Source organism: Papaver somniferum, chromosome 6, assembly GCF_003573695.1.
Source record: "Papaver somniferum cultivar HN1 chromosome 6, ASM357369v1, whole genome shotgun sequence".
NCBI classification, from domain to species: Eukaryota; Viridiplantae; Streptophyta; class Magnoliopsida; order Ranunculales; family Papaveraceae; genus Papaver; species Papaver somniferum.
In genome coordinates, this window is record NC_039363.1 from 157,133,929 (window position 1) to 157,206,017 (window position 72,089).

A 72,089-nucleotide genomic window follows, 5' to 3' on the forward strand; every position below is an offset into this window, starting at 1 on the left:
AAACTTAAAAACAGACTGAAACAAGAAAAATTCACAATTCAATTTTATTCCACAGTGTAGAAGCTGAATTGAAACTATTACTAGTATTTATTAGTAGATTATAGGAAGCACCGGCGAATCACTACCTACGGTAGCAATTTGATTTCACTGATCATACTTTCAACATAATCCAGTTCTCCGTGCGCCCCAGACAGCAGCAATTCAACGTGTATAGTCACCCATTTGGATTTTAGACCTAGGCTTTTTATTCAGACTTCTAGCTTCTATTTCCCTAATGTTTGCATTGGGGAGAATTGAGATCTTTTGCTTTTATACCTAGTAAAGAGATCTTGCTATGTTTAAGCCTTGTTCATTACGAGATAGAGGGACAACTTAATGTCTATACAGGGCAGCTGATTACTACTAAAACTTCTTAAGTACACAACTAGACCTTAAACCAGACCTCAATCATGGTTGTTACCAACCCAGCTTAACTTCTTAAGCTAAGTGAATCCTGATTTGCTGAAAACCATAAGTAAACAACAATTTTTAAACCCTTCTAACGAATTATCATTTTCACATAAGAACCAAGCAGAAGTTAGAACTACAGATCACTATCATTATTGCGCACGGGGTAAAAGTTTAATGTTGTTACCGTTATGCGTTGAAGCGCCAGAATTGAGCTAAATGGGAAAGTTAGAGGCAGCTCTTTAAAATATCATTTCTATACAAGGGGTGAATGGCAATTCTCAGCTGTAGGATTAATGACCCAGCTACTTGGGAAAGTTGAAGCGCCAGAATTGAGCTAAATGGGAAAGTTGGAGGTCCTTTACAAATTGGATTGGATAATTTGGATCTTTCACTTGTGCGCTACTTGGCTCCTCTTGATCACCTGTTATATATCCTAGAACATATGAGAACAGTAATGATGTTAGAACACAAAAGATATCAAATCCTAAATGTACAACCAGAAAACTGATTACCAACAGATGGAAGCAGCACCAACTCACCAAACCATGTTTTTTCATTGAGTGCTTCCAAAATTCGTTCTAGGAAAAATGAAAACATTTTTATCTGATTCAATCATATGGATATGACCTTTTACCAACATGTATAATGAAGGCAAACATATATCATCGCATCACATATTGCATAGTCCACCCAATTTATCTTTTAGTTGTTAATTGAGTGCTAAGAAAATTCATTCTAACAAAAATTAAGACATTTTTATCAATCACCCTGCAATTGGTGCCTTGGAAACTTACAATTTGGAGATCCTTCTATTCTCCACTTCATTTTCACATTTTTCTTTGAAATTTGTAGAAAGCTGCTGCTTCACTGCAACTTGGAAAAATCCTACAAAAATTTAGAGGTAGAAAAATCTCAGTATCACAAAAAATAAATAAGCTACTAACTATTGTTAATAAACCTGAACCAAAGATGATATGCTTACCTAGCAGCTAGTTTGTTTGCCATGCACAACACCATCTTAGATCTGAGAGTAGCATGCAATTTCATTTAGAAGATTTGAAATCATTTATCTAAATATCTATCTAACCAAAACTGGTTGCGGAATAATCATATTACCAAGGCTTTTCTGTTATTCTCGCCGGATAAAGCTGAAATTTCATAGAAAGCTTCTGGTATAACGAAGCTCTTCTCTTAAAAAACTGAAACCAAACCTATAGATGCATAGTAAACACAGTTTAACAGTACGTCATATACGTACTGATGGTTAATACATAAAACCAAACTGAAACCAAACCAAAAGCCACCAAAATGAAACTAAAATACCAGATCTACAAACGAAACGAACGTAAAACATGATTTTATAACTAGATCTGGACTATTTTCATCAAAAACCACCAGTACATCATATACGTATTGATGATTAATACACAAAAGCAAACTAAAAACAAACCAAAGACCAACAAAATGGAATTAAAACATCAGATCTACTAATGAAATGAACATAAAACATGACTTTCTATCTAGATCTGAAGGATTTTTATCAAAATCGAAGTAAAAAAATTAAAAAATCAAGCACGAATATCGTAAGAACAAAAAATCCACCTACCGATTACACTTGCAGAGCTCGAACTCACGAATCGAACAAAGACCTCAAATAATCTTCACTTGCAGACGTCTTCTCTGAAAACATAAATTGAGAGAATGAAAAAGAAACGAACGTCTCTATCCGTTTTTATATAGTGCGGGGTGTTTTGGGAATTATGATAATACGTCACATGTGTCCCGCACGTGTACAGGAGGACCTAGGCTTAAAAAATTAGATCCAGTTTCATGTTTTCTTTTAATTATGGACCTATGCTTACTGGGTTTTAATGGGTGGACCTGCCACTAATTAGTATCACTAAACTAGTACTTATAGGTAATTCCTACATTACTGAATGATCCATTTAATGGGGCTTCTATATATTATTTTTCACTTTTTTAATTCGATCGCGAGTTTTAATTTATCCGTTTCATAAAGAATTTTCAGGGTTTTTTTGTAAGGTTCTGAGAAACCTAAAAACTTTTGATTTCACTTTGAATTTCTTATCTGATCATTCACAATCATAATCGATTTGTAACCTTGTTACGATTCTCATCATTTTGAACTAATACCTACGAATCATTTCGAAAACATTTCATCACCAAGTTTTAGGGTTTATCGTTATGATTCAACTGATCTATTAATCGTTTGATCCGATTTTAAAATTGATTTCAGATTCGTAATTAGTGAATCTAAATCTACATCACCCATCTGATGTTTTTGAACGGGAACTACTTTCGGATTTGGACCTATTTAGAATTTATCTGTTATTAATTTATTTTCATAGCTTTCCTGCTATTGCAACAAGATAATATGGTTTTCAACCTCTGATTATTGATAACTAACGCAGAGAACTTTCCTTGGCTGTTCCCGGAAATGTTCTTAAGTTACATCTTTTTAGAAACCTCAGTCAAAGTTTTAAATGCAACCAACTCAATTAAAGGTAAGTCTTTACTTTATTTTCAATTATTTACATGATACTTGTATTACAGTCTATGTTCTTGGATGTGCATCTGGTCTTGGCATGTAATTAGATGTGTATCTTTGATGCCTGCGCATTTTATACATCCTGATAGACCAGATGTATATATGCAGGGGAAATACAAGTAGACTATGAGATAGATTGATCTGATGGAGAAGAGGGTGGTTATGGCAGAGTCGATGCTGGAGGGTACATTACAGTACCAATCTGGTCAAGCTAAGTGTTCAAATCCATCAAGGTATCATATCCGCATCCATCTCAAATCCAATAATTATTCTGCCGCTCCTCCGTTCATGTTGATTTCATATCAGTCTGTTTAGATAAATGCTTAGTAAATTTGCTAGGTACGAATTAAAACGTTCTCTCTTAAGATTCTGATGGTCCAATTGGGCTCTATCTAATAGTTTCTCCCACTAGATTCACCAACCTCATTGATTTCGATCAAATTCAGTTGAAATTGTCATTGGGGATTTTATCAATGCTGAATCTGGTGGTAATTACATTGCAGAATGCTATTGAATCCATTGAAAGGGCTGTAGAGCATGGAATAATGAATTTTCTTATTTCGTCAGATTCTACAATGCCATGGTTTGTGCTGGCTGATTGCCTAGCCAAGAAAGGTGTTCGATTAAATAAAGGTCAGGTGCTTACTTTCTCTTCCAGGCCTGCATTTTTTTGTCGAGGATGGAGTGGCCATCTGAATCACAAATTGTATTCTGTTAATACTTGCAAAGTTTAGCCTTTGTGAGCTATTTTTTTGGTCACAATTTGTTCTTAAAATTGGTTATTTGGTAGTGAAATTTCATTGATTTGGCAAAACCCATAAATATCAGTATTATTTATCACTTATCAGGTAATCTCTGTTTTGAGGTACAACAGAAAACTACTTGACGAAAAGGAATTTGGAGAAGCTCTATATGGGAGTATTCATTATGAGCTTTTTTTTCTCTTCAGCCTCAAGAGTCATAATATACTTGTAAGTCCATCATGCCTTCCTTCGTTTTATTTGGTTGTTAATCATAATAAATTGAATGGCTTCTAATTGAATGCATTAATCTAATCTACTTCATTCATACAATGATAGTCAAAAAATTGTTTTTAAATCAACAAATATGTCTAGACTTCCTTTGCTAGAGGAAAATAGATAGTCTTGCTTTAGTTACAGAAAAAAAGGGATCAGCAAAAACTGTTCTCCATTAGTTTCACAAACTCATTGAAATCTATCCTCCCATCACTGTTGTCATCAAATCTTCTGATCATTATATTGCAATTCTCCAATGTTAGTCCTTCTCTGATTCCCAAAGCAGACAGAACCTTCTGCAACTCATTTGCGTCTATGAACCCATCCCTGTTGTCATCAAACACATCAAAAGCAGCTCGTGCAGACATAGTATTCTTCTTTAAATTGTTTCTCCCACTATGTTTGGTTGTTTTTTCCCTAGGTCTTTTTAAATTTCTTGTCGGTTTGATTCTGTTTTTATAAGTCTCAACTGGATATAATGTGGATTTTTACTTCCATTACGTTGCAGATGTCGGTAACATATTGAATGACCTTACTTTTGGGGAGGGAGGCTGAGTTATAGGTGAGTTCTTTAACGGGGCACAATGCTTTCTTGCTTTTCGCCATCGAGCATTGATGTCTGTCCTGCGAAGCATCTTAACTTACAAAGCTTAACTGTCTGAATGATTCAAACCTTCAACTATAGCTAATGAATAAAGTTCTTTTTCCAGTGTAGGTTCTAAAGGTTTTCTTCAACTGAACTACCATTTGATGTGGCTGAGTTATAGGTGAGTTCTTTAACGCGACACAATGCTTTCTTGCTTTTCGCCATCAAACATTGACGTCTGTCTTGCGAAGCATCTTAACTTGCAAACCTTAACTGTCTGAATGATTCAAACCTTCAACTATAGCTAATGAATAAAGCTTTTTTTTCCAGTGTAGGTTCTAAAGTTTTTCTTCAACTGAACTACCATTTGATAGGGTTGATTTCTTATTTTGTTTCCTCCTCCATCAGAAGTCAGAACTAAGGTTTGATTAGCTGTTTTCTTTCGTTTTGATTGTAACTTCCGTTTTGCGACTATGTCTGCACAAGCTGCTTTGAAACCAACTCAGGCACCTGGGTGTCATGAAGCGGGAGCAACCTGTTCGACTGGAACATCTCCTAATTCCTGATCTGGAAGGGTGTTACCCAAGGTATGATGCTGTATATTTAATGAGATTGGGAATCTAGAAAGATTAATAATGTTGGGGACTGCTAATAGGGCTTTATTTAAAAGACAGGAATTGAAGGAAAGCCGTTTTGGTACGTGGATGATCCTGATCTTGTCGTGCTAAGGCAATCAAATATGTAGGAATTGAAGTTTGGCAAGCTGGGCTAATGATTATGGGTTCTAATACTCTTTTAGCCTTTGCTTTTTTCTTTTTGATGTGGTCTTCTTCGATGTTGTTTGGACTAAGAATTTGTATGACAGAACTTTTACAATATATACCAAATTTGTTTTGAAGTTAAAATGCTCTTAGTTTTCGATATTACTTTTATTTGCAATTTAAGGATTAAAAAAATAATTTTATATAATTTAAAAATAATATATTGGCTGGTAATTCAATTTTGGAATTAATGACAAGTAATGTCCGTCAAAAATTTAAAATTATTGACAGAGTTTAATATTGATAAGTATTGACAGTAGGTTACTATCAATTACTGTTTTACATCTCAAATAACGACAGGCCTATGGACAGGCGAGGTCTGTCAATAATATCTATTAACGACAGACCTAGTCTGTCGAAAAAGTTGGTTTCTGGCTTAGTGGTGCACACCAAAGTTATCGAAACCAAATAAGAAATCTTCCTCGTCTTCAAATCTTCTTTAATCTTCAATAAACACCTGCACAACACCACTTGAATCTCTTGTAATCAATCACACATAGAACGGAGTCTGTTAACAATGGATTTTCACAAGACGTTTTTAGATCTACAAACTAAAGATACCGTCGATACTTCGATCTAGTTTGACTGAATTTTATATCAGAAGAGAAGATTCTCAAGAATAAACAAACTAGGTGCAATCAAAGTTCAACAACCGTTAGTCAATCAAACCAATCGAAAATTAAAATAAACTGCAATTATCCAGTTTCCCACCAATGGTACTCGTAGACGCTTCTTGATCCCACAGAAGTCTTTAAACGAGCGGTCTAAGAGATTTCGCCTAATTAGGGTACTTTCCTCTCCGATTAGACGGCTCCACCAAAAACAACAAAAAGATGAAGTTTGCATGGCTCTTAGGATAGTTTGCTCGAAATGCAAACTTAGGTATTTATAGACCAAGGATGTTTGGACACCAAGGAATTTCCAAAACCGAATATTCTCAAGATATGCAATAAATGCCTTAATCAGTTTTCATAATTTCTGGAAATGATTTGTCCAATATTTCCGAAATCTCACTAGAAAATCTCCAATTAGTAAATGCAGATTACCAATTTTTATTCTCTAAACATGCATCTAATTGCTGGTATTAAAAGCATATAAAACTAATAACCTTAATTAAAAGATTCTTAATTTATTTCGGTCCGGGAGCTCCTTGAGTTATTAAGGAATATCTTTGAACAATAAAAGATAACAATTACTGAACATGTTCAAAGTATGTCGACATCTTTTCTTTGTAAATCCTCTTTCATATTTACAATCTTGGAACCGATTATACCACACTTCCAAACAAGTTAGAATTGGTTCATATGTATTATAAGAACTATGTGATTGATCAAATATCAAATCACTAATCATGGGCTTACGATTTTACCAAACACAAGGATTGGTTCTACCTTAATATGGTTACTGGGACCGGTTATATCAGTTACCAGGATCGGTTATATCAGTTACCAGGACCGGATACCATATTCTCATGGTATTACTTGTGATCGGTTACACAAGTCACCAGGATCGGTTACACCAATTACTAGGACCGGTTACGCCAATTACAAGGATCGATTACACAACTCTTTTGTGATCGGTCACACCAATTACTAGGATCGGTCACACCAATTACAAATATCGATCATACCATCTTAGGTGATTACTTAGGATCGGTTACACTAATAAAAGTCATACCAATACATAAGTCAGGCACTGTGATTAGTTTTACCAAGATACATAACAAATTATGATCGGTTCTACTAACTCACACATATTGGTAATCCAAATATATGTAATGAATAACAATACCAATAAGCCTAGCGATTTCCTTTCGATTCATAAAACAAGTTCATGAATGTACTTCCTTTAAACAAATGCAAACATTGTTTCCTAGGATGAAAACTTCACCTTTACCCATACACACAATCACAATAGCATTCATACGATTATGTCAATGTCTTATTGTTTGACAGTTTATGTTGATTTTGGTAATTTCGAGTGTGTGGGTGAGAAACGAGTCTAAACCCTAAACAATGTACTGCAAGGGAGTACTTTGATTCGAGAGATCAATCTGTACAAATCCGGCCTAAACCAAGAAATGGCCGTTCCAGACTTGCTTCAGTCACAAAGTGAAGGAGAAGGGTTGGTCTAGGGAGGGAAGCGAAGAGAGTGCTGAGACCAGAATGGTTGATTCGGGAAGAGTAGTTTTTTGACGACTTGTATCAGAAAGTGAAAAGCTAACAGATGGGAAAGCTAACAAGTGATTTCTGAGTGTTGTATTCTCCTGACCAAAACTTGTCCTTTAGTGGAAATAGGTGAGACCTATTTATACAAGTCGCAACAAAAACATACCACAGTCTCGTAAGAAGTGGAAACAGTTGAGTAAATGGAAGAAAGTGGTAACGGGTAACGCCTGGAATTGATGTTTCCATAATGAAGGAAACGTTTCACCATTACTTCCTGTATTTACTAACCGCCTCACTCTTATGACACCTTCTTGTAACAGGTGTACTGTACGCCACACGTTGTAAACCGCCAGACCAATACCCTGATGAGCATCCCCCAGTTTGTTACATGTTTTGATGTCTCGATTGTTTTCGTGGAAAACGTGTAGCATGTTGCTATTGTTTGGGAAGTTAAGATCGAGAGGCTTACCGGTTCGGTGGTGACTTTTGACGGTTGAGACTTCGCATCTTGAAAGGAAGGTTAGTCGTTGATCGTGGTTACCTTCCGTTGGTAGCCAGTGGCGTGGCCACGGTGCTGGCATGGCTTGCGTGGCGTGGCTAATTAGGGTTTGGTGCCGTGACCAAAGAATTGGCACAGCTAAATATGTGTCGTGGCCAAAGAGTTGGCAGCGTATCCAAAGGTTTCCACAATTCGTTTGATGGCAAGTTTGTACGGCTAAGATCTGCATCTCAGGAGGAAGGATAGTCGTTGATTGTTACAACCTTCCGTTTGGCAGCCAGTGGCATGGCCGGCATGGCTTTGGCGTGGCCAAATTAAGGCTTTGGCACCGTGGCTAAGAGTTGGCATCGTAGCCAAGAGATTGCCACAAGTCGTTTGGTGGCAAGTTTGTACGACTGAGATCTGCATCTCAGAAGGCAGGACAGCCGTTGATTGTTGCCACCCCGTTTGGCAGTCAGCGGCATGGAGGCATGGCCGGCAACGGATAAATATCCGGCAGATATTGGCAGTTCCGATAAGGTTAAGAATTATCGGATATCCGATAATATCCGACGGATATCAAAAAATCCAATTCGATAAGGTTAAGGTTAAGCTATCGGATATCAGATTTTTATCCGTTAATATCCGATAACTAGGAAAAAACTAAAATCTTGAAAAAAACAGTCTTTGGCTTTTTAAGTTCAAAATGTTCAGTGAAAAGTACAAACCCACACAAACACAGTCTAGCGAATGCAAAAGAAAGTACACTACAGGCTACAACAAAGCCAAAAAAGAAAAAAGCAATGTTTAACAGAGTAACAGTCACAGAGGCTAACAATGTCAACACGCTGGTGAGTAGTGTAACTTAGTGTGATCTTGCTTGGCTGCCTGGCATGTTATATCATTGCATCAACTTCACTTCAGTCCACGATTTCCGTATCTGCATTCACAAATCACAAATAATCACTTGATAAGAACCACTATAAGCAACAGTGCAACACACATACCTTCATGCTAACCAAGCAAAAGATAATGGGATCTCAACATTAGAAAATTTGAGCTGAATAGCTTTTTCGCAGTCATTCACATTACAAGATTCAAGATCACTTCCACTACAGCTTTTTCGCAGTAACTACAAAATACTGTACAAATTTTCATGATAACTTGGACTTGACATAAGCCATTGTCCTTACTCAATCTAAATCATCTCAATGAAGTATAAAACAAAACACATCTAATGGAACACTACTAGCAGTACGAAAGCAGGGTAGGTTTCTTAATACTTTGGTGCTGGTTTCTTAATAGCAGGGAAAATGATGCGACATATCTATGCAGGCAGCAAATATAAAGAGACACCTTATCAAAAAAAAAAAAAAAGAATATGTGCTGGAAAGTCTAGCAGAGAATAAGTGTTCGAATTTGAGAAAATAATAGATGCAGGGAAATGACAAAGTCACAAATTGGCATAAACTCAGCTGGATACCAAACAAAATATCTGAAGACGAATAAAAGGTGAACAAGCAATTCTACATATGCTTGATAAAGATCCTGTTTCTTTGTTGATTAGTGAGACGACATGGAGAATCAGCTACAGGCTGCACACAGCTCTACTCTCTAACAAAAAGGATATCATAAAGCCTGAATTTTCGTTAGTCAGATAGCACTACATATGGTCAGTTGGTACAAGCATACTAATTACATGGAACAAATCTTGGATAGATACTGCAAACTATGGACATTAGATAACTAACCATCCAACGCAACCATATGCTTAAGTGAAGAATGCACAACTGTTCTGTTAAGCACGGTATGTGAGTCTATGATCTGTCTACTTTAATCATGCAATATCAGAATTAATGGTTAATTAATACCATACGAAATGGTTGATTAATCGAGCTATTAACACAGTTGGTGTCTCACTGATATCTCTCAAAGTCAAATAACCTAATCTGAGGCGCATCACTCACTCTGTGGGAAAATTTAAGATGAATGGGTCCCAACATTTTCACAACCAAATGGTCTGCGAGTCTATGATCTGTCTACTTCAATCATGCGTCATTTAATTACAAGTGCAATCTAAAGTCTAAAGTCTGAAAGTTCAGAGTCTGAAAGTTCAGAATAAATGTACATTCACAGCTCTACTAAAAATTTATAAACAGATCAACTATTGGGACACTAACAGTTAGTGAAGAATTAACCCAAAATCACCAGTGTCACAGCAAATATAATGCTCATAGAATTCTTACAGCTCACGACAAAAACAACAAATCAAAGAACATTACCTGGATGAGCAGATTCTGTTGCTTTCCCTAGTGGTGATTCTTTCTGTTAAGGGGACAAACATCACTACATAAGTGAGTATACAATCTTGCAAAACATATTGTCTAGTAGAAAGAATACTATCGAAAATCCAAATAATCCACAAGGAGATGCAGGACGACTAAAGTCAACAATGCACTGATTGTTAATTGGCTGGCTAATATTTCACATATACTCAACCAAAATCAAATTGAAGAAAACCATTACTATTTAACTCAAAAGAATAGAAAGGTCCCAAAAATCGAAACCCTAATTTTCTCAGGAAAAAAATTGATTCTCAAAATTAAACATAGAATTATAGAAACATTCATGACTTACTTAGTCTTTCGATTAGATTAGAATCATTAGAAGAACATCAAAATCATACATCAAAATATGCAATCGATTTTGGGAAGAAAAAAAAACCTAACTTTGAAACATTAGAATCATTAGATTCATGACTTACTTAGTTACTTCTCTGAGAGTCTCTGATAATCACTCAGTCCGTCTCTCCCAATCTTCTCAAACTTCTCGATCTGATTCTCTTCTGTGTTAGATGTAGAATGAAAAAAAAGGAAGATAATACAGTAGTCAGTAGATATTAGAGAATAGAGAGTATAGGTTCTCACTTCTCCGAGTCTATCGATAATACATAGGGGTAGTAAATTACAAGTACACCCCTAGGCTATCGGATGTCGAATATTAACCTAACGGAAAGATCTTAATCCGATTCCGATTTCGATAAGAGGTATTATCCGATTGTTTATCGGATTCCAATATCCAATATGTTGGATTAAATTCTTTAGGATGTCGGATTTTCGGAAATGGATCTCGGATTTCGGCTATCCATTGCCAGTCCTACCGGCATGGTTTTGGCATGGCCAACTTAGGGCTTTGGCGTCGTGGCCAAATTAGGGTTTTGGAACCGTGGCCAAGAGTTGGCACCGTAGTCAAGAGATTGCCACAAGTCGTTTGGTGGCAAGTTTGTACGGCTGAGATCTACATCTCGGGAGGAAGGACAGCCGTTGATTGTTGCAACCTTCCATTTGGCAACCAGCGGCATGGAGGCATGGCTTTGGCATGGTTTAGGCGCGGCCAAGCTAGCATGTTTGGTCATAATGGTTGAATAATTTGTTATGCAGCTATGACAATGGTTGCATAACCTGTTATGCATCTACAAAAGTTGTTGCATAACTTGTTATGCAGTCCAGAAAACGGTTGCATAACACGTTATGCAGCTACTTTTTTCTTAGTATTGAAATCAACAAAAAATAAGGTTGCATAACTTGTCATGCACCTACAATAATATCTACATAACATGTTATGCAGTCGTGAAAATAGATGCATAACTTGTTATGCATCCGAAAATATGACTGCATAATGCATTATGCATCGATAAAATTGTTGCACAATCTTTTATGCATCGAGAAAATAAACGCATAATCTTATATGCATCCGTAAATATGGATGCATACTGCATTATGCATCAATTTTTTATGTACGCACTAAAATCAACCAAAACAATGCATAACTTTGTTATCCAAATGCATAATTTGTTATGCAGTGGAGAAAATGGTTGCATAATTCGTTATGTATCTGCAGAATGTGTTATGCATATTTTTTGGTGGCTGTGTAATGTATTGTGAATACATGAAAGAAGATGATGGTGTAAATACATGATTTTGACCAAGAGCCTCCGAATAACTGAAAGATAATGGTTTGCTTGGGAGTTAATGAAACATGAAAGAAGATGATGATGTGGTTATGACTGCATAACATGTCATTCAGTCGAGAAACTGTCTGCATAACATGTTATGCATTCGTGAAAATGGATGCATAACCTGTTATGCATCTACAAAATTTGTTGCATAACTTGTTATGCAGTCCAGAAAACCTGCATAACCTGTTATGCGTCCGAAAATATGGCTACATAATGCATTATGCATCGAGAAAATAGATGCATAACCTGATATGCATCCGTAAATATGGATGCATACTGCATTATGCATCAATTTTTTATATGTACGGCTAAAATCAACCAAAAAATGGTAATATAACTTGTTATAGATGCATAATTTTGTTATCCAAATCCATAATTTGTTATGCAGTGGAGAAAATGGTTGCATAATTCGTTATGCGTCTGAAGAATGTATTATGCATCGTTTTTGGTGACTGCATAATGGTTAAGTATCAAGTTTTCAAAAAAATTCCCTAAAATGAGGATCACCTCCGATTTTTTCGTTAAAAACAAAAATTTGATATTCTTGTTTGTACTCGTTGCGTAGCTCTTTTAAAAAGATTTCCAACGATATAAAGTTTGTAAAATTCTAAGACGCGGATTTTTAGATATGTCATGTCCAAGTTGCGCTGCCAATTATACCGCTGAAAAATTAGGCTGCGTAACGAGTTATGCCTGAAAATATAGTATGCATAACCAGTTATGTATTGATTTATATAATAATTTCATATAATTATGTGTGTCACGGTATACAAAATTAATTGTGGACCTGAGAATATGAGAATATTATTTTTTTTTGATCTCCCCCTAATTTCCCCTATTTACTAAGATGTTCTCATGTCCAACCTTGTATAATAAACAAAGGCCCACACAATAATAATTCCCTTTTTCTTCCTCCTCTCTATTTTCCATCGCTTTCTTATTTATAACACAAACATCTCATCATTCAAGGAATGCTCAAGTACAAGTGGGTTCGTAGTTATATTCAATCCACCAATCGCACCATTCGTCAACCCTCCACGCGCACCACACATCACTATTTGGTATCAGTTGGACAGGCACCAATATCACGCCAAACCATCAACTTGAACTGTGGTGGGACGTCAAGATGCAACCGCGGCTATGCGTGAACAATGAAGCGTGATGTGTGCAATTGCTGAGCCTTTTGGGGTTATACAACATTAATGGCAGAAGCAAATCGTACTCTTTGAACTGGTGCTTATCCACACGCCAATGCTACATCCAACTTCAGCAAAGCAACTTCTCAAAAGGACACACCACTGCATCATACATCATTTCTAGAGGAAGCCAAACCAAGATGCTTCGGCCATCGGCAGAGCAAACCTACCTCAGACACAAGGCTGCACAGCATCAAAACTTATATGGCAAGACTTGCACCCTCAGTTGTAAATGCTATTGTAATATCCGACCAGGTTATGTTGTACCCAACTTGCTCCACAATCTTCTGAGTTAGGGTGTAAATAGTTACGAGGTGAGACACAGAAAAAATAGTGTAGCGTGCGACTTGTTACAGAGAAACATTGGCCAGTAAAATGACAACATTAAGGTTAGGCTAGAGGTATTCAACTTAGAGAAGGAAAAGCAGTCGAATATACTCTTTTGTGCAACCAATAAAAAAAAAACATAAGTTTCTGAGATTCAAACTGCAGGCGTTCGTGAAAAGCAAACAAAAAAAGGAACACGGTTACAACAAACTTGAGCCCAAAATAAGTTTTACAACTGTCACTGAATCTGAAATATACAACAGTGAAAAACAAAAACAGACTCCATAGTCCATACTCTACTCAAAACAGAGAAAATACAACCGGCAGACTACATATCTGCTATACTAAGACAGCAGGAATTTTTTTTTCAAATAATAACAAATACAATGAATAGAAATTTACAGACACAACATGGTATAATTTGATCGAAGAGCACTCTAAAAGGAATAAACGCCAATCATAGTAATACTGATCTACTAATGATATCTGTCATGGGAAGAAGGCGACATGCATTGAAATTCTGAATTTAAAAGAATTAACTCCCCACCCAATCTTCCCAGCTAACTAGCTGTTTATAACTCACTATTCAAGAAAGAGGAGGTTCATGAGATCCTGGCGATGGTGTAGTAGGATGAACAACCCACATAAAGTCGTCCTCTACCATATATTGGGAAGCGGTAGCAGCAGTGGCCGTCATAGGTTGCTCCACATCTGTATTTGTGCTAATCGCTTCGGGTGGTGGTGGTGCAGTACTAGGACTACCAGTATTAGTAATTTCTGGAACGGGAACAGGATCGGGATTCTGATCACTCTCTCCAGAAGAAACTACTCCTGGAGCCACGGCAGAACCTGCAGGTGCTGAGGCAACTGAAGAATCACTTACAGGAAGCTCGGCTGATGGCTGAACTGGTGAAGGATAACCCTCTTGTGGAACGGCAGCATCTGGAGCACCACCTTCTAATAACAGTGGCTTGCTTGGCTGCTGTAAGGAAGCTGCCTGAGAGGCAGCCGCAGCAGTGGCAGCAAGAGCGGCAGCAGTGGGTTTCTTCTGAATAGTAATTGGTGCAGCAGATAGAGATGCCATTCCCGGAGGAAGAATTTCAATTGGTGCTTTCTTCCCTGCTTCAGCCAAGCTTGTAAGCTTGGGTTCCTCGAGAGAAGCCAGAAACGCAGCTGCAGCATCCGTTTTTGTGGTTGGGATATGTTCGAGTTCTTTCTGCAGCATCTTGTTCCATTCCTGAGCTAAGTTCCTTAATGATGGTCTTCCATGTGCCTACGGAGGAGACAACACATATATGGGGGTGGGAATTGTTAGGTATCAGCTGAAATTAAAAACGGAATACAGAAGTTCGGGGTTTCATCAGTATTTGAAAGGAAAGAAATGGGTTTAACTTGAAACTCCTCTATTGTTACATACATGGGCATGGAGAACAGCCTCTGCCAACATTCCTGTGTCCTGCCATGCCTTTTCCATGAGTGCATTGTCACCCAAGACTGCAGCTGAAAATGCCGCCTCACGGCCTTGACCTGATGTGATCAGATTATTCACCAAACCCTGCGTAACAGAAAACAACATTATGATTTTAAATACACCTAAAAAAGATAGAACAGTTTGCAGTGGAAATGCAAATACCACCAAGAAAATCAGCACAGAATTCTTAAAAGGATCACTTTCATGACAACTGTTGATGCATTTTACGGACATCGTACTACTATGTAAGATGAACATATTGTAACATATTCCTGTGTATTTCATATCACAAATAAATAAATAAAACGAATTATGGCAGGTAGAACTTGAGAAATAGATTTTAGATTCAGAAGCAATAGAAGTAAGAAATAAATTTTAAAAATTTCGTTAATCCACAATATATAAGGGAACGTACACTTAGCCTGGTCAACTCTCCATGATTTGCAAGACGCAGGGCTAGGCCTCTCACTTCAGGACCATGTACAGCACCTTTCACAGAACATGCAGCAGCTAACCTCTTCAGAGCCTCACGAGCAATATCAGATTGTGCAGTAGCATCTGCTGCATCAATCAAATCCAAGAACTCCTTCGCGAATTTCACTATTCCTTGCACTGCTTCCACAAGATTTTCATTTTTAACTGTTAGACTAAGAATTTCAGTTACATTCAGGCCAATATTTTCTTGTCCGATTTCTCGGCTGTTGCTCATTGTTATAAGACATTGAAGAGCTCTTCTCAAATCATTGCTCTGCATTGCGAGATGAAACTCCAATCTGAGAGAAATTTATAAAACCAAAAAGGTCATGTTGGGTAAACATTAAACAACTATAAAAAATTAGATGGTAGAATGTTGATACCATTTATAATGAACTAATGAGGAACCATCCACATAAATTACTACTTATGGGGTACGTAGGGATCAGCCGGAGATGACTCAAAGGCATATTTCTGGTGATTTCTCACCTAGATCATCCCCAAAAGAAATTCCAGCTATTCTAAAGCTTGTAACATCATCATCCACATACTGCGGCAAACTGTAAATTATTAAATTAATCAAAGTTGATTTCTAATTACTCAATGATGTGGTTACAAGTTCTAGAAATGGGACGACTTTTGCGGGAATTATCTGCACGGTGGGAAGAAAACCTTCACCAAATACCATCCCATGGTTCAGCTCCAGCCTACACGACATTGCGCACAATCATTGTGCGAAGCAATGTAAGCAGATCCAGACTAAGTAGCTCTATAATCTAAACATAGTAGCAACGCTATCTAACACAATTTGCACCACTGAAGTGTGAGCAGCTTGCGTTCACAACACAAAAAACTCCGATGAGTCCAAACCTACTTTGGTTGCTCAAAAATCGAGATTCATTCCTACCTTTTAGAAATTCCAGGCAAGTGAAGTGCTTCAGTGGCATAACCCATGCCGAGCATGAATTGTGCCAGATCATCATGGTGCTCCCTACCAAGCCTACTTGCCCTGCATAACAAATAGAGTGTTTAGTTTACAACATATAATCTGAAGAAATTAATGTTATTAACGTCGTGGAATCACATTAGGTGGTATACCATTTCACAGCACTAACAGCGTCTCCGTAGGCAGCAAGACATCGGCAGCGAATACCGGGATGGCTTAGGGCCAAGGCATGGGCACGCATGTACCTGTGGCAGCAAAGTCGAGCATCATATACTTGTTCAAATGGGTGAAAGCAGCAACATGAAACTCCTTTTCATAATATATATAAGTGGTCAAGCCGCATGAGCATCTATAGAAGATAACTGCAATGATGTAAATCTGGTGGTCTCTTTGGTTACACGTTAAAAATTGAAATATACTTCATAATAAAGAATAAAGACATGTTTCATTTGCCGTCATCACACCTAAGATAGTCTCACCTTTTACAACTTAAGACCTTCCTAAACTAAATCATTAAGTATGCTGGGGAGGCTAGAAGTGTCCATTTACTCGAAAAGTAATATGCTGTCTTAGTCCATCTTATCCTAGTACATTTGCCGCTTCACATGGCCGCTTTTTGGAGTTTATAAATTTGAGATGAGCAAATTTTCATGCTTGAGATATTATTCTCTGTTACCACATGATCCAATCTGTATCATGTTTCGTAAGTTGCTTGATGCAGCACAAGTTAAAAGGGCTCCATAAATGAAGGAACCTGGGAAGATTATATTACTTATAACGTAAGAGGTAATTAAATGCGACTAACTATTTACCTGTCAATGAGCCAAAGCACTCCATCCCTGACACCTACAACAACAAGTGGTCCTACTGGGCGTTTCTGTTCTGCAGGAAAACGAGTCACAGCCACAGAGACCCCTCCACCACCGACTGCAATCTCATTGACCTTTCTGTCTTCCATATCTTTGGGGACACCTGAATCCTCTCCATCTACTTTAGATTGCTTTGGCAAAGATAAAAACGGTGGCACAGAAGGCGCATGCTGAAACGACGCTAACCTCACTACCTAAAAATTGAAGTGTTTCATCAATATATTTATCGGTGTAGACAATGGTGTTTTTTTTTTTGTTTTGTTTTTTTTGTTTCATTTTAAAATATTTTGGTAATCAGATTTAAGGCAAAACTCCAAGCATGGAGTTAAACAAAATAAAATGTTAGTAATACAGTCAATACTATTCATGAGGGCTTTGAACTCGGTGACACACAATGCTGCAGGTTCCAAAATGCAATGACAAATGGACCCAAAGTACTGCAGGAACACGTATAAGTGTAACCTACACATCTACGATTGTAAAGAATAAGCTTTCTACCTTGAAGTATAATTCTAAATGATACTTCATTAGCTAATAAAGAAAACCAGGCATGTTAAGTCATATGTGGCTGTATCTAAATAACAGTCATTTCCCTTACTTTATTCTTGTGTTCCCTTGATTTATCCTAGACATATTTAAATAAGTCATTTAATTTAATAGTTGACACCTAGTAAATGCCCTATAGGCTGATTGAATTATATGCATCTGTATCATACAGCAGTCTTGTATCCTCTGCTCCCTTCTTGTGTGTAAACGAATTTTCCTTACATGACATATGCCATACGTCCTAAATTTAAGTTTTGACATCTAATATGCATGCATCGGTATCCATACAGCAGTTTTTGTATCCACTCTTTTCTTGTGTTCATTATTTCTCCAAGACATTCAGATAAGTCTTTAACTTAATCCTTATACCTTTCCTGCATCATAGTATTACCCCCTCCAAAACAATACATGCTCCAAGTTCAACTTTTTAAAACATGTTCACACGATTTTTAAGAACTTTGAAAACATCTCTTTTACTGATGTTAGGGCCAATATGTCTGCTGCATATTTGAATCCTCATGAGACATTGTGAAGGTCTGTCATCATATGTCTCCGGTTTCTACTTTTCTTTCGTAAGGGTGGTGGTGTAAGTCTTCCGTAATCTCTCGTTTTTTATCAATATATTCTTTTTTTTTGCCGGTCAAAAAAAAAATGTTCAAGTGATAAGAACAACAGTCCTCTTTTCTCTACTTCTTTTCTTCCCAAAATGCAAATTTTAAATACATCATTACCTGCAGCATTGGGGGCCTCAATGAGATTCTTTCATTTGTAGCAGCTTGTGGGCCATCAACAGTGATTAGTGCCAACTCTCCATGCTCAGAAACAGCTCTGGCCTGTGCTTCTTTCATTCTCATCTCTTCTTTTCTCCTTTTTGTTTCTATATCAATAGGTGCAACTCCAGCATCCACAAAAACGCACCTGAAGACAATGGCCCCATTTAGAGTTAGAATCATGAAATAAAACGTAAATATCAAAGCACAAGGTATATATTCTTAAAAACTATTTTGTCCGAGGTTCTAAAAGCCTGCTACGTAGGACTAGTAAAAGCCTTCAGTATATGAGACAAGCAAAACAGTCCGTACGAGAATTACGCTACCATCAAAATAGAAGATGACAACCCAGTAAGAGATCCAGGGTTCGGCTAAAATAGGTTTCACTGCTTATTCTGAACTTTCCTTTTCACTTAAGTGACATGTGTTGAGTTGCATCATTCCAGGAAAAGCATCAATACAGTTCCATGTAAAGAGAAGTTTAAAGAAAGAGCTTTTTTGTGTACACTTCAAGTAAATAAGTAGAAGGTGGTAAGGTACAGAACTTTACATTTATATTCAAAATGTGTAGGGCTTATATCACTTTAAGGTCAGTTACAAATAAATTTGTTTTCCAAATACAACTATGAAAATGTTGACATTTTTCAATAGCACAGAAGTCGCGAAGTATTCCTAGTAATAAAAAAAGGATTCACTTAATAAACACAAATTCAAACGGAATTTCGGTGAAAAGAAGAGGTCACAATATCTTACTCAATGGTAGTTGGTGTAGCCACAAACAGCTGTCTCCGATGCCAAACAGCACCAGTAGCACCGGGGATTGCCACGTCCCCTAGATATCTATATTGAGGGCGCAGAGAAGATATCACAATATACTGCTGGTAAGCAAAAGCACAATATTCGACAGTTTGGTCCCATGCAGTCCATTCTGGCTGGGAAAGAAGGCCACTGACTGGCTGAAAAGTTTCCCAACTGCAAGGGGATATATATAACTTTTAAAATAAACAGAAGATATATATCTTCTTAACTATAATTTACCACCCAAGGGGATCGTAATGCAACCAACATATAAATTTACCACCCAAGGGGATCGTAATGCAACCAACATATAAATTTTGTATATATAAAACAACATCCAGTCCACCGGACACAGCATGCAATGTTAGAACTACAAGCGAGCAGTAACATTTATGTATACAATGTTCGGCATGCTTTTCATCCTTTAAAGTAAAGTCTTTATTTACAATTTGCAGTCCCGGATCTAGAACGAGCATCAACCTAGAACAGCATATACTATTTAAACATAATTATGTGCAAGTAGAGAAAAGAAAATTCTGTATAGATATTCAACTACACTCAATATTATTATAACCGAGCAACGCAGAAGTTGTGGCAAGTGTTAAGACATAAGCATCCATGTGTAGGTTTGTAAGCAGCAAACGACCAGAAAGAGGAGCATATTAAAATGGCATTGATGTAAAGAAATCCTCGAATACAAATCCATTAGTACCTGTAAAGCTGGAAATTCTGTGGGGCAGCTTCAGCAACACTTGATTTGTTTGAAGAAAATGGATCATCAGATGTAGTGAAGGACGAAATTCCACTATTACCAAAGCCCGACAATGGCATAGACTGTGTTGAAATTGCTGTGGCAGCAACAGCACTAATCCGCCGTGATGTTCGATAAGCAACACCAAGCAATGCACCTCCATGAAGACCAATAACCTGGAATAAATAAATCATAAAACATACAAATAAGAAATTGGTTAAGTCAAAGACCATGACATACAGTCGTAACACTTAAGTTCAGTTAAGTTGAAAGTTTAATGCTGGTAACCATTACTTGATTAAAGTTATAGTAGCTAGAAGGTTCGGCCGTCCACTAACATTGTCGTGCTTAAAACCTCAAGGCACAATTCCCTCCCTTCAGTACAAGGCTCAAGGGGTTTATCCCCAAGACAGGATTACTTGAACTATACTTGAAGACAAGCAGATGCTGGACTAGTACATAACATTAGGTTAACACCCTACATCGATTTCAAGCATGGGCTCTAATCCTACAGATACAGAGCAGTCGTGCAGACTCTTTGGACATCAGGATGCTTGACTAAACTAATAAGATTAATAATGTAGGACATGACTCTTCATACTGGTTGCAACCATCAATAGCCATTGTTACAGATAAACTTGATGACAAGCAAATGTGAACTAGTACTTAAGTTAACGCCATGGCCTCTCACTTTTTCAAAAACAGAGCGGTCATTCTAGAATATCCAACCACCCAAACACCTTGGAGCAACAGTATATGTGAAGGAAATAATAGCAAACATAAAGTAGGATGTAACTCTTCATACCGGTTCACTGCGACCATCAATAGACCTTGTTAAGATATTTGATGTTCCATCATCAAGTATGATACGCACTTGGACAGTAGCAGAAGAAGCTGCAGAAGCAGCAGCTGCTGCTGCTTGCGCTGCAGCGGCAGCAGCTTCTTTCGCTTTTCTTGAGGAACCTGGTTTGGGAATTACTGGTAGTCTTGAAGGCAACGCTGACTCCAGCAAAGCAAACCTGTCACTACAAGTATCCCATGCAAAAAGCCTTCCCGTTCCGGAATCAACAATCGACCAATCATTAACCTTGTAAACCGAAAAATAAGGGATATCAGGCCACACAATCGCAAGATACCTGCAACAAAACCAGAACATGGATACAAAAAAAAATTAGAAATCGCTAACATAGATAGACAACTGTGCAAAGAGACCATCCAGTGAATGATTTTACATGGTCAGCTGCAGCCAAGCACAAATAGATACTAGAAGGTCTCCACTCGGCATAGAAAAGAGGCTACATGGGGAACATTTTTTAAAACTATAGAGCAGTTGACGATGTTCAAACATCATAACAAATATCTACTAAGGAAAGTAAATGTACAACATATTGCTATTTCATATGTGATATCCCTAGCACCACTTCCCTAGGCATATTGAACTACAAGCACTCTTTGTGCTTGCGCACTGAGAAATGGCCTAAACATCTACATGCATCACATACACACAGAAAGTTTTTCCCCATGGCGGTGAAAATGTCAGATAATGCAACGGATACCAAAATTAGACAGCTATATCAAATCATTACCAACAGATGTAGAAAAAAACTGAATTATCAACTTACTTCCCTGAACTGCTAACAGAAAGAACCGAATAAGAATCATGAGGAACAGGTGTACTAATGTGCTTCTTCAACTGCTTGACATGTAATTGCTCTAATGACTCAGTTCTGGATCTTCCTGTTTCAGATAAGGAACCAGGAGATGGATTTGCTGTGTTTGATAACTGGAAGTTCAATAACTTAAGTTCCCTTCCAACTACGTACACAGCAGAGTGCTCTCTGCTTCCCGATGGTGTTGGTAAAGAAGCCACAGCTGGAAGAGATCTTGCATCGAACTCACTAAGAATAACACCAATGTTGGTGCCAGTTGCAACAAGATGGGGCTGCAAAGGATGTGCAACCATGCAGTAAACCTACAAAGGGAGTGCAGAAAATTGATCACAAACAAAACAAAAACAGCAGTCATCTTCAAAAACAAATAATTTTGGCAAGACAATTTATTATTGGATTGAACTTCCATTTTTCTCGTATATCTTTTCCAAGTGGCATGCTAGGGAAAAGGTAAAACCGTCAAAACCTCTGCATTATATGGATCATCAAATGAAAGGGACTGTCTAGAAAATTTGTTTACCAAATATAACAAATTTAATATGCGAATAGAAACGAAATAGAATCAGCTACACACCCTAAGCTTCTTGGTGGATGCGAGCAATTGAGGAGGAACGAGAGAAGAAAGCTCACACAACGGCCTCGTCAAAGCAGAATATGTAGGGTGCTCAATAGCCCTACATAAGGTACATAAGGAACAAGTTGGAACTTATAATTTAGGAAAGGATTTAGCACACTTTCTAAACAATCAAAATTTTTAAAATCAATTAAGTCATCATTGAAAAGATGTGCTTACCAAATATGAGAATCCTTGACACAAGTCAATATATCAAGGTTAGGAGCTCGGGGATGGCACCAAGATGCCACACTATGGCAAGCAAGTTTCGGGACAGGTTTAATACGCCTGAGCTCCTAAATAAAATAATTAGAGCACATACACCCAACACCATATATGAGTATGCATTTGTTTATTAATAAAAGATAATTCTAGAGTTAGTACCACACCTTAAAAGAGATGGTATCCCAGATTGCTAATGTCTTATCTGCACCAATAGTGATCAGCTGTGGCGAACCCCCCATCACCCTAGAAAGCTCAACAGACACAACGCCACCATCATGTGCCTTAAAGAGTGTCAAACAGAAAAGGTGTATGAGATTTCCAACATTTCGCTGAAACTTCAGGAAAAATATTTAAACTGAAACTTCCAGCAGATATATATGCCAAGATATAGCCATTCCAGAATAAAAAGGCACTTGCCAGAAGTCTAATATCTTTAACACGTAAACCTCAAAATAGAAGCATATATCACCAAATTTGGAGATATTTAGATGAGAAATCAAATTCATTGCACTCAGAAAAGAAAAAAGTGAAATACAAAAATTTGACTTCTATATCTCAGAAGCTTTTTTCGCAAATTATGTAATTAACTTCTAAACACAACTGAGGCTGGGTAAATAAAGCTGAAATGTTCCGGGGAAAAATTTCTGAAACTTGTACATGCATAATAAAAACACAATCAAGATTGTTATACTCCAGTAAAAATTTGTAGTGAGAAACATTCAAACAACTCAGAACCGTTCAGTCATGATCAAATATATAATCAACTATGCATGAAAAGAGGTAAGTATGAGAGATGGCTACCTTCAAACTCAGCTTGGGCACAAGTTCGCGTGAGTCTTGACCATGGTCAGCACTCCATAGCACAAGTAAACCATCACTAGCACCAGAAACCAAAAGCGCCTGAAAACACCGCAATGTAATAGCAGAAATATTGGTTATGAGAAGACCATGAACATTTCTACTATGAAATACAGTCAACCCATTTTATTTATGCTTTTTGCATCCAAAACTGACACAAATGAATTCAGCCAGAGAAATCCATAGATTTGTCATCTCTACTGCTTATACCAGTTAAAATTCCCAGTGAAGCTCTCAAGCTCAAATTTTATTCCAACATATGTACGGAGATACTTCTTTCCGCCACACTATCCTCCTTTTTTGGACTCTTGCTAGGAACTTAGGATAAGGAAGGAGGGTCAGAGTGAACAATGTGGGATCTTTGGAAGTAAGGAGGTTTAAGGGAATATGATTCTCTAGGGGTTGAGATGCCCTGAATCTCTGTCAGTTGACTAAATATGGGATGACACATCATTACTTCAACACTAATATAGTTAGATAGTAGCAGTTGAAACAGCAAGTATCGAACTTTGGTCCTAGTAATACATCTTATTAGGTGTAACTGAAACAGAGATAATTTGACAAAAACACTTTTACTATTTAATCATACATGTAGGTGGAAATTTAGCAATTCACGTATAACTTTGAATCGTTTATTGGTTTCGATTATATCAACCTAAAATATAGGAAACTTTTGCTCATTACCGTCAATAATAGAGACAAAACAACAAGATTCAGCATGTTACATGCTCCAAACATTTAGTCACAGCAATTTGATTCAAGACTACCACAATTTCGAACTTCGTTCTAACTTTTACAATAATTTGGTGTAGAATATTTACAAGTCTTCGACAAATGTCTTAGCAACTGCCAGTCCCAGACAAGTTATTGAACTAAAATTAACTATTAGAGATCACAACACAATTTATACACAACAACTCAATAAACTAAAACTGAGAATGATGATATTTGAAGGTTCTGATTTCTAAATCAACACATAATGATGCAGGGAAAGTTGAAAGTTCATCACATAAGCTGACTGGAAAAGTTTTATCACTTACTTTCCAAACCATATAAAAAAGTTTGACGACTTACCTCACCAGAAGGAGTCATGAATGTCATCAAGCAAGATATGGAACCTTTATGACCACCAGTGTACCTTCGGACTAGCTGTGACAAAGCAAATTTTGTCATGAAGCGCCTTTACAAGAACAGCAATAGTAGAATAGCAGTTAAGATTTCCACATGAACTCTCATGTACCTTCCATGTTATCATTGAAAGAACTCGAATAACACCGTCGGATCCACCAAAAGCAACAAGAGGTCCATCACCAGCACCAGATCTTGACAGAAACTCCATACTGTGGAAACAGCATCATGGTAATGAAATATGTAGAAAAGTTTTTAAATCAAGAATAGTAATAATCACTTCTGTTTCAAGTGAGGCTAGAACAGCAAATGACCAAGATAATCAATTTCTTTATTCTCTCTGTTCGTTTTACAAAATTGTACGCTAAGCACTAAAAGTGACCTACTGTGCAATATAATACACCGTAGTCGACAATATATTTCCAACAAATCGGACCCTGTATTTGATGCGTTATTAATTTTACTATTGGTAGATAAGAACGAGATATTGGACCTATATTTTAAAAGCTTATTTAGGGCAGGAATAGAGCACCCGTGAAGGAACATAAGAAGTAAGTTTCTCAGTTTCCGACTCCAATACATAGGCGCGGTTTAATTTAAAACACTGAAAGAAAAAAACCTTCACCTGCGGCGAGTATTTTGGACTTTGTTTGCATAACTCCGACAATTTAGAATGAGTATTTCGAACACAGGACTGCTTAGACTTACCACAGAAGAGACTTGTTATCAAGATCCTGCTTTGGCACATCACGGCCGCGCATGGTCACCAAATCCAAAAATATTGCTTTATTCTCACAGCAAATGACAAGAAAATGCCTTCCTCTGGTGGACGATGCAGGAGAACTAAAAGACGAGGAGTGTTGGTTAACAGAAGATGGAGCCTCAGCAGCTGCAGAGCGATTCCGCCAAAGTTGCCAAAATCGGACATCGTCATCATAAAAGGTTACCTGCTTTACACTTGAAGGGGGAAATTGTAGGTTTGGGCGTTAGAATGAGATGTCATTGATGGTACTTAAATTGCCAAAAGAAACAAGACAGTGGCAATGATCTTATTAGACGAATTACCTTCCTCCACGAATGGCCTCAGTGGGTTTTCCTTTGGACTCTATCAACCATCCAAATACAAAGAAGGAAGACAAAAATTAGCAAATTGAGACATCAAACTCTTCTAGTATTACACAAACATTATAACACACAGCCATATAATGTAAGTATGACCGGCTTCAAGTGTTTAAAATCAGGGTGCATATTAACTCTACTGATTTCTGTTAGAAGTTGTCGATGTTTCCAGAATTTTCTAGAACCATCTAGGTGTTTCCTTATTTTGGTATAGCTAGAGGTTTCCTGTTTTAGTTAAACTCAAGGATTCCTTTCTTAGCTATGTTTAGGTTTCCTAGTAACTCATATACTTGGAAGACAAGTTTGTAACCTACATAAATAGGTGTACAAGTCCTAAGGAAAAATACACAACACAATTTAGAGAAGAGTTCTCATAACTAGAGAATTTTAGGGTTTAGAACGTTTGTTCATAGAGAATTAGTTTGGTGTTTGTGAACAGCAACCTGCTGCTCATAGTTGTGGTTTAATTCTCTGTAATTTGTTCTATAATAAGAGTTGATCGTAGCCGTTTGTGGACGTAGGCACATTGCCAAACCACGTTAAATCTTGTGTCTTTCTTGTTTCTTTTAGTGCATCTTATTTTCTGTTTTCTTTAGTTCTACGTGATCCAAAGAACTAGTGTCTTGTGGTGGTTAATTCTAAGGTCTTAATCCTAACAATTTCCTGTAACAAACCATTCAGCAGATAAGGCTTAGTGGTGTGTGCTCGCTTTTACACAGGTACACCTAGTATGTTAATCTTATGCGACGAAAATTAAAGGGAGAAGGAAACAGAAACTAGAGCCGAATGCTGACGGAATATAGAAAACCTTATACAGATGGTTAGAATGCATAATAACTTACTGATTTCCTGTAACAAATCATTCAGCAGATAAGGCTAATACAGTGTGTGTGCGCCATTTTCGCAGGTACGCCCAGTATGTTACTCTTACGCAACGAAAACTAAAGGGAGAAGGAAACAGAAACTAGAGCTGAATGCTGACGGAATGTAGAGAACCTTATACAGATGGTTAGAATGCATAATAACTTACTGATTTCCTGTAACAAACCATTCAACAGATGAGGCTTATATGGTGTGTGGGCGCCATTTACCCAGGTACACCCGATATGTTACTCCTATGCGATGAAAACTAAAGGGAGGAGGAAACAGAAACTAGAGCCGAATGCTGACGGAATATGGAGAACCTTATACAGAAGGTTAAAATGCATAATAAAGGTGTTCAAAAACATTGTAACTGACTTCCTGACATGTACCAGCAACTGCAGCATATTTTAGCCACAGACAGAATATTTGATTTGGTAATCTTCATCAATCAGACAGATGCACATTTCTACGACAACAACTCCAAACTAACGAGCCAGTCTCATAAAAGTCTTCCGTGAATGAGGAGTTTGCTGCTCTTTTCAAAGCTGGTACCGTGTCATGTCCCTTCTTGCCTTAGTCAAAACTTGAGTTTGAAGCCTTTAAGGACTCAAGTATGGTGCTAATGGCAGCATTAAAAGGAACAAAGCCAGCCTTGTTGATAAGGGATTTCAATAACAAGCAGCTCTCGATTACTCTGAAAGAGTCATTCGTGCTACAATTTCAGGATAAAGGTTATCAAGCAATCTGATCATTCCAAGGGTGAAGAGTGTAAAGTTTGTTATGAAAAAACCTTTCACTGCTTTACTCTATCCACACATCGATTTAGTGTTCCGGTGGTATGCATCTATTCATTCCTTATGTGGATATGCTTTTCTATTTAATACATAATTCTTTAATTTCTCTTATGAGGAAGAATTAGTCACCTTTGTTGCTAAGCCTGTAGCTACCAGGCTTTTTCTCTCTAGTTAGCTTGATTAGGACTAATTCAAAATTCACCCAAGCTTAATTATTGGCATAAAAATGCGATGAGAACATCTGATAGATCAGGTACAGTGAGCTCCAGTTCTGCCCACAACTTTCTTACCTTAAGAAACCCTTGGCTGGCATTATAAGCTTATGCAAGTGCTCATTTGATCATTCCCTAGTCTTCTTTCTTTCTCAAGCTCATGCCTCTTTATTTGTTCAAAAAGGCAGCACTGGGCTAATTATTATTTTCACCTAGGATGATTCAATATAAGTCAGCTATTCTCTTTAGAACGCCTACCTTCCTATCAACATTTAAGTTCTTTCACTTCTTCCTTGAGTTTAGAAGAAGAAACAACTTTGGCACCATTCTTTTTCATACTAAATATGCCTTTGATCATCTTGTTATACCAAAATGGTTGGGCTAAAACTCGCCCGCACACTTTCCCCGGCCGCTAATTACCGAGTTCAAACACAGAGCTGCTGCTGATGAACCTCTTTCTAATCCTACTGAGTACCTACAGGTGACAGGATTCTGTTTGGTAAGAGCCTGCGATGTGACTTGCAGACAGATGAGCTACTCAGGTGCAGACTGAGCTAGGAATCCTCACGATTGTAAGATGCAACCAACTATTGTGAGCAAGAAAATTAAGTCAAGTTAAATGCAAGACTTTCTGACATGTTCACTGTTCTGCCATTAAAGCCTTTGTCCTAACTAAAGAGTAAAGTCTTCAAGAAATTTCTACAAAGGCAGAATACTGGATTAAAGAATTAATGCCTTAAAGATTGAATTCGCTGAATGGAACCCAGCAGCAGCAGTACAAATTACTCAGAGCTCCTGAGCTTCCAGTCAAGCCACCAAGTTCAGTACTCTTGTATTGAGAGACCCAGGTAAGACAAGGTGCGAGTTGAGATAGACCCAAATGAAACAATCCAGTAATCATCATCCTACCTGCCTAACTGTTAGAGCTTGATAATAAATAAATCCTTGTGCCTATTTCAATGTTTTTGCTAAGTAGAGAATAATATATCACTGCAGTACTTATATCATATTTCCCTGAAAATATAAGAATATTCCTCAGGTATAGTAATTCTGACAGAAAGAGGATACATAACCTTGGTTTCAAAACACACTGTAAAGTAACAGTTTGAAACAAATGGGAACATATTTATTCTTCCGTATGATATATTTGCTAAGTATCTATTGCGGAAATGTGAAACGGGATTGAAAGATTTCATATGAAGATATAAGTGTACCTGATTCGCCCTCAGCCAGCTTCTCCAATTTGGCTCCAACCAAACGCCTCTCATCAACTCCACCTGCTTTTAACTCATAAATTACCTGCACAGTTTACAAAATAACTCAGATCAGATCTTACCAGCCTTTCTATTTAGACGGAGAAAGAGATTCTTGAGAGATAAGTACCTGTCGATGCTCCCAATTCCAGACAGCAACATGATCAGAAGCATCAGCAGTAACAAGCCATGGTTGGGTAGGATGAAGCTGAATCTTAACGATCTTATCATTTGCTGGTCTAAATGCTCTCAACTTCAACATTCTCTTTTCTCTTCTCTCAATTTGATTTCAGATTTCAAGTAGAGAGAGAGACATAAATCATCAGAAAAATTGAAAATCTAAAAAGAATGTAAAGAATTTTGTTGGATCTCCTCTTTCTCTGTGTCTAGGTTTGTTTGCATTTCCTGATTGAATGAGGAGGAAGATGAAACTCAAGGAAGAAATCGAAAACCCTTCACTCTTTTTACAACTCCTCTGAAGAAGATCAAAGAGAGGTAAGACTAGAAGAATAATGGAGTACTAAATGAATGTAGATCCCATTCTGTAAAAAAAGAAAAAGAAAAAGTAACCAGGAAAGAGCACAAGCGCCTCATCCAAGTGACTCAATTTGAATCCGACTCATTTGACTCAGTTTCCTAGTAGCACGACCGGTGCTACGGTAGGACCGGCGGACTAGTCACTTTTAGATGCAACGGTTTGCCGGATTGTGTTGATCCCTAATGGGTATGAGCTGATCCGGTCAAATGCAACACAAGTAGCGGACCGGTGCTACGGTAGGACCGGCGGACTAGTCACTTTTAGATGCAACGGTTTGCCGGATTGTGTTGATCCCTAATGGGTATGAGCTGATCCGGTCAAATGCAACACAAGTAGCGGACCGATCGGTCCAGGCCAATGTAGTCTTCCGGATTTCGGTCCATCTCGGCCAAGGTCGAAACAGTGGGACAACTTTATTTCGGGAAGATTTTCTGGCAAAATTTCGGAGTAACTATCGAAATTTCGTTTTTGAATTTTATGCCTATAATATGTATATCAAACATTTTTCACATATAGTTGTGTATTGATATAATGAAATACCACCAATTTTTAAGGAAAAAAAAACAAGTTTTCCAAAATAGTAGAACACGCAAGATCCATACAAATTTCAAAAACTTCAACAGAGATTTCGATCAATTCCAACCAAGTCAATCGAAAATCAACAAAGAATTCCGGCTAATTTCGGCCAAATTTCGTCTCGGCGAAACCGAAATTTCCGACGGAACCTCCGCCATCTCGACCAAGATTGACTACATTGGTCTAGGTTGAACTCATGGACGATACAGTCCTATTTATTTATTTAATCGTTTTTTTATGGATACACCTAAGCAAACTGTTCTATTTTTAACTTCTCTTTCTTATAAGAAAAAGTTGGGTAAGCTTTTCAAATTAAATGTATAATATGGTTTGAGGCGAAAATTCTCCGTTATGGTTAAAATTTGAATCAAGCTTTGTTTCCAGAGTTTCTGGCCCCACCGAAAAATATTTAAACCAATAAGAATTTTTTGTTTTTTCACACGACCAATATTTCATCCAAAGACACCAATGAGTCTATTTTAGTATTTAGGATATTTGTTATCCACCGAATATCAGACCTAGAAAAAAATGAGAATTGCGTCTCAATCATCCGAGTTTATTTTCCCTTCACTACTACACACAAGCACTAATCACCAATCTCTTCTACTGCAAACTAAACCTTAATCACCGGTGGTTTACCGCAACGGTGGTACGTGTTAGAGCATAGCTCGGTTGAACCCACCAAGCGTTGGTATGTCAAGTTTGGTTGTCATATTTTGGTGAGCCAAAACTCATTTAAAGAGTCGTTTGATTATGTACTAGAGTCAACTTCGTATAGGTTAGCTTGAAAGTATTATGATATGAGACATTACAAGTATTGCGAAGACTTGAAGAAGTGAAGAAGTAGGGAGCTACAACGACAACATCATCCTTCCACTTGAGGTTAGTGATGTTTGACTTGAACTGTTTCATTCCCTAACGTATCTTTCAAGTCGTGCATATTGAAAACATAACTGCGAAGCATGAATGATTTTACTCTAGTTAGACATAGTATTAAGGAATACAATACGAGGTTTATTGCTTAATCATTAAACTCTGTATATAAGACATCGACATAATCGTTTGAATGTTATTGTGATTATGTATGTGTATAAGGTGAAGATTTCATCCTAGGAAACAATGTTTTACATTTGTTTAAAGGAAGTAAATTCATGAAATTGTTTTATGAATCGAAAAGGAAATCGCTAGGCATTATTGGTATTGTTATTCATTGCATATCTTTTGAACTACCAATATGTGTGATTAGTATAACCGCTCATGACTTGTTTATGTTCCTGGTAAAACTATTCATAAAGGCCTGACTTTTGTATTAGTATGACTTTTATTAGTGAAACCGATCTTAAGTAATCACTTGAGATGGTATGATCGATTTAGTGTTATTGGTATGACCAACTCTAAGCAAAGGGGAACCGATCCTAATAAGAGGTGCAACCGATCACAATAGGGAATCGATCCTTGTAAGAGGTCCAACACGTTTTTAGTAGATGGGGGAACCGATCCTATGAACATGTGCCACAAGTTTGTAGTTTTGGGGGAACCGACCCTATGGACATGTGCAGGCGCTTACAGGTAGTTACCATAAGTTGTGGGGAACCGATCCTAGTACTTAGTCAACCGAATTTTGGTAACTAGCGTGACTATGCAAAGTACTCACATGGAGGTAGAACCGTGAAACCCATGTTTGGTGATTGAGTGTTCTTGATCAACCACGTAGTTCTTGAAAGTCAGATGAACCAATTCTAAATTTGTTTGGAAGTGTGGCAAATCGTTTTCAAGATTGTAAGTATGAAAGAGGACTTACAAAGTAAGGATGTCGACATACTTTGAACACGTGCAGTAACGCTTACCTTTTATTGTTCAAAGATATTCCTTAATAGTTAAAGGGAAATACCGAATCGAAAATAAGTTGAGAATCTTTTAATTAAGGTTTTTAATTTTATTTTTGGAAAATGAAAATTAGTAATGTGCATTTACTAGTTGGAGATTTTCTAAGAAATTTTCGGTCAATATTTGGACAAAGCATTTCTAGGAATTATGGAAACCGAATTTGGAATATATTGCATAGCTTGAGAATATTTTCGGTTTTCGAAATTCTTTGATCTATAAATATCAAAGTTTGCATTTCGAGCAAACTAATCCTCAGAGCCAGCAAAACTACCTCAGTTGTGTTGTTACTGGTGGAGCCGCCTATTCGGAGAGGAAAGTAACCTAATTAGGCAAAATCTCTTACGGTCGCTCGGTTTAAAGACTTCTTTGGTATTGAGAAGCTCTATTAGTACCGTTGGTGGGAAACTAGATAATTGCGGTTTATCTTTTGTTTTCGATTGATTTGATTGAAAAACGATAGTTGAACTTTGATTGCTCCTAGTTTATTTATGCTCGAGAATCTTCTCTTCTGATATAAGATTCACTCAAACTAGATCAAAGTTTCGACGGGGATCTTTAGACTGTTTGTAGATCAAAAGACGTCTTTTGATAATCCGTTGTTAATATACTCCGTTCTGTGCGTGATTGGTCACAAGTGATTCAAGTTGATTGTGTGCAGGTGTTTATGAACATCTAAGAAGATTTGAAGACAAAGAAGACTTTGAAGATTTTTTATTTGGGTTCATAATCTTTGGTGTGCACAATACTTGTTTCGGTAAAAGAAGATCCAACTATAATCGGTTTATCCTTGTGGTAGATTGGATTGATTAATTGTATAGATCGCCATCAATACAATTCTTTGTGATTAAAAGTATTGATTGCAAAATCTTAACAATTACTTTGGTAGTTGTTGATAAGATAGATCTAAGAACCTGACAAAGGAGTTTATTGAGATAAACAGAAGAGCCTTTTATCGAACTCACATCACTTGGTTGAGAAGAGTTGATGCCAAACAGATTTGTTGTTCCTTTACTGTTTGGAATACGAACCAAAGGAATTGTTCCAAGTACGTGACTTATTATAAGTTGGAGGCGTGGGAATACAGACGGAACTAGGTGAATTATAGGTGCTTGGTCTCAACTATACGAAGTTGGTTTGATTTTGTATAGCGGCTTAATCCTGAGAGTATTCAATTATGGACAAGGTCCCGAGGTTTTTCTGCATTCGCGATTTCCTCGTTAACAAAATCTTGCTGTGTCATTTACTTTTATTTTCCTCAATTATAATTTTTGTTATTATAATTTAAAGCAAATTACACAATTGTTAATTCATAATAGTAATCCTATTGTGTTTGGTTAAGTCTGAACCATTTATCAAGTAAACAGACTTCGTTGTTGCACTGTCTCGATCTTGTATCCATAGTTAATCACACAAGTTATCTTGTTGTCGTATTGTCTCGATCTCGTATCCATAGATGATCACATGAAGTGTGAACCGATTTGTTGTATTGTCTCGACTCATTCTATAGACAATCATTTTCGGATAAAGGACTTATAGGTGGAAAAGTTTTAGATTGAGGTATATTTGGGTACCCTCGTCTTTTCAATTGGTATCAGAGCAGGCAAACAAGAAAAGATCTAACAATCTGTGTTTGGTGCGATCCAACCTATAAAAAATTGAATGTATTTCTTATTCAGTTAACATTATGGAAGAGTATGACTACTCAAAATTTGAAGATGTTACTACTTCGTTGACTCATGATCCAGGAGTTGCCAAAACATCTGTGTCCATATCTGACGGAAAAGAAGATTACTGATAAAGAGTTGGTAAAACTCCTAAAGCCTGTAAATTCTATGTCTTCTAAAGTGCTGATATTAAAGACAGAGACAAATCTTCTTAAACAGGAGATCAGAGATAAAAACAATATGGATCTCACTGTCAAATTAGAAGCTCTTGGTAAAACTATTTCTCAAGAAAAAGAGACACGTCCTATGACTCTGACTAATGATGTTGTTGTGATTTCTTCTGATGTTGAAGAAACTAAAAGTCCTTGCTCGAATTTTACAGATTGTGATAAAACCGATTTAGTCGCATCTGAAATAGATCAAGATGATGGTAGTTTGCTTAACTACATCAAGTCATAAGAGGATGAAAAACCAACTTTTAGATCTACTGATGATTAAATGAAATCTTGTTCAAAGGAAACTTTGAACCGATTCCTTGAACGTGATCTTAAGGAATACAACTTTCAGTCACTTGACAGGAAACTTATACTTCTTTAACAGATGGTGGTAAAAATATTGAAAGAAGTTTCTTGTCTTAAAAAACTGAAAGACCATTCCTCAGTAGAAAGACAAATTATACCACTACCCGATAAGATCAACTCAAAAGAATCATAAGAAAGAGTTGATAATCGCTTCTAGAAAAAGGTTCCTCATCACCCCTATCGAAACAATTCTTGTTTTGATGAAGAACAACTCCAGAAGAAAGGAAAAGAGAGAGTCTCTGCCAAAAGAAACAATCAGGAATTTCCGATAATTGTTTCAGATATTCATGTTGATGTGGATCATAAGGAAATCCTTAGAATGAGAAAATCTTATGAAAATCTCATTGAGAGAATTCAGAGAGATTTAACTATCCCTGAAAATTCTCTCATCAGTACATCTTCTCCACATGATCATTCTCGAGAGTTAGAAAAGATCATTATTCTGGGAGAAAATATTTTGGGCAGAAATTCCCAAGGAGAAAAATGAACTATGGTTCTGATACTCGCTATTAGCTAGAAAAAGCTTACTCTGATACAACTTAGTTGTATCAAAATTGTGCACTCTCATCCCCTTCCGTGCTCTTAATTATGGATGAGAAACGAGAGCACATTTGTTTCATGTATAATTGCTTATCAGAAATTTTTGTGACTTTTTTGGATTACTACGAATCCATGTCTGTCTGAAAAAAATGTTCATGTTTATCATGATCTTCTAAAAATAGGTTTTGTTTAGAATTTTCGAATTTTAGTAAACCTCCCAACTTGAGAAGTTCGGACAAAGGAAACGAAATATTTTTCTGTAAATATTTTTGGATATTTTTGGTCCGAGAGTTGTCTCTTCTTAAAGGGAAACTATCTCTTGCATGTATTATTGAAACCCTGATCAATCCTTATTTATATAACCGAGCATGTCTCTAATAACTCGCAGTATCACAAAGGCTAATAAGGAGGAAGCTCAAAAGGTTAAAGATTGTCAAGGAATCAATTCAGAGAGGAAGAAGAAAAACGTATCAAGAATCATGTCTGATTATGACTCTGATAGTTCAGTTGGATCACAAGATGAGTCATGTCTGTTGGCTTACAACCTACAAGATCCAACCAAAACCAAGTGGATTCGTTCTGATAGTATGATTGACTATATCCAAGGTTTTGAAGAACTAAAAACCAATCTTATAATAACAGTTCGAAATCAGGATTAGCTCAAAGATAAGATTGAGGAAACAAAAGCTAATATTGTTGATATGAAGATTCAAGTTGAAAAACTTGAGAAACAAGAAGTGGTTGCATACAAGTCTCTTGAGACATGCTTCAAAAGTTTGAACACTGAGGAAACCTCAGTGAACAATAAGAGCACCAATAAAGATTAAGTTATATGCTGTAATACTTAATCTAGGAAAATAGACATCAATTTTTGATTTCTTTCAATGATTGTATTAAGTCTATTATGAATAAAACTATCTTTTTATGAATAAAATTATTTGATTTATAATTTTTCTTGTGATAGTTTTTGATTTACATGGCCCGTGCTTGAATGCTTTATCTTATTGCTATGTATGTTTATGAAATGTTTGATTTCGGTTTTACTACCTTGATATTCGATCTCATAATGTTGTGAACCCTTATGGTTTGGGTGACTTTTGGTTTAGCAGGATTAAGTTCTAGCCGATGTTGGTAGGCTTTATCAAAGGATCATGAGGGGTTCTGATAGAAACAATATGTGAAAAAGTCACAATATTTCGAATCGTTTGGTTTAACATAAAAGCATATGTGTTTCGGGGTTTTCAACTTTTGCTTGCAATAGTTAAAAACCGGTTCTCAACCTTTCTTTGGTAAAGGTTAGTTGCTGTTATTCTTTTGTTTTGCATAAGGATGACAACATAATGATATTTTGATATCAATTCTCCCTGGAAGAAGATGCAAACATAATGGAGAAGTGGATGCAAAATTTGAGGTAACGAGTTTTTAAGTTAATCGTTTTCCTGTTTAAGAAAAGCCTGATTTTATTTCATATATTTATTGCTTTTGCTTAACAAAATTTCGGTACAATTGATGTTTTATTCCATTATTTGTGTATGGATGTGTATGTGATTCAATTGGTTCCGGTTAAGAAAAACTAATGTTGACTTGCTTTATTGTGTGGTATCAATCGTTTAGGCTAACAAAATTTCGGTGCAATTGCGGTGCTTTCATGTCTATGTTGTTTCAATTGCTTCCGATTGAGGTGAATAATTATGCAAGTTGATTTATTTGGTTTGTATGAATTGTTTATGGCTTAACGAAAAAAATGTTTTCGGGATGAATTGTTTAGTCCAATTTGATTCCGAATAAGAGAAACTAAGTTAATTCTGATCTTAGTTAGACTTATCAAAGTGGATGTTTCGGTTATTCAAGTCTAATCGAATGCCTTAAAAAGAAATGCTAGTTAACTAACCTAGTATTTGTCTGTTTAAAATTTAAAGGTCTAAGTTATATGGATAATTAGAACCTGATGAGAAAAATAGAGTTATCTTTATTTTGGTCTTATCGAACAAGTGATCGTATTTGTACAATCGGTTTAGAAAAGGAACCACGGTGCTTAGTCGATTTTTGGTTTGCTAAACTATTAGGACAAATTGCTTCGGAAAATTGTTTCCTTGGTAACATATCAATACAAAATTACTTTGTAGTTTCGGTTTTGATATTGGTAATCAAAAATGGTGTGCGGAACCCTTGTGCTTAACTATATAGGTTGCAAGTCTTGTGAGATTTGTAAGATCCTTTCAGTTTGTCCTTTATTTTTTTCTTTCTTTGTCATTTTGCGACAAAAAGGGGGAGAAATATATGGAGTAAACAAGTGATAATGGTATTGATTTATATTGATTGGTATCTCTAAGGGAAAGGACATTGGTGCTTAAACGTTTATCTAACGAAAGAGTAAAAGCATAGACTAAGGAGGAGTAGCATATTATATGATATTTGTAGTTATATGGACTACAAAGGAATAACAAAGACGTGCGGATTGAAAATCTACCTATCTTAACTTTAGGGGGAGTATTAGCTTTGTTATTATAATGTCAACAACGACATTTATGGATTGAATGTATACAGGTTATTTGTACTGTTGAATTCGGGAAACAAGCGTATGTGTAATGAATTCTTGTAATTTGTTTATCCATATGATGTAAGAGTTTTATCACTAAAATTACAAAGGGTGAGATTGCTAGAGCATAGCTCGGTTGAACCTACCAAGTGTTGGTATGTCAAGTTTGGTTGTCATATTTTAGCGAGCCAAAACTCATTTAAAGAGTCGCTTGATTATGTACTAGAGACAACTTCGTATAGGTTAGATTGAAAGCATTAGGATATGAGACATTACAAGTATTGCGAAGACTTGAAGAAGTGAAGAAGTAAGGGGTTACAACGACAACATCATCCTTCCACTTGAGGTTAGTGATGTTTGACTTGAACTGTTTCATTCCCTAACTATCTTTCAAGTCGTGCATATTGAAAACATAACTGCGAAGCATGAATGATTTTACTCTAGTTAGACATAGTATTAAGGAATACAATATGAGGTTTACTGCTTAACCATTAAACTTTGTATATAAGACATCGACATAATCGTTTGAATGTTATTGTGACTATGTATGGGTATAAGGTGAAGATTTCATCATAGGAAACAATGTCTTACATTTGTTTAAAGGAAGTAAATTCATGAACTTGTTTTGTGAATCGAAAGGGAAATCGCTAGGCATTATTGGTATTGTTGTTATTCATTGCATATCTTTTGAACAACCAACATGTGTGATTAGTATAAACGCGCATGACTTGTTTATGTTCCTGGAAAAACTATTCACAAATGCCTGAGTTTTGTATTGGTATGACTTTTATTAGTGAAACCGATCTTAAATAATCACCTAAGATGGTATGATCGATTTAGTGTTATTGGTATGACCAACTTTAGGCAAAGGGGAACCGATCCTAGTAAGAGGTGCAACCGATCACAAGAGAGGAATCGATCCTTGTAAGAGGTGCAACACGTTTTTAGTAGATGGCGGAACCGATCCTATGAACATGTGCAACAAGATTGTAGTTTTGGGGGAACCGATCCTATGAACATGTGTAGGCGCTTACAAGTAGTTACCATAAGTTGTGGGGAACTGATCCTAGTACCCATTCAACAGAATTTTGGTAACTAGCGTGACTATGCAAAGTAATGACATGGAGATAGAACCGAAACTTGTCTTGGTAGAATCGTGAAACCCGTGTTTGGTGATTGAGTGTTCTTGATCAATCACGTAGTTCTTGAAAGTTAGATGAACCAATTCTAAGCTTGTTTGAAAGTGTGGCAAATCGGTTTCAAGATTGTAAGTATGAAAGAGGATTTACAAAGTAAGGATGTCGACATTCTTTGAACACGTGCAATAACGCTTACCTTTTATTGTTCAAAGATATTCCTTAATAGCTAAAGGAAAATCTCGGATCGAAAAATAAGTTGAGAATCTTTTAATTAAGGTTTTTAATTTTATTTTTGGAAAATGAAAATTAGTAATGTGCATTTACTAGTTGGAGATTTTCTGAGAGATTTTCGGTCAATATCTGGACAAATCATTTCCAGGAATTATGGAAACCGAATTTGGAATATATTGCATATCTTGAGAATATTTTCGGTTTTGGAAATTCCTTGGTATCCAAACTTCCTTGGTATAGAAATATCAAAGTTTGCATTTCGAGCAAACTAATCCTCGGAGCCAGCAAAACTACCTCAGTTGTGTTGTTACTGGTGGAGCCGCCTATTCAGAGAGGAAAGTAACCTGATTAGGCGAAATCTCTTACGCCCGCTCGGTTTAAAAACTTCTTTGGGATTGAGTACCGTTGGTGGAAAACTAGATAATTGTGGTTTATCTTTTGCTTTCAATTGATTTGATTGACAAGATTGCACCTAGTTTGTTTATGCTTGAGAATCTTCTCTTCTGATATAAGATTCACTCAAACTAGATCGAAGTTTCGACGGGGATCTTTAGACTGTTTGTAGATCTAAAGACGTCTTGTGATAATCCATTGTTAACAGACTCCGTGTGCGTGATTGATCACAAGAGATTCAAGTTGATTGTGTGCAGGTGTTTATTGAAGATCTAAGAAGATTTGAAGATAGAGAAGACTTTTAAAATTTCTGATTTGGGTTCATAATCTTTGGTGTGCACAATACTTGTTTCGGTAAAAGAGGATCCAACTATAATCGGTTTATCCTTGTGGTAGATTGGATTGAGTAGTTGTGTAGATCGGCATCAATACAATTTGTTGTAATTAAAAGTATTAAATGCAAAATCTTAACAATTACTTTGGTAGTTCTTGATAAGATAGATCTAAGAACCTGACAAATGAGTTTATTGATTTATCGAACTCACATCACTTGGTTGAAAAGAGTTGATACCAAACAAATTTGTTGTTCCTTTACTGTTTGGAATACGAACCAAAGGAATTGTTCCAAGTACGTGACTTATTATAAGTTGGAGGCATAGGAATACAGATGGAACTAGGTGAACTATAGGTTTAGTTGCTTGGTCTCAACTATATGAAGTTGGTTTGATTTTGTATAGCGGCTTAATCCTGAGAGTATTCAATTCTAGACAAGGTCCCGAGGTTTTTCTGCAATTGTGGTTTCCTCGTTAACAAAATCTTGTTGTGTCATTTACTTTTATTTTCCGCAATTATAATTGTTGTTATTATAATTTAAAGTAAATTACACAAATGTTAATTCCTATTTACTTGATAGTAATCCTATTGTGTTTGGTTAAGTCCGAACCATTTATCAAGTAAACATACTTCGTTGTTGCATTGTATCGATCTTGTATCCATTGTCAATCACACAAGTTATCTTGTTGTCGTATTGTCTCGATCTCATATCCATAGACGATCACACGAAGTGTGAACCGATTTGTTGTATTGTCTCGAATCAGTCTATAGACAATCACTTTCGGAGAAAGAACTTATAGGTGGAAAAGTTATAGATCGAGGTACATTTGGGTACCCTCGTCTTTTCAGTACGAAGCGTGGTGCAAATGTCAATCCTACGCCATCTATATTAAGATATCAAGCACGTTAAAGTCAATACTTATGCATAAACATATGCGGATAATCAGAAACTCAATGAGTTTATTCAAAGAGAGGTAAATCTTTTGCCTTGATTCTATCTTGTCCTACTATCTTTTGTAGGGTTGGGTATTATCTAATACGAAATAGAGTAAGACATAAAAGCTTTCCCATCATGATTACAACCACATACAACCAAGTGGGCTCTATAGATTGCTAACAACATCAACAACTACTACATCAACACCAGCGTGTCTCACGGGATAACACTGTTGTAGAACTAGGCATATTTTTTTAAAGAATTTTAACAATTAAATCAGATGGTAAACTTCATCCATTCAATTTTTTATGGGATAAATTATATTTCTATCATTGTTTATAGTGTCTTATGTTGTTTTCTTTTGATCAGGCTGGAGAAGATAATGAGGGCACGAGAAAGAAACAACTGCCGAGACTATTTATACATTGTTTTCTAGCTGATATTTGGATTTAGTGGATATGTTCTTCTTTTCATTCGCAAGTATTGTTAGAGCACTGCTCGGTCGAACTCGCAAGCGTTGCTATCTCAAGCTTTTTTTCAAGTTTAGTTGTCAAAACTATAAGTCCTTATTTCTAGTCTACTTATAGCTATGTCATGGATTAGGATAGAATATGTAGTTGAGCCTTAGACTTCACGGCGTTTATCGATTGAAGATGAAGAACTACTAAGGGGAGCTTATGGAACTTCATCAACAAAAGGTATGTGGAGACTTGAACTCATCTATCACTCAGAAGTCTATTTTTATTCTATCTCCTACTGAGACAAAAGTCGTATAGCTATATAGACTTTAATTTATACACATTCGATATTTCGAGCTGAGTTTAACTCGCTTACATATTTCTCGAAATATAAGTTCGTAAGATTTTGCTTTAACCAATTTCATCTTTATTCTTGACGAAAGTTAAAAGATGATCATGTGATAATCGCCTGGTAACATCTTATATGATTTGTGTGAAACAGTCATTTGATGTAGACTCGGAATGTTTCGTGTTGATCTATTGATCACTTGAAATTGCTTTGAAGCTAATAGTTTGTGTGAGACAGCTATTCCCGTCTTCCAAGAATGTTTCAATGGTTAAGATGGAGTTTATAAAGATTAACCATTGATTGAATATAACACAATATGCTTACTTGTATGCTAACTGTTGCAAGTTATTCAAAGTTCCGGGAACCATGGTATGCATACTCGTATGCGTACTGGTTTGGAAGTTGAAGTCCGAGAACTTAGTATGCATACCAGCTTAAAAGTTCAAGTCCGGGGATTCAACCGAGTTTGGTCACTTACGACAGTATGCGTACCCGTTCACATACTGGCGAACCCAGACCAAGTACGGAACTATAAGTACGCGTACCTGTTTGCATACTTAAGTGGGATAAGTTCTAAAATTGGTTTGTTCATGAACAAATACATTTATATATTAAGGAATGCAATATTTTGCAAGCCGTGGCTATAATGTTGATGAACTGATTCAAGTGAATCAAAATTGATTTTGCTTCAACTGTGTTTTGTATAATTCTATGAGAATATAAGCAATTTAACAACTCCATAAGTAGTTTCATTTGATTCATTTGAACTAGTTGTGTTTAAGATGAACAAGGTTGATATGAAAGTGTTTATATGGCTAACTTTGGTTAACTATTGTTGAGCCAACTATGTGCACACGTTTGGGTGTGGTTACTCATACCTAAATGAAGTCACATTTCATTTGTGTATAAAAGCTAAGTTTGATCTAACGGTTGAAAGATATTAGCTTGACTCTAATCAGGTTTTCATCTAACGGTGAATATTGAATGCTTTGTTACTAAGGTAACATTGATTGCAAACCCTGATTTGAAGACTATATAAGGGAGAAATCTGGCAACTGGTAAACCTAATCCCCATATCTCATGTGTGATACTAGTTGCGACTAGAGTCGATTCTCCTTTAACCTGGGTTTTTCCTAAAACCATTATAGGTTAACGACTTAGAGACTTCATTGGGATTCTGAAGCCAGACCCAACTATTTTCTCTGTAGTTGCATGTTCTGTTCTTACTTTTTTCTATCGGGTTGAGTATTATCTTCTCTAAGATCTGCTCGAGATTTAATCTCCGATAGGTAAGATAAAAAGTAGTCACAAACATCTCTGTCTCGTCGTTTGTGATTCCACAATATCTTGTTTCGCTTCCATACGATTAAGATTATTGCGAGGTGATTGATATTACTAGGCTGTTCTTTGGGAATATAAGTTTGGTGTATCAATTGGTTCATGTTCACCTTGATTTATCAGAATACGGAACAAAACTCGTAGGTATTTCTGTGGGAGACAAATTTATCTATTCAATAGACTTTTCTGTGTGAGACATATTTGTTTATCAAGTCTTCGACTTTGGGTCGTAGCAACTCTTAGTTATGGGTGAGATCGTCTAAGGGAATCAAGTGCATAGAATCCAGCGTGGTTCAATAGGCGTAAGGAACGCGACTGTACCTTAATCAGTGTGAGATTGGTTAGGGATCAACTACATTCCAGTCCGAAGTTAACTTGTAGTAGGCTAGAGGCTGTAGCGGCTTAATACAGTGTGGTGTTCAAATCTGGACTAGGTTCCGGGGTTTTTCTGCATTTGCGGTTTCCTCGTTAACAAAATTTCTGATGTCTGTGTTATTTCTTTTTCGCATTATATTCTTATATAATTGAAATATCACAGGTTGTGCGTAGTTCAATCAAATAGATAATCCAACCTTTGGTTGTTGATATAAATTGATTGACACTTGGATATTGGTCTTTGGTACCATCCAAGTTATTTCTCATATTAATCCATCTCACAGATTTTTATTTTTCGACTGCAAATTGATTTGAGAAATTGAGATATAACTCTTGGATGTATTTTTCTTGATTGAGTCTGACTGTCTAGTTGATTATCTTGGAAATATGTCGGAGTTTGTCCATACATATTGCCTAAACGAAATATTGGGTCTGGTTGTTAGACCCCCGGTTTTTCAAGTACTTTTGTTTACAAGAGGACACATTTTCATAATGATAAAGATAATAGAGAATGTTTTAATTTGTTAACTAAAATAGTGAGAATGTTATCATCTTTTCTACTAAAATTGATTCAATTTTAAACATCTGAACTCATCGTTAAAAGGAGGAATTTGTATTTATGGAGGCATGGAGATCACATACTGATGTTTATTTATACAAAAAAAATTTACCTCCGTATGAGTAATGGATGCTTATTCATACGTCAAATATAAATGTTAGGGAATAAACCTAAAAAAAATCATCTTTTACAATGTTGTAGTTGGTCATTAACCCTCACTCCTATAAGCGTGTGTTACTTATAAGTTATAATAATGTTTATGTAGTCTCATATTTTTCAATGTCTTTATTTATGTTATTTGTATGGATTTAGAGAGATGGATTTGTGTTTTTGACTGTCTAGTCGCTCAACTTTCGACAGGTACGATAGATTCTAAAACTGGGAGGAGATGATAACAAGGGTTATGAACTCAGATGGTGTAATACTCCAATGGTGTATTTAATCCTGATGGATGTTGGAAAATCCATTGTGAGATCAGAGAAACATTCAGCAACTGATGGAACATATCGTGAGGATAGTCCGACATGGAGGTTGAGGATTCGACCGTCTGCAAAATCTGTTGTGACCGGCAAAGAAACTGAAGATTTAGCGTAACATAACATGGCCACACTCATGGACATTCTAAGGTTAATTAGTGACAAATCAGTGTACCTACTATTCCGAATTTTAGGAAAGTGCATCTGTTATATGGACTAGGATGAATAAAAATGAATAGTGTTAGAGCATTGCTCGGTCGAACTCACAAGTGTTACTATCTCAAGCTTGTTGTAGAATTTATTGTAATAACTATATCTTGATTTCTAGTGTATAATTAGTTAAGTCTCGGATTAGGATAGAAATGTATTTGAGAAACAGAGGATCACAGCAGTCATCATTGCATTCTACCATCTGAAGGCGAAGATCAACCGAAGCTTTTGGATAACTTCATCAACAAAAGGTAAGTGAATACTGAACCACCTATATCTCAAGTTATATTCACTTTTTTATCCTCGGAGACGATGTCGCATAATTAATTATGTCCCATAACTAATTAGACTAGTATGCATAGACAAGAATTTCGAGTCAAGTTTATCTTGATAATTTATTGAAATATACTGACCTTGATGAATTTCGGCTAAGGACAATTTATTGTTCAGAGTCAAAATCATGATTTAAGTTTTATCGCTCGAAAATAACATGAAACAGTGATATGTGTCATCGATGCTATTCTGGAATGTTTCGAGTCGATTTAGAGAAAAATATAAACTACTATAGATTCGGATACAAGATAGTGGTATCAGTCTTACAAACTGGGAAAAATGTTATACGTCAGAACCCGTATTACATGCACTCGTACACATATCGTAGTAGCTATACATGTCGACTTACAGATTTGTGATGCTCATATTCTTATGCACATCATATGAAAATCTGTTTAACTCGATCAGTGTGCATACTCGTATTTCTGAACTATGGTTACGGAACCGGGGTGAGTATCCAAACCGGTACGTGAACTAAAACAGTTATGTGTTCCTGAACTCGAAAGCGTTTCCAAATAGGTACGCAAACCGATTTAGTTTTTAAACTCCGGAACCGGCGACAGTCTTAAAGTTTCCAAACCGATACGTAAACTTAAAAAGTTATATGAACTCCAGAACTTTGGTTTGGTGGAAAGTTTCCAAACTGGTACGCAAACTTAAAAAGTTCTGTTAACTCCGGAACTTTGGTTTGGTGGAAAGTTTGCAAACTGGTACACAAACCTAAAAAGTTATGTGAACTCCGAAACTTGGTTTTGGTTTAAAGTTTCCAAACCGGTATGCGTAGGGTGACTGAACCGACACACGAACGACAATGGTATTTGTACCTTACACACCTACTAACCATGTTGATTATATTTTCAAGTCTGTTAAAATTATTTCTTCGAGATAATTAGCATTTGATTAATTCTCAATAAAAAGTAGACTTAGTTGATCACATGTTTGTGACTCAGAGTTAATGTCTTATGTGTTCATGAAAATGAAGATTAAGCTTTTAAGTTCAAACCGGCTAGTTTCGGCTAACCAAGTTGAACATAGTATTTGTACCTGGTTCGGTTATGGTTTCATCTAACCAGAGTGTATATCTTGCTTACGTAAATCATATTCAAATATTCATCTAACGGTGGATATTGTTTGCTTGGTTCCAAAGCTATCTTAGCTTAAACCTAAAGCAACCTATGCTTTGAATGTCTATAAAAGGGGAACTTCAAGCAACTGGGATTTTTGAATCCCGACACTACTTTTTGGTGTGTCCTAGTTGTATCTAGAATCGTTCTCTTCCTAACCCTTTTAAGGTTTAGCGACTATAAAGACTTCATAGGGATTCGTGAATCCAGGTCCAATTATCTTTCCTTGATAACTTGAGTATCTTGATCTTGATCGTTTGTAGAGCTTGCTCCATCGATCAAGATAGATAAAAATCATCAAAGTTGTCTTTGTCTCAAACTTTGTTGATTCCACGAGTTTTATACTTGGTGTGACGTCATCTAAGGAAATCAATTGCGCAGATAACTGCTGGGATTCAAGAGGCGTAAGGAGCGCGATTGTACCTTAATCGGTGGGATACTTTTTAGGGCTCAAATACATTTCAGTCTGAAGTTAATTCGTAGTAGGCTAGTGTCTGTAGCGTCTTAATACTGTTTGGTGTTAAATCTGGACTAGGTCCCGGGGTTTTTCTGCATTTGCGGTTTCCTCGTTAACAAAACTTCTGGTGTCTGTGTTATTACTTTTTCCGCATTACATTGTTTATCTTTATAATTGAAATATCACAGGTTGTACGTTGATCAATCATAGTAGATACGTCCGACCTAGTTTGTTGGATATGACTTAGTTGATTCTTGGACATTGGTCTTTGGTACCGACCAAGTAATCTCTTTTTGATTAGGTTCACAAACTTGTTTTTGTAAACGTTTTAATCGCAAGAGAATGAGATATAACTCTGGATACTATTCCTTGATTGATTTTATCTCTCGGAGTTGTATTGAGTTTGTCCATACAAATTTCCTAAGAAAAAAGTGGTGGTATATTTTGGTACTCCCGCATTTTCAATTGGTATCAGAGCAGGCAAATGCGCTAAGACCTAACAAGTATGTGTTTTAAGAAGTATGACTATATGGACAGGAGTGCAATCTCGATAAACGTATCACCAGCATTTAAAAGTTTAAATTACTTATGGTGGAAAAATTTTATGCGTTCCTTTTTACAAGATCGTGATTTTGAGATATGGAAACTTGTAGTTATTGGATACAATGCGCCAACAGTTATCAGAGACGGAAATACTGTTGTGAAGCCATTAGGACAATATAGTGAATCCAAGATAAGTACTGCAAAGCATAATTCAGACGGGTTAAACGCTATTATCCGCGCCATAGGTCTAGATCTTCAGCACCACGTGACATCGTGCACTAAGTCTAAAGATGCTTGGGATATCTTAGAAACCGTATTTAAAGGAGATACCTCAGAGAAAGAAGCTAGGATACAAAACCTAAATTCTGACTGGGAAAATCTTCGTATGGCTGATGAAGAATCGTTTAATGAATTTAATCAAAAAGTATCTGGAATTGTTAATGCATGTTTTGCATTAGGGAAGACTATTCCACAAAAGGACATTGTGATGAAAATTCTCCGTTCTCTACCAGCAAGATACGAGTCTAAGAAACGCACTATCATGGAAGGGAATAACCTTGAAACTATTTCCAGAAATACTCTTGTTGGAAAGGTGAAGATCTTTAATCATGAGCTGCAATCCAAAGATGGAAAGGTTATTGCGTCCAAAGTATTGAAAGATACTAAAACTCTCAAAAGTGAAAGTGTTGACAACTCTGGAGATGATCTTGTTAATCCTGAATTCTTCTATGAAGATATTGATAACTCAATATCACTGATCACAAGATAGTTTAGAGAACTTCTTAGGAAGAGAAATAAAAGATTTTCCAGAGAAGAACTCTCAAAGCTAGTTAAGCCACGTAATCGTATTTCTGCCAAAAACATAGATTCTAGTGATACTTACAATGAGGATATGCCACAATGCTTTAAGTGTAAAGGGTTCGATCACTTTGCTAATAAGTGTCCAAATCGTAAGAAATACAGTGGCAACAAGAGTCTTGCTGCAACACTTGATGAAACAACATCTGATCATTATGATTCCGAAGAGGAAGATGGTTCAAGTGTAGCACTATTGGGAGAAATTATCAATTTTGATAATTGAAGCAGTACTCATATCAGTCTTGATAATTTACTTGATGACTCTTCATCAAAATCTCTGGAAGATGTAATGGATTTTTCATATACTAATGAAAATTCTGTCAATGTTTCAGGTACCTTGTGTCTAGCTGCATATGTTGTTCCTGAATCAATCTCCAAATCGACATGTCCTTATTGTTCTAGTCAGGGTCATGGACTCATAAAATGTTTCAAGTACTGAAAAGACGAGGGTACCCAAATATACCTCAATCTAAAACTTTTCCTACCTATAAGTCTTTTCTCCGAAAGTGACTGTCTATGGACTGATGTCGAGATAATACAACTAATCGGTTCACACTTCGTGTGATCGTCTATGGATACGAGATCGAGACAATACAACAACGAAGTATGTTTACTTGATAAATGGTTCGGACTTGACCAAACACAATAGGATTACTTATCAAGTAAATAGGAATTAACGTTTGTGTATTTTATTTCTAATTATAATAAAAAATAATTATAATTGCGGAAATAGAAAAGTAAAAGACACAACAAGATTTTGTTAACGAGGAAACCGCAAATGCAGAAAAATCCCGGGACCTTGTCCAGAATTGAATACTCTCAGGATTAAGCCGCTATACAAAATTAAACCAACTTCGTATAGTTGAGACCAAGCAACTAAACCTTTAGTTCACCTAGTTCTGTATGTATTCCCACGCCTCCAACTTATGAATAAGTCACGTACTTGGAACAATTCCTTTGGTTCGTATTCCAAACCGTAAAGGAACAACAACTCTATTTGGTAGCAACTCTCTTCAACCAAGTGACGTGAGTTCGACAAAGGCTCTTCTGTTTATCTCAATAAATTCCTTCGTCAGGCTCTTAGATCTATCTTATGATCAACTACCGAAGTAATTGTTAAGATTTTGCAATCAATACTTTTGATCACAAAGAATTGTATTGATGCCGATCTACACAACTAATAAATCTAATCTACCACAAGGATAAACAGATTATAGTTGGATCCTCTATACCGAAACAAGTATTGTGCACACCAAATATTATGAACCCCAAATCAGAAATCTTCAAAGTCTTCTTTGTCTTCAAATCTTCTTAGATCTTCAATAAACACCTGCACACAATCAACTTGAATCTATTGTGATCAATCATGTACATAACGGAGTCTGTTAACAATGGATTATCACAAGATGTCTTTAGATATACAAACAGTCTAAAGATCCTTGTGGAAACTTCGATCTAGTTTGAGGGAATCTTATAATAGAAGAGAATATTCTCAAGCATAAACAAACTAGGTGCAATCAAAGTTCAACTACCGTTAGTCAATCAAATCAATCGAAAACAAAAGATAAACCGCAATTATCTAGTTTCCCACCAACGGTACTAATAGAGATTCTCAATACCAAATAAGACTTTAAACTGAGTGGCCGTAAGAGATTTCGCCTAATTAGGTTACTCTCCTCTCCGAATAGGCGGCTTCACCAGTAACAACACAACCGAGGAAGTTTGCTGTCATGAAGGATTAGTTTTCTTGAAATGAAAACTTTCATATTTATAGTCCAAGGAAGTTTGGACACCAAGGAATTTCCAAAATCGAAAATATTCTTAAGATATGCAATATATTCCAAATTCGATTTCCATAATTCCTGGAAATGCTCTGTCCAAAATATTGACCGAAATTCTCTTTGGAAAAATCTCCAACTAGTAAATGCACATTACTAATTCTCATTTTCCTAAAATAAAATTGAAAACCTTAGATAAAAGATTCTTAACTTATTTATGTTTCGATCCTGGGATTTTCTTCCTTTAGCTATTAAGGAATAACTTTGAACAATAAAAGATAAACATTACTACACGTGTTCAAAGTATGTCGACATCCTTACTTTGTAAGTCCTCTTTCATACTTACAACCTTGAAACCGATTTGCCACACTTCCAAACAAGTTTAGAATTGGTTAACCTGACTTTCAAGAACTATGTGATTGATCAAGAACACTCAATCACAAATCATGGGTTTAACGGTTCTACCAAAACAAGTTTCGGTTATACCTCCATGTGAGTACTGTGTATAGTCATACTAGCTTTCCAAAATTCAGTTGACTAGGTACTAGGATCGGTTGCTGACATATATATGGCATCTAACTTGTACGTGTTGCACATGTCCATATGATCGGTTCCCCTATCTACTAAAACTTGATGCAACTCATACAAGGATCGATTCCCCTTTGTGATGTGTTGCACCTCTTACTAGGATCGGTTCCCCTTTACCCAGAGTCGGTCATACACAAAATCACAAACTCGATCATACCATCTCAGGTGATTACTTAAGATCGGTTTCACTAATAAAAGTCATACCAATACAAAAGTCAGGCTTTTATGAATAGTTTTACCAAGAACATAAACAAGTCATGAGCGGTTATACTAATCACACATATTGGTTGTTCACAAGATATGCAATGAATAATAATACCAATAACGCCTGGAAAAACAAGTTCATGAATTTACTTCCTTAAAACACATGCAAAACATTGTTTCCTGAGATGAAATCCTCACCTCATACCCATATATAATCACAATAGCATTCAAACGATTATGTCGATATCTTATATACAAAGTTTAATGGTTAAGTAATAAACCTCGTATTGTATTCCTTAATACTATGTCTAGCTAGAGTGTCATTTATGCTTCGCAGTTTTGTTTTCAATATGCACGACTTGAAAGATACGATAGGGAATGAAACAGTTCAAGTAAAATATCACTAACCTCAAGTGGAAGGATGATTTTGTCATTGTAGCTTCTTACTTCTTCACTTCTTCAAGTCTTCGCAATACTTGTAATGTCTCATATCCTAATACTTTCAAGCTAACCTATACGAAGTTTACTCTAGTACATAATCAAGCGACTCTTAAAATGAGTTTCGATTCTCTAAAATATGACAACCAAACTTGGCATACCAACGCTTGGTGGATTCAACCGAGCTATGCTCTAGCAAGTACAAACATAAGCTAAGGTATGTCAATAAACTGCAACAGGGGAGATAGTCGTTTGGCAAATGTGCTTAAACTTGTTCAAAAGTGCAATTCTGAGGTACTCAAAGTTAACTCTCTTTTTTCTAAAAGATTGATTGATCACAAGGATAAGGTAAAAATCTCAGTTAAAGAGAAGAGTCCGGACCAAACAATATGTATTGAAGGATATTAATGTCGTTTAGAAATATAGTGGTGAGCAACCTATCGCTCATGTCAACACAATTTAATCGTGTTGAAAAGTGCATCTTATCTCGTGTCCCCTTATAAGAGATAAGAATTATACACATCAGGGCTTTGGATCAAAATTTGAATATGATTGCTTGGATATATGTCTCAAGTAATGGTATTGAAAATATTGATCCACGAAACCTATAGGAGGATAAAAATTATATTTTCATTCAATTTTAGGTTTTATGTATTCTAGTATCTGAACTTTTATGGTTCCGAAATCCTGCATGGTAAATATCGTTTTCTCCAAGACTCATATCTCTTTCACAAGAAGCTTCTCTTGTTGAGCCATATATTTGTGTTTCAAAAATCCATTTTATTCTTTCAAATCATGGAGGCTCCAAGCACAACATCTTCTCGTGAAACCTATGCTCCGATGGTTGTTGATACTTGTCCAATCAAAAATGAAGAAGAGATGTCATTTCCTTTTGTCTCACCTCTTAAGAGGAAAAGGAAGAATCAGAAGAAACCTAGAGAGAATTACTCCAATCAGAAAGGGTTTGAAAATCTTCTTGTAGAACTTAAGAAAACCATGAACGAGGTACATGTACTAAAGAAGATTCTACAAATATCTCTCAAACTGTTAGAGCATTGCTCTGTCGTACTCACGAGTATTTCTATCTCAAGCTTGTTATCAAATTCAGTTGTCAAAATTATATCTTGATTCCTAGTCTATAATTAGTTAAGTCTCATATTAGGATAGAAATGTAGTTGAGAAACAGAAGATCACAACAATTATCATTGCGTTCTACCGTTTGAAGGCGAAGATCAACCGAAGCTCTTGGAGAACTTCATAAACAAAAGGTAAGTGAAGACTGAACCACATATATCTCAAGCTATATTCACTTTTCTATCATCTGAGATGATGTCGCATAACTAATTAGACTAGTATGCATAGACAAGAATTCCGAGTCAAGTTTATCTTGATAATTTCTCGAAATATAATGACTAAGCTTAATGAATATTTGCTTATGCTTGATGAATTTCGGGTAAGAACAATTTATTGTTCGGAATCAAAATCATGATTCAAGTTTTATCATTCGAAAATAGCCTGGAACAGTGATATGTGTCATCGATGTATTCAGAATGTTTCAAATCGATTTAGAGAAAAATGTTGAACTACTATAGATTCAGATACAAGACATTAGTATCAGTCTTACAAACTAGGAAAACTGTTATATGTTTGAACCCGTATTATATGTACTTGTACACGTAGCGGAGTAGCTGAAAACACTGGGAGTACCAAAATACACCACCAACTTTTTCGTAGGCAATCTGTATGGACAAATGATCGAATTTTAGATAGTGGTAAGAAAGGTTGTCGTTCACTCGGACTTTGTTGAGATTGATTTTAAGGATTAATAAACTAAAATAAAAGAAAAATATTTACAAAATATTATCACGGGATGAAGAGCGTTACTGGGACTAGGATTTCGTCGAATTCATAACATATGGTTCAATTTATTTATTCTCAACAATCAAAGCTCAATAAATAAAATTAACATGGACTCTGATTTTGCCAAGGTAGATTCTCAAAAGATTGGTTGTAAATCCTAAGCATGATGTATCAAAACATTAAGTTAAGCATACTTCATCAAATTAAATCACAACCAATTAATTCAAATCATATTTCAATTGAAATTAATGCAAAAATCTTAAAATGAATTAATTAATTTTGCCCATGTATGAAATTCGTCTTCCTCCGTCGTCCCAGTGATGGGTTCTAGCTCCGCATGGTAAAAACACACTCAAAAGAATTTTTCATTGCTCAAAAAGGTGTTTGCAAGAGGAAAGAGTATAAATCAGTGTGTTTGTAACAGATATAACTGTTACAGAACCCACTGTTACAAAGAAACACTAACAGACTCTTGCGAACTCGAAATAATTGTTACAGAAATCGTTACAAAGTTATTGGATTTGAATGTGTAGGCAACGGTTTCTGCGACTGTCTAAATTTGTTGTTTTGTGTTTTTCCTCTTCTTTGCCTAAAAGTGCATAACTCGTCTGCAACTTCTTCTATGAACCAGAATTTCACCCCTAACTCTCCATCCCCCTTATCTGTGATGCCAGCAGCCTATATATACTCGAAAGCCTCCAAATCTTCTCGGTTTAACGCCAGATATTCTTCATTATTCCTCTGTAATATCCCGTGATAATATCTTTCCTTTTTTATCTCTTGGTTTGATTTCACGCGTCTGTCAATGTTAAACACGCTCCAGTCTTGAAAAGAAAATGATCCATACACACTCCAACCTCGTGCCTATCATAGAAAAACTCGGGAAAGAGAATATCAACCCCGTGAATCTCTTGGTTTTCTGTTTTATTAAAACTACGTGGAAACCACCTTTTCTTTAGGAAACAAACACATTAGCAGCCCTGTTATAACGTAACGGGTTTTTTCCAACTCATACTGACGAAAAACTCTCACCAAATCTTCCCAGAATTCCAAACAAACCCAAAAACAGTTCAAGCCCCTGTTTCGCTCCAACACGATGATGTAGCCAATTCTGATTGCTCAAGACACACATATCAGCCCTGTTTACCCTAACCAGGCCCGACAACTGATTACAGTATTTGAATCTCACTAAATCTCTGTCAAATCTCTCCCTGTTACAAACCAAATCCCGAGACACTGTTTTATCTTTAATTGGATTATCTAGCCAATTTCCGCCGAACCAAAGAGACACACCAAGCATGTTAAGCCCAAACAGGGTGATTGCAACCGATTCCAGCGATTGAATCAGTCTCGAGATACCCCAAAAATCTAACCCTAATATTGTTCTCGCTGCAAACATACTCCCGCCAAAATTGAGAATTCAAATGAAGGGGACGACCTCCCCTTAAAAGAGATGGGGATGTGAATAGCAGTTGGCGCCCCTGGGGTGTAAATAGTAATTGATGTTCCCCTTAGTAATTTAGGTGTCTCGTAGCCAAAATGAGAGTCCGCATAGCAAATGTCCTCCGGGGGTGTTCCTCATAATTTTTCGAGCCGATTTTACCAAAAATGTTTATTTCCCAAAAATACCTACAAACACACAAAACACCAAAATAAGTACAAAATCGAGTACCAACAATATAGAAAATTAAGGAAAACGTAGACACAAAAATGTGTCTATCAACAAACTCAACACAACTCCGAGAGTTAAAACTCAATCAAGGAAAGTGTCTAGAGTTATATCTCTTTCTTTCTTGCGATTAGAACGTTTACAGAATTGAATCAGTGAACCTAATCACAAAGAGAGTTCTAGGACGGTACCAAAGACCACTGTCTAAGGATCAATCAAGTCGTATCCAACAAACTAGGTCGGACGTATCTACTGCGATTGATCAACGCACAACCTGTGATATTTCAATTATAAAGATAAACAGTATAAAGCGGAAAAAGAAATAACACAGACACAAAAATTTTGTTTACGAGGAAACCGCAAATGCAGAAAAACCTCGGGACCTAGTCCAGATTGAATACCAAACTGTATTAAGCCGCTACAGACACTATCCTACTACCAATTAACTTTGGTATGGAATGTAGTTGAGCCCGAACTCAGTTTTCCACTGATTCATGTACAGTCGCACTCCATACACCTCTTGAATCCCAACAAGACACAGCGCAATTGATTCCCTTAGAAGACGTCACACCAACTAAGAGTTGCTTCAACTCAATTGAAGACTTTAAACCAAATCCGCCTCCTACAGATCAAGCCTATATAATTGATTTTCTGATTTACGATTGTTGATGGTAAAAAACGATTCACTGGTTTTTTAAGAAAAATGGAGAGGCGAACGATTTCTCTAACGAGCAAATTGCTTAAAATTTTGCAAACAAATAAACTGCATGGGGGTGCTTTGAGTTCGAGAGATCAATCTGTATGACTCTGTCCTAAACCAAGACAACGGTCGTTCCAGAGTCAATTCGGTCACAAAGAGGGATGAGGGTCGATCTGTAAGAGGGAAGCTGAGAAGTGTGTGAGATCAATGATGATCAAGGATAGTGGATGTGTTTTTTTTTTTTAACAAAACCTTTTTTTTAATTAATCAAAAATGTGTACACAAGTTTAATACAGAAACAACAGAAAAGAATAAAAAGCCCATGGACAACAAATCCAGGCCCAAGCAAAAGAGAAAACAGAAAATCTATGTGTTCTTAGACCTTGCCTGCCAATACCAGAGAATGTCAGTCAAATATGTAGTATGGAATGTCTGGGAATTCCATTTTGTGCGTTGTGGGAGGCCTGGTATCAAACTTTAAGACTTGCCCTTTTGAGAGGTGTACACCTTTTTTGCAAAGAAATCTGAAGAAAAATTAACTTCCCTAAAGACATGGTTGAAATGGATGGCATTCATCTTTCTGCATATCAGTTTCCATGCGTTCCAAACAAACCATGAAAATTTGTGTTTTGCGAAAGAACTAATAGCAGCCGTAGAGTCAGAGTTGATAGTGACCTTTATTTTGTTGTTCTTCACAACCCATTCTAATGCACTGATAGTCCCCATTACCTCTGCAATAAAGTTTGTTGCCCAATCCTCCACTTTCAGCTGTAATGAATTCAACCATCTAATTTCTTGTGAGAAAACCATAGCCTGCACATCCTGGGTTACCTCTTGAGGCCTCATCACACCAAAGAAGTGTAGTGTCAGGTGCAGGTAGGAAAAATCTGCACTCAATAACTCTGCTACTTTTAACTTTTCTGCAGGCTAAGTCAAAATGTTAATAATCTGAAGATCATAAGCTGAGTTAAACATACATCCTTTTAGTCTCACTTCACTATCATGAACTAAGTGATAAATTTTCAAAATAAACCTCATTTCTGCCGAACCAAATGTTTACCATAATATTATAAGCAGCAATGAGCCAAATTTCCTGGATTGCAGGGATTTTAAATTTTCAAAAGATGATCACATCTTCAAATGATCTAAGATTTTTGAAAACAAAAACTTCACCAATCCATTTCCAAAGAATATGGCCATAGTCAAAATCCCACAGAATATGCTGCATGGTATCTTGATCTTTATGACAAAGGAAGCATCTTGAAGCCATAGCAAAACCCCTTTTTTTAACATTTTCATCAGTATTTCCAGCACCTCTAGTAATTTTCCAAATGTTACCAGCAGTTGAGGGGTGAATACAGGATTTCTAATTTTTTTATACCATCTCAGTTTAGGTTGCTTTTTCCTTACGCCATTAACTGCACTATGAACAGAAAAATCTCCATTTTGAGTTGCAGTCCATATTAATTTGTTAGACTCAAGAGAGAGGATAGGAAGATCTTCTATCTTAAAGAAGGAGAGTAGTTCTTCTGGAATGCACCAAGTGTTGTTATGAATCAGCTCCTCCACTTTCATATGTTGGTGTTGATTGATATATTCATTATCTGGATGCAATTTACTTAAACTTGATTCTAGAATCCAAGCATCCTTCCATACGTTTATTTGTTTACCATTTCCTACTAGCCATTTAGTGTTTTCTTCAAAGTCATGTTAGATCCATCTTATGCCTGGCCACACAGATGATTTCTTGTAGTAGGAAATCCAGCAACCATTATTGTCTTGATATTTTGCTAGAAAGAATCTTGCCCAGTCTTCATCAGAGTGTAATATCTTCCGTAATAATTTCAAGAGAAGATTTTTATTGATATCTTCTAGTTTTCTGAGACCCAATCCTCCTTCTTCTAAAGGACAGCAAACCGAATCCCAAGAAATAGTGATAAATTTCTATCTTCGGTATTTCCACTCCATAAAAAGTTTCTTATTATTCTTTCACAAGTATCAATTACTTTCTTAGGCCATTTGTAAATGGACATATTATATATGGGGATGCTGCTAAGAACAAATTTAATTAGAGTGACTTGATGAGTGCCAAATATTGTATATATTTATCCCTTTTTGTTGGCATTTAACTCATCCTTTGTGCATTAATTCTATATTTTATCCCATATTCTGTATTTTCATTGTTTTCAAGAATAAATATTTTTCTTACTTAATTTTATATTTTTAGGTAATAAATAAAGTTTGGATGACTTGCGGAGCGGAAAAGAGCTGAAGAGTGGTGAAAAGACGGAAGAAATTACGCAAGGAAGCCGCAAAGAATGGTGCGCACAAGACCAAAAAGTTATGAATGGGCTCAAGAAGGAAGAATTGTTCTTAAAGAAGATATGGGCTTGGCATACCCAAGACCCAAAACCCTTACCCAAACCCATTTTCTATATCCATACCCGCCTCCATCTTCAGCCGTCAGATTAGATTACATCTGAATCCGATGGTCGCTTCACTATAGTGCATCAAAATCTGAAGTTCTTGTCAAACATCATAGTGCCTAAATTCTAAGCCTTCAGATTAGATTGCATTTGAATCCTACGGTCGCTTCTTTGACTATGCATCAAATCTCAATACTTCCGCTTAACACCACAGTACCTAACTCCATCTTGCGCCGTCGGTTTCGTTGTATCTATGCATCCGACGGTAGCTACAAGCTCCACTCCATCTCGCCGTTAGATTGTTCTATCAACTCCACATCCCACGGCCTAGCTTCGAAGATCATCCAACTTGATATCCCCGATCAACACTCTAACACCAAACCCTATACTACCCAAACAAACAGCCCCTCCCCTTCTTTCCATCGACCTCATCCCTCTCTGCAACTCCACCACCTTCTTCACCTGCTACAACCACCATGCAACCACCATACCATCATCACAACCACCTATATTACCTAAATCACCTAATACCCCTCTCTCTAGCCCTCTATTTCACTGATTTCTCACCATTCTTTTCTCTGAAACCCTAGGTGAGAAATCAGTCAAATAGGTGAGTCTAGAGTAGCAGTTGGCGCATGGGAATAGAGCAGGAAGAGATTACAAGGCATGGGTCGACGTTAATTGGGATTGATTTCAGCGAATTAGGTGAGAATACCAAACCCTAATTTCAACTGTTTTGGGAATTTTTGAGGGAATTGTGTAAAACCCTAAATTGGGGGAATTGGGTATAAATAGAGGCTTTGGGGTGTTGTATTGGATATCTCTGGACTAGCCAGTGTATCCCCATGAGGGCTGGACTAGCCAGTTCCTCTTGGGTAGATTTTTCTTCCCTGTTTTGTATTTGTAGATTTAATTTTAATTTTCAATTTTAATTCCAAATTCAGTTTTAGTTTATCTTGTTTCAATTCATGTTTTGCTATCCATGTTTTTCCATGTTCTGTGTATTGTTCAGTTTCTCCATTTGATGTAATGTTCTGTACTGTTTCTGTTATGTATGTTCTGAATCCCAAATGCTAGGACTAGATGAAATTATGAACCAGCTGAGATAGTCTTCATCATGTGCAGCTCATGTTCAGTGTTGCTAAGCCCTTAGACTAGTTGTGCTTTAATCAGACAATTAGCACTTTGGTAATTATTTTAGCTGTGATTAGAATATCCCTTAGGTTAATGGTGGATTCAACGTCCTAGTGATCATCCTCTTGTCTTCATTGTTTTCTTATTTCTACTTCACTGTTTTCTTCACATCACTGCCCTTGGCTTAGGCCTTGGTTTATTACACTGTCATTTTATTGTCTTTGCTTCACTGTTTATCTCCATTGTTGTTTGTTGTTTTGTCCCTTTCTTATCACTTGTTGTTCACTGTTAGTGGTGGAAGTTTAGGTTAGAATTCATGTAAATTGAGCTGATTGAGAAATGGAGGAATTTAGTGTCCACTGTTGCTTGTGATTGATTGTGCTGTTAAAAGACAGTCAATGCTAGGAGTAAAACAGTTGGACAAGCTTCTTCTCCTTCCATTCCATTTATGTATGCCCTGGAACATAGGCAGGCTAGAACCTCCACCTAGCTCCATTAGGGACAAGGATTTAACCAAAAACAGCCACTGCCTAGCATCTTTCCTGTTCTTCTTTGTTATCTATCTGTTTTTGTGGCTTCTTATCACTGTTTTTATAGCTGTTTTTATAACTGTTTTGTGCCCTGTTCTTCCCCTGCCATTGCCCTTGGCTTAGGCCTTGGTTTGCAACTGTCTTGATTTATCACTACCACATTGCCACTACCATGCCATTGTTAATATGCACATGTAGATCACTGTTGTTTTATCATTGTATATATTGCCACATTGTATATAATGACACTATCTCCATTGCCATTGTCCACTTTCCCTTTGATATATTGCCCTGTTTTGCCTTGTTCTGCCCTGTTTTGCTTCCCTGCCCAGCCTGCATTACCGTACTGCTGCTGTTGTGCCTCTCTTCCTTTGCCTGTGCTGTCCACAGTACCAGTCCTCTCTTGTCACTACCCTGTAAATACCCTCTCATGTTGGCCTTGTACATACATTGTTTCACTTTGTTACTTCCTCACTGTCACTTTCTGTTTGCTCACTGTCTTTCTTTACCATTCTTGTTCACTGCTCTCTTGTTACTGCCCACTTTGCTCTCAGCTCTGTCACTTCTCTTCTGCTTTAAGCCCACTGTAAACTCTTAAGGTTAAAGACAGGCCCAGTTCACTGTGAAAGCCCAACTCAATCAAAGCTTAGCTCACATCAAAACCCCAGTTTAATTCATTTCAAAACCACTGAGCCCAAGAGCACTTCAAGATCATTGAGCCCAGTCTACAGTTCTCTCCAAAGCCTAGTTTACTGATAGGCTAAAGCTAAAGCCCAGTTCATTCCCAAAGAACTCAAAGGCCCAAAGCACAATCATAACCCATTGGTTACCAAAATCCATTGGTACCCAAAGCCCAACAATAGCAATTTAGAGCCCAAAATAGCTAGAAAACTCCAAAACACTCCCAGTCTCTGTGGATCGACCCGTACTTGCACGAGCTACAACTGACAACCGTGCACTTGCGGTATTACTGTAGGCCCGTTTCATTTCGCTTCAATTTTATACGCTTTCCCGGGCCCACCAAGTTTTTGGCGCCGCTGCCGGGGACTCGGTTTGTTTCTCTAGTAGTTTTATTAGCTATTTTTGCATTTCACTGCATAGCATTTGCATCTGCATCTGCTTCACTTCATTTGCTGTTGGACCTGCTGTTCTGAACCAGTTTTTCCTCTGCTGGGACGCCACCAAGGAAAAGAACCAAAGCCCAACTGGGTTTTTGCAACAATATCAGAGCAGCTGGGCTGTGCTTAAAAGGTAACCCATTTAAGAGAACCCGAATTGTGGGCTTCCAATTTTTAATTGTGGGCTTGTAATATTAAAGCCAATTTTTGGGCTTTTTATTTTCTGTTGGGTTTGTAATTAATTTTTGTGGGCTTGTTTGTTTAATTTGTGGGCTTGTATTTAATTTTTGTGAGCTTGTTTAATTTGGACTGGTATTTTGTATTCTGGGTTTTTAAACCCAACTGAGCTTGTAACCGATCCCGCTAGGTTAACTCGTTAGTGGGCCGGGTACCCAAATTCTAGGCCGAGATTTTGGACTCAGTTTCACCAAACGTTTTCAAACCAGCTGAGCCAAAGCAAACACAAAACCAACAGTGGGCTTGCTCCCATTCAAAAACCAAATTTTATTTTCTTTTTTTAAAAAAAAAAAAAAAAAAAAAGTTTCCAAATGTCTCCCGACAAAACCAAAATTTTCCCAAAAAGTCCAATCCCATTAAAAACCAAATTTTCTTGTAGATAATGTGTTAGTTAAATTTCCTTTTGTATATATTTTGTGCTCATCCAATGTGACTCTGAATATGTTGGAGTTTTGCCTTGGATAACGGAGTTTTAATTCTGCTTTCGCCGAAATCAGGTATTCTCTCTCCTTTTACTCTACTCAGCATGTCCCTTTCCATATGTTGCATTTTAATTCTTTCCATATTTTTAAACATTGAGGACAATGTTTAGTTTAGGTTTGGGGGTATAGAGTAGATACCACGACAATATGCCATAATTGAAAACAAAACTCCATCTTTTTGAAAAAATTGAAAAATTCCAAAAAAAATAGAAAACTGATAAAAACATAAAAATGGAGCTCATTTACCTTGAAATGTTGACTCTTGTGCAAATATGTAATTATTAGGAGTCTTAGTCTAGATATTTAGGCACCCTGATTCTAGCACAATTCACATAGTGATAAGAAACTTGCACGCGCACGATCTACCAATACATGTATAGCCTCGATCTTCAAGGTGTTTGATAGGAAGTTAGATTGCCAATCACTTTAGAATACTGAATGAGACTTGACTAGCTTGTTCTTTGGTTGGCTGGGATAGAAGTTGGAGGACACGTTAAGAAAAGCAACCATAGAATTTGACCGGATGCATTCGATAAGGGCCACCTCTTGCTAAGAGTCATGTAATTATGTTTTTCTTTTTGTTCATGTATCAAAAGTGTCACTATGTTGTAAAGATCAAAGTTATTTCTTCTTAAAAAAAAAAAAAAAAAAATCAAAAAAAAAAAAAAAAAAAAAAAAAATTCAATCAAGTATTTATTTATTCCATGTTTTGTCATGTTAAAGACAATATTCTCTCTTGTTCCAAAAATAAAAGAGAGTAATCAATGTAAATAAGAGTCATCTTTTTGTTGTAAATAGTCTTGTAATAAGCAAGGAGGGTGCAACCATCGATGTATAACGCGGGTAAACTGAAATATCACCAACTCATTGGGTGAACATTCACAATTCTCGTAAAGCCGGACAGCTAGCTTGGCTTAGAATTCGGTTCTTAGCCTAAAAACTATCTCTTGGTGGTTAGTAGTCATAACTTCAGGTCATTCTAGAAACATGTGTAGACACACTTTACACTCTTATCACGTGTTTTTTGTTATCAGTGCTAGGATTGTGCCTTTGATAGCTAGATTGACATCTCCATTTTGCTGTGAGCTTAAACTGACTTGCACATGTCACATTTGATGGAATCTGAGCTTATATTTTGACCTAGAACTTTGTAGGTACGTTCTAAGCAAACCTTCACGAGACTTCACTCGTCCACTAGGGACACTTAGTGGTTTAAAAGGCTTAGTGCATACGCTAAATGCATTCGAGAGACCAGCGACAGTGGTATAGTTAGGATTTCCTTAGTTTTGTTTTACTTGAGGACAAGTAAAATTCAGGTTTGGGGGTATTTGATGAGTGCCAAATATTGTATATATTTATCCCTTTTTGTTGGCATTTAACTCATCCTTTGTGCATTAATTCTACATTTTATCCCATATTCTGTATTTTCATTGTTTTCAAGAATAAATATTTTTCTTACTTAATTATATTTTTAGGTAATAAATAAAGTCTGGATGACTTGCGGAGCGGAAAAGAGCTGAAGAGTGGTGAAAAGCCGGAAGAAATTACGCAAGGAAGCCGCAAAGAATGGTGCGCACAAGACCAAAAAGTTAGGAATGGGCTCAAGAAGGAAGAATTGTTCTTAAAGAAGATATGGGCTTGGCATACCCAAGGCCCAAAACCCTTACCCAAACCCATTTTCTATATCCATACCCGCCTCCATCTTCAGCCGTCAGATTAGATTACATCTGAATCCGATGGTCGCTTCACTATAGTGCATCAAAATCTGAAGTTCTTGTCAAACATCATAGTGCCTAAATTCTAAGCCTTCAGATTAGATTGCATTTGAATCCTACGGTCGCTTCTTTGACTATGCATCAAATCTCAATACTTCCGCTTAACACCACAGTACCTAACTCCATCTTGCGCCGTCGGTTTCGTTGTATCTATGCATCCGACGGTAGCTACAAGCTCCACTCCATCTCGCCGTCAGATTGTTCTATCAACTCCACATCCCACGGCCTAGCTTCGAAGATCATCCAACTTGATATCCCCGATCAACACTCTAACACCAAACCCTATACTACCCAAACAAACAGCCCCTCCCCTTCTTTCCATCGACCTCATCCCTCTCTGCAACTCCACCACCTTCTTCACCTGCTACAACCACCATGCAACCACCATACCATCATCACAACCACCTATATTACCTAAACCACCTAATACCCCTCTCTCTAGCCCTCTATTTCACTGATTTCTCACCATTCTTTTCTCTGAAACCCTAGGTGAGAAATCAGTCAAATAGGTGAGTCTAGAGTAGCAGTTGGCGCATGGGAATAGAGCAGGAAGAGATTACAAGGCATGGGTCGACGTTAATTGGGATTGATTTCAGCGAATTAGGTGAGAATACCAAACCCTAATTTCAACTGTTTTGGGAATTTTTGAGGGAATTGTGTAAAACCCTAAATTGGGGGAATTGGGTATAAATAGAGGCTTTGGGGTGTTGTATTGGATATCTCTGGACTAGCCAGTGTATCCCCATGAGGGCTGGACTAGCCAGTTCCTCTTGGGTAGATTTTTCTTCCCTGTTTTGTATTTGTAGATTTAATTTTAATTTTCAATTTTAATTCCAAATTCAGTTTTAGTTTATCTTGTTTCAATTCATGTTTTGCTATCCATGTTCTGTGTATTGTTCGGTTTCTCCATTTGATGTAATGTTATGTACTGTTTCTGTTATGTATGTTCTGAATCCCAAATGCTAGGACTAGATGAAATTATGAACCAGCTGAGATAGTCTTCATCATGTGCAGCTCATGTTCAGTGTTGCTAAGCCCTTAGACTAGTTGTGCTTTAATCAGGCAATTAGCACTTTGGTAATTATTTTAGTTGTGATTAGAATATCCCTTAGGTTAATGGTGGATTCAACGTCCTAGTGATCATCCTCTTGTCTTCATTGTTTTCTTATTTCTACTTCACTGTTTTCTTCACATCACTACCCTTGGCTTAGGCCTTGGTTTATTACACTGTCATTTTATTGTCTTTGCTTCACTGTTTATCTCCATTGTTGTTTGCTGTTTTGTGCCTTTCTTATCACTTGTTGTTCACTGTTAGTGGTGGAAGTTTAGGTTAGAATTCATGTAAATTGAGCTGATTGAGAAATGGAGGAATTTAGTGTCCACTGTTGCTTGTGATTGATTGTGCTGTTAAAAGACAGTCAATGCTAGGAGTAAAACAGTTGGACAAGCTTCTTCTCCTTCCATTCCATTTATGTATGCCCTGGAACATAGGCAGGCTAGAACCTCCACCTAGCTCCATTAGGGACAAGGATTTAACCAAAAACAGCCACTGCCTAGCATCTTTCTGTTCTTCTTTGTTATCTATCTGTTTTTGTGGCTTCTTATCACTGTTTTTATAGCTGTTTTTATAACTGTTTTGTGCCCTGTTCTTCCCCTGCCATTGCCCTTGGCTTAGGCCTTGGTTTGCAACTGTCTTGATTTATCACTACCACATTGCCACTACCATGCCATTGTTAATATGCACATGTAGATCACTGTTGTTTTATCATTGTATATATTGCCACATTGTATATAATGACACTATCTCCATTGCCATTGTCCACTTTCCCTTTGATATATTGCCTGTTTTGCCTTGTTCTGCCCTGTTTTGCTTCCCTGCCCAGCCTGCATTACCCTACTGCTGCTGTTGTGCCTCTTCTTTCCTTTGCTGTGCTGTCCACAGTACCAGTCCTCTCTGTCACTACCCTGTAAATACCCTCTCATGTTGGCCTTGTACATACATTGTTTCACTTTGTTACTCACTGTCACTTTCTGTTTGCTCACTGTCTTTCTTTACCATTCTTGTTCAACTGCTCTCTTGTTACTGCCCACTTTGCTCTCAGCTCTGTCACTTCTCTTCTGCTTTAAGCCCACTGTAAACTCTTAAGGTTAAAGACAGGCCCAGTTCACTGTGAAAGCCCAACTCAATCAAAGCTTAGCTCACATCAAAACCCCAGTTTAATTCATTTCAAAACCACTGAGCCCAAGAGCACTTCAAGATCATTGAGCCCAGTCTACAGTTCTCTCCAAAGCCTAGTTTACTCATAGGCTAAAGCTAAAGCCCAGTTCATTCCCAAAGAACTCAAAGGCCCAAAGCACAATCATAACCCATTGGTTACCAAAATCCATTGGTACCCAAAGCCCAACAATAGCAATTTAGAGCCCAAAATAGCTAGAAAACTCCAAAACACTCCCAGTCTCTGTGGATCGACCCGTACTTGCACGAGCTACAACTGACAACCGTGCACTTGCGGTATTACTGTAGGCCCGTTTCATTTCGCTTCAATTTTATACGCTTTCCCGGGCCCACCAAGTTTTTGGCGCCGCGGGGACTCGGTTTGTTTCTCTAGTAGTTTTATTAGCTATTTTTGCATTTCACTGCATAGCATTTGCATCTGCATCTGCTTCACTTCATTTGCTGTTGGACCTGCTGTTCTGAACCAGTTTTTCCTCTGCTGGGACGCCACCAAGGAAAAGAACCAAAGCCCAACTGGGTTTTTGCAACAATATCAGAGCAGCTGGGCTGTGCTTAAAAGGTAACCCATTTAAGAGAACCCGAATTGTGGGCTTCCAATTTTTAATTGTGGGCTTGTAATATTAAAGCCAATTTTTGGGCTTTTTATTTTCTGTTGGGTTTGTAATTAATTTTTGTGGGCTTGTTTTTTTAATTTGTGGGCTTGTATTTAATTTTTGTGAGCTTGTTTAATTTGGACTGGTATTTTGTATTCTGGGTTTTTAAACCCAGCTGAGCTTGTAACCGATCCGCTAGGTTAACTCGTTAGTGGGCCGAGTACCCAAATTCTAGGCCGAGATTTTGGACTCAGTTTCACCAAACGTTTTCAAACCAGCTGAGCCAAAGCAACACAAAACCAACAGTGGGCTTGCTCCCATTCAAAAACCAAATTTTATTTTCTTTTTTTTAAAAAAAAAAAAAAAAAAAGTTTCCAAATGTCTCCGACAAAACCAAATTTTCCCAAAAAAAGTCCAATCCCATTAAAAACCAAATTTTCTTGTAGATAATGTGTTAGTTAAATTTCCTTTTGTATATATTTTTTGCTCATCCAATGTGACTCCGAATATGTTGGAGTTTTGCCTTGGATAACGTTTTAAGTTTTAATTCTGCTTTCGCCGAAATCGGGTATTCTCTCTCCTTTTACTCTACTCAGCATGTCCCTTTCCATATGTTGCATTTTAATTCTTTCCATATTTTTAAACATTGAGGACAATGTTTAGTTTAGGTTTGGGGGTATAGAGTAGATACCACGATAATATGCCATAATTGAAAACAAAACTCCATCTTTTTGAAAAAATTGAAAAATTCCAAAAAAATTAGAAAAATGATAAAAACATAAAAATGGAGCTCATTTACCTTGAAATGTTGACTCTTGTGCAAATATGTAAATTAGGAGTCTTAGTCTAGATATTTAGGCACCCTGATTCTAGCACAATTCACATAGTGATAAGAAACTTGCACGCGCACGATCTACCAATACATGTATAGCCTCGATCTTCAAGGTGTTTGATAGGAAGTTAGATTGCCAATCACTTTAGAATACTGAATGAGACTTGACTAGCTTGTTCTTTGTTGGCTGGGATAGAAGTTGGAGGATACGTTAAGAAAAGCAACCATAGAATTTGACCGGATGCATTCGATAAGGGCCACCTCTTGCTAAGAGTCATGTAATTATGTTTTCTTTTTGTTCATGTATCAAAAGTGTCACTATGTTGTAAAGATCAAAGTTATTTTTCTTTAAAAAAAAAAATAAAAAATAAAAAAAAAATTCAATCAAGTATTTATTTATTCCATGTTTTGTCATGTTAAAGACAATATTCTCTCTTGTTCCAAAAATAAAAGAGAGTAATCAATGTAAATAAGAGTCATCTTTTTGTTGTAAATAGTCTTGTAATAAGCAAGGAGGGTGCAACCATCGATGTATAACGCGGGTAAACTGAAATATCACCAACTCATTGGGTGAACATTCACAATTCTCGTAAAGCCGGACAGCTAGCTTGGCTTAGAATTCGGTTCTTAGCCTAAAAACTATCTCTTGGTGGTTAGTAGTCATAACTTCAGGTCATTCTAGAAACATGTGTAGACACACTTTACACTCTTATCACGTGTCTTTAGTTGTTATCAGTGCTAGGATTGTGCCTTTGATAGCTAGATTGACATCTCCATTTTGCTGTGAGCTTAAACTGACTTGCACATGTCACATTTGATGGAATCTGAGCTTATATTTTGACCTAGAACTTTGTAGGTACGTTCTAAGCAAACCTTCACGAGACTTCACTCGTCCACTAGGGACACTTAGTGGTTTAAAAGGCTTAGTGCATACGCTAAATGCATTCGAGAGACCAGCGACAGTGGTATAGTTAGGATTTCCTTAGTTTTGTTTTACTTGAGGACAAGTAAAATTCAGGTTTGGGGGTATTTGATGAGTGCCAAATATTGTATAATTTTATCCCTTTTTGTTGGCATTTAACTCATCCTTTGTGCATTAATTCTACATTTTATCCCATATTCTGTATTTTCATTGTTTTCAAGAATAAATATTTTTCTTACTTAATTTTATATTTTTAGGTAATAAATAAAGTCTGGATGACTTGCGGAGCGGAAAAGAGCTGAAGAGTGGTGAAAAGCCGGAAGAAATTACGCAAGGAAGCCGCAAAGAATGGTGCGCACAAGACCAAAAAGTTAGGAATGGTCTCAAGAAGGAAGAATTGTTCTTAAAGAAGATATGGGCTTGGCATACCCAAGACCCAAAACCCTTACCCAAACCCATTTTCTATATCCATACCCGCCTCCATCTTCAGCCGTCAGATTAGATTACATCTGAATCCGATGGTCGCTTCACTATAGTGCATCAAAATCTGAAGTTCTTGTCAAACATCATAGTGCCTAAATTCTAAGCCTTCAGATTAGATTGCATTTGAATCCTACGGCGCTTCTTTGACTATGCATCAATCTCAATACTTCCGCTTAACACCACAGTACCTAACTCCATCTTGCGCCGTCGGTTTCGTTGTATCTATGCATCCGACGGTAGCTACAAGCTCCACTCCATCTCGCCGTCAGATTGTTCTATCAACTCCACATCCCACGGCCTAGCTTCGAAGATCATCCAACTTGATATCCCCGATCAACACTCTAACACCAAACCCTATACTACCCAAACAAACAGCCCCTCCCCTTCTTTCCATCGACCTCATCCCTCTCTGCAACTCCACCACCTTCTTCACCTGCTACAACCACCATGCAACCACCATACCATCATCACAACCACCTATATTACCTAAACCACCTAATACCCCTCTCTCTAGCCCTCTATTTCACTGATTTCTCACCATTCTTTTCTCTGAAACCCTAGGTGAGAAATCAGTCAAATAGGTGAGTCTAGAGTAGCAGTTGGCGCATGGGAATAGAGCAGAAGAGATTACAAGGCATGGGTCGACGTTAATTGGGATTGATTTCAGCGAATTAGGTGAGAATACCAAACCCTAATTTCAACTGTTTTGGGAATTTTTGAGGGAATTGTGTAAAACCCTAAATTGGGGGAATTGGGTATAAATAGAGGCTTTGGGGTGTTGTATTGGATATCTCTGGACTAGCCAGTGTATCCCCATGAGGGCTGGACTAGCCAGTTCCTCTTGGGTAGATTTTTCTTCCCTGTTTTGTATTTGTAGATTTAATTTTAATTTTCAATTTTAATTCCAAATTCAGTTTTAGTTTATGTTTCAATTCATGTTTTGCTATCCATGTTTTTCCATGTTCTGTGTATTGTTCAGTTTCTCCATTTGATGTAATGTTCTGTACTGTTTCTGTTATGTATGTTCTGAATCCCAAATGCTAGGACTAGATGAAATTATGAACCAGCTGAGATAGTCTTCATCATGTGCAGCTCATGTTCAGTGTTGCTAAGCCCTTAGACTAGTTGTGCTTTAATCAGACAATTAGCACTTTGGTAATTATTTTAGCTGTGATTAGAATATCCCTTAGGTTAATGGTGGATTCAACGTCCTAGTGATCATCCTCTTGTCTTCATTGTTTTCTTATTTCTACTTCACTGTTTTCTTCACATCACTGCCCTTGGCTTAGGCCTTGGTTTATTACACTGTCATTTTATTGTCTTTGCTTCACTGTTTATCTCCATTGTTGTTTGTTGTTTTGTGCCTTTCTTATCACTTGTTGTTCACTGTTAGTGGTGGAAGTTTAGGTTAGAATTCATGTAAATTGAGCTGATTGAGAAATGGAGGAATTTAGTGTCCACTGTTGCTTGTGATTGATTGTGCTGTTAAAAGACAGTCAATGCTAGGAGTAAAACAGTTGGACAAGCTTCTTCTCCTTCCATTCCATTTATGTATGCCCTGGAACATAGGCAGGCTAGAACCTCCACCTAGCTCCATTAGGGACAAGGATTTAACCAAAAACAGCCACTGCCTAGCATCTTTCCTGTTCTTCTTTGTTATCTATCTGTTTTTGTGGCTTCTTATCACTGTTTTATAGCTGTTTTTATAACTGTTTTGTGCCCTGTTCTTCCCCTGCCATTGCCCTTGGCTTAGGCCTTGGTTTGCAACTGTCTTGATTTATCACTACCACATTGCCACTACCATGCCATTGTTAATATGCACATGTAGATCACTGTTGTTTTATCATTGTATATATTGCCACATTGTATATAATGACACTATCTCCATTGCCATTGTCCACTTTCCCTTTGATATATTGCCCTGTTTTGCCTTGTTCTGCCCTGTTTTGCTTCCCTGCCCAGCCTGCATTACCCTACTGCTGCTGTTGTGCCTCTCTTCCTTTGCCTGTGCTGTCCACAGTACCAGTCCTCTTTGTCACTACCCTGTAAATACCCTCTCATGTTGGCCTTGTACATACATTGTTTCACTTTGTTACTTCCTCACTGTCACTTTCTGTTTGCTCACTGTCTTTCTTTACCATTCTTGTTCACTGCTCTCTTGTTACTGCCCACTTTGCTCTCAGCTCTGTCACTTCTCTTCTGCTTTAAGCCCACTGTAAACTCTTAAGGTTAAAGACAGGCCCAGTTCACTGTGAAAGCCCAACTCAATCAAAGCTTAGCTCACATCAAAACCCCAGTTTAATTCATTTCAAAACCACTGAGCCCAAGAGCACTTCAAGATCATTGAGCCCAGTCTACAGTTCTCTCCAAAGCCTAGTTTACTCATAGGCTAAAGCTAAAGCCCAGTTCATTCCCAAAGAACTCAAAGGCCCAAAGCACAATCATAACCCATTGGTTACCAAAATCCATTGGTACCCAAAGCCCAACAATAGCAATTTAGAGCCCAAAATAGCTAGAAAACTCCAAAACACTCCCAGTCTCTGTGGATCGACCCGTACTTGCACGAGCTACAACTGACAACCGTGCACTTGCGGTGTTACTGTAGGCCCGTTTCATTTCGCTTCAATTTTATACGCTTTCCTGGGCCCACCATGACTCTGGCTTGAAAATTAAGAAATTTACCTATCCATGAAGCAAGTCTCTTCTGAAGGTGTTCCACAAATGACCATAGATGCTCTGATTTGATTTTCCCTTGAACTAGAATGATTCCCAAATATTTATCAGGGAAAGAAGAAAAAATCATATTCATATACTCAGCTATTTGATTTTTTCTGGTATTTGAAGTCCCATCCACAAAAAACTTACTCTTCAGTGCACTAACAACTTGTCCAGAAGCAGTTTGATACTCCAATAAAAGTTGTTTAAGATTATTAAGTGATTTTCTACCTCCATTACAAAAAAATGAATATATCATCATCAAAGAAGAGGTGAGAAGGATATATACCTTTTCTAATGCTCATTGGTTGGATCTTTCCTTCTTGTATAAACTGAGTAATTTCCCTGCTTAAAGTATTTGCAGCCAGCATATATAGACTAGGAGAGAGCGTATCTCCTTGTTTCACACCTCTACTGACCCGAAAATAACCAATTGGTCCTCCATTCAGAAGTATAGAAATTTTAGTTGTTCTAAGAAGAACAATAATCCAATTACAAAATTTGTTTGAAAAACCATATTTCTTTAATACAGATATTAAAAAATCCCAACTGAGAGTATCATAGGCTTGAGTAATATCTAATTTCAATCCCATATTCCCACCTCTTTTTTTTCATTTGCATATCATTTACAAGTTCAGAAGCTAATAACACTTGTTCATGTATGTTTCTTCCCTTGATGAATGCACATTGTTGTGGAGAGATCAGTTTATGTATGATTTTTTTCAATCTCATAGTAAGAATTTTAGTTATAATTTTGAAGCAGAAGTTACTTAATCCAATAGGTCTATATTGACTTGCCTTTTTTGCTCCTTTAATTTTTGGTATGAGAACCAGAAAATTTTAATTTAGACCAGCAGGAATCAATTGGTTACTCCAACAAAATTGTATAGCAGAAATGAGGTCTTCACATATAATCTCCCAAGCTATCCTATAAAAGATGCCAGAAAATCCATCAGGGCCAGGTGAGCCATCTTGGTTGAGTTCAAAAACTGCTTACTTAATTTCTTCTTTGGAAGGAATCTGTGACAACATTAGGAATTGCACTCAATATTGTATCTGAAATTTGAACTGGTTGAGCTGAAAACTTTGAAAAAAAATATTGAATTAGCATTGAAGCAATTTCATTTTGATTTGAGATAATAGCACTATAATCATCTACAAGTTCAGAAATAGAATTCTTTGTTTGCCTGATCTTGATAAAAGTATGAAAGTATGCAGTGTTGGCATCACCATATTTTAACCAATTTACTCTTGCCTTTTGTGACAGCATAGTATGATAATTTTGAGCTGCTAAGTCTCTAACACCTCTAGTTGTTACCAAGTTGTTCAAAAGCTCAATGTTGGAGGGATCCTCATCTGATAATAAATTTGCTTCAATAAATTTTTCTTCAGCCTTCTTCAAGTTAATATGAATATCCCCAAAAACTTCCCAATTCCATCTTTTAAGAATGATTTTTAATCTTTTCAGCTTGTTCATAAAAGTAAAAATGGGGTTACCAGTTTTGTGAATTGTTGAGTTCGAATAAGATAAGTTCTGATTGATTGAATTCTGCTCTATTGAGAGTGTTTGTTCAGATGAGAATCCTTGTTCGGATCAGAATTCTTGTTCTTCAATTGTGGATGCATAAAATTATTTACATTGCAAGAATAGTAGAAACATTTATCCCAAGTAAGTGTGACGATTGCAGGAGTCAAAGAGTGGGAAAGTGGGAAATCGTGGTTAAACCAGTTCCACATGCGTGGGAGAATTAGTTGATTGTCCATCCACTACTTTGATAACTCCTTCAACTGCTTGAACGACTTACTCACATTTTTCATCGTGGTTGTACACACGTGCCGTAGGCCGCCATACCAAAACCCCAGTGAATATCCCCCCATGTGACGTGATTGATATCTCAAATATGGAGTCTGCAAGGCGGACATGTATTTAATTGTTCAATT

General features: G+C 36.9%; 1 protein-coding gene and 2 long non-coding RNA genes across 17 annotated transcripts; 1 reads left to right on the forward strand and 2 right to left on the reverse strand.

Moving 5' to 3' along the window:
* Nucleotides 1-2,452: 2,452 nt before the first annotated feature.
* LOC113289887 lies at nucleotides 2,453-5,526 on the forward strand. 15 transcript variants are annotated; one of them, XR_003331216.1, is made up of 8 exons: nucleotides 2,453-2,975; nucleotides 3,128-3,252; nucleotides 3,523-3,652; nucleotides 3,894-3,990; nucleotides 4,544-4,597; nucleotides 4,746-4,802; nucleotides 4,957-5,208; nucleotides 5,292-5,520. It is a non-coding gene; the product is annotated as an uncharacterized LOC113289887 (long non-coding RNA). The 15 variants fall into 15 exon arrangements; XR_003331217.1 differs by adding an exon at nucleotides 3,432-3,507 and having other exon boundaries at nucleotides 3,587-3,990; nucleotides 4,746-5,208; XR_003331208.1 differs by having other exon boundaries at nucleotides 3,523-3,990; nucleotides 4,952-5,208.
* Nucleotides 5,527-8,767: 3,241 nt separating this feature from the next.
* Nucleotides 8,768-10,991, reverse strand: LOC113286339. The gene is made up of 3 exons (XR_003329238.1): nucleotides 10,853-10,991; nucleotides 10,371-10,413; nucleotides 8,768-9,028 (listed from the first exon to the last, which is right to left on the reverse strand). It is a non-coding gene; the product is annotated as an uncharacterized LOC113286339 (long non-coding RNA).
* Nucleotides 10,992-13,759: 2,768 nt separating this feature from the next.
* On the reverse strand, nucleotides 13,760-29,532 carry LOC113289889. The gene is made up of 21 exons (XM_026539317.1): nucleotides 29,121-29,532; nucleotides 28,952-29,036; nucleotides 25,814-25,853; nucleotides 25,457-25,705; nucleotides 24,861-24,960; nucleotides 24,695-24,769; nucleotides 23,564-23,662; nucleotides 22,927-23,043; nucleotides 22,718-22,833; nucleotides 22,499-22,598; nucleotides 21,877-22,226; nucleotides 21,060-21,390; nucleotides 20,216-20,430; nucleotides 19,459-19,677; nucleotides 18,667-18,853; nucleotides 17,333-17,583; nucleotides 16,673-16,765; nucleotides 16,482-16,583; nucleotides 15,516-15,873; nucleotides 15,047-15,184; nucleotides 13,760-14,902 (listed from the first exon to the last, which is right to left on the reverse strand). The coding sequence occupies exons 1-21, from the start codon at nucleotides 29,250-29,252 to the stop codon at nucleotides 14,216-14,218; spliced, it is 4,044 nt and encodes a 1,347-aa protein (XP_026395102.1). The 5' UTR covers nucleotides 29,253-29,532; the 3' UTR covers nucleotides 13,760-14,215.
* Nucleotides 29,533-72,089: the final 42,557 nt, after the last annotated feature.

Excerpts from the sequence above, each read along its gene's own strand:
- LOC113289889 (XM_026539317.1), bottom strand. The coding sequence starts at position 29,252 with ATGTTGAAGTTGAGAGCATTTAGACCAGCAAATGATAAGATCGTTAAG. Across the intron at positions 22,599-22,717 it reads GTCAAGGATTCTCATATTTG|GGCTATTGAGCACCCTACAT; the intron begins GTAAGCACATCT and ends TACCTTATGTAG. Across the intron at positions 15,185-15,515 it reads GAGAGTTGACCAGGCTAAGT|GGTTTGGTGAATAATCTGAT; the intron begins GTACGTTCCCTT and ends TCTGTTACGCAG.